The sequence below is a fragment of the Rana temporaria genome, chromosome 1 (assembly GCF_905171775.1).
Source record: "Rana temporaria chromosome 1, aRanTem1.1, whole genome shotgun sequence".
Taxonomy (NCBI): Eukaryota; Metazoa; Chordata; class Amphibia; order Anura; family Ranidae; genus Rana; species Rana temporaria.
In genome coordinates this window covers 533,484,956-533,557,044 of record NC_053489.1, presented here as the reverse complement: position 1 = coordinate 533,557,044, position 72,089 = coordinate 533,484,956, and the positions used below count along the sequence as shown (strand labels likewise).

The 72,089-nt window shown below is 44.1% G+C and overlaps 1 protein-coding gene across 1 annotated transcript; it reads right to left on the bottom strand.

The window, feature by feature from the left end:
• Positions 1-12,415: 12,415 nt before the first annotated feature.
• Positions 12,416-64,622, bottom strand: TMEM144 (transmembrane protein 144). Its single transcript, XM_040332309.1, has 12 exons — positions 64,478-64,622; positions 57,738-57,913; positions 51,815-51,937; positions 45,790-45,889; positions 31,072-31,152; positions 30,790-30,871; positions 27,353-27,426; positions 24,720-24,838; positions 24,141-24,260; positions 20,028-20,125; positions 17,905-17,958; positions 12,416-12,755 (listed from the first exon to the last, which is right to left on the bottom strand). Exons 2-12 carry the CDS (start codon positions 57,877-57,879, stop codon positions 12,672-12,674), a joined length of 1,077 nt encoding a protein of 358 aa, XP_040188243.1. The 5' UTR covers positions 57,880-57,913; positions 64,478-64,622; the 3' UTR covers positions 12,416-12,671.
• Between the last annotated feature and the right edge of the window lie 7,467 nt (positions 64,623-72,089).

Sequence of the window (72,089 nt, the reverse complement as noted above, 5' to 3'; positions counted from 1 at the left end):
AATGCTGGTGGGCCGGCAGGGGCGTGCAGCGCTGCGATCGCTGGTGCGGCATGTCAGTCTGACATACTGCATCTCTAATATTGGTAAGAAGCCTCTGACGGAGGCTCCTTACCACATGATCAGCTGTAACCAATCACAGCATGAACCAGAAGGAGGGGGGGGGGGTCTATGCTAATAAGCACAGCCTCATCAGATGTGCCACCAACAATGCCAATCAGTGCCCATCAGCTGCCAGTCAGTGCCCCATCAGAAACACCTGGCATTGCCAATCAGTGCCCATCAGTAACACATGTCAGTACCTGATAATCAGTGCCATCTATTAGTGTCACCTGTCAGTGCCACCTATCAGGGCCATCAGTGCTGCCTATTGGTGCCCATCAGTGCTGCATATAAGTGTCGCCTATCAGTGCAGAGCAATTCTACATATCAGTGCCACCTTATCAGTGTCAGCTCATCAATACCCGCCAGTGAAGGAGAAAATAAAATGTTATAACAGAAGCAAAGAAAAACGTTTTTTTTTTTTCCAAAAATTTCGGTCTTAGTTTGTTTAGCAAAAAATAAAAAGCCCAGGGGTGATCAAATACCACCAAAAGAAAGCTCTATTTGTGGGAAGAAAATGATAAAAATTTAGTTTGGGTACAGTGTTGTATGACCGCGCAATTGTCATTCAAAATGTGACAGTGCTGAAAGCTGAACATTGTCCTGGGCAGGAAGGGAGGAAAGTGCCTGGTGTTGAAGTGGTTAATGTGCTTCTTCTTGAGCCACTCCTTTGTTGCCTTGGCTGTACGTTTTGGGTCATTGTCATGCTGCAAGACCCATCTTCAGAGTTCTGGCCAAGGGAAGAAGGTCCCCTTTCAAGATTTTACAATACATGGCCCTGTCTTTTGGCTCCTCAATGCAGCGAAATCAGCCTGTACCTTTAGCAGAGAAATAGCCCCAGCGCATAAAGTTTCCAGCTTTGTGCTTGACTTTAGGCATGGTGTTCTTAGGGTCATAGCATTTTTCTTCCTCCAAACACAGCATGTCAAGTTAATGCCAAAGAGCTCAATTTTTGGTCTAATCTGACCACAGCAATTTCTCCCAATCCTTCTCTGAATCATTTAGATGTACATGTGCCTTCTTCAGGGGGATCTTGCAGGTCCTGCAGGATTTCAATCCATGGTGGCGTATTGTGTTACCAATGGTTTGTTTAGTGACTGTGGTCCCAACTGCCTTGAGATCATTCAAAAGCTCCCCCTGTGTAGTTCTGGACTGATCCCTCACTTTTCTCATGATCATCCTTACCCCACGAGTCAAAATCTTGCATGCAACTCCAGACCGAGGGCAATTGATGGTTTTTTATTTGTATTTCTTCAGTTTGTGAATAATCACTCCAACAGTTGTCTCCTTCCAACAAAGCTTCTTGCTGATGATCTTGTAGCCCATCTCAGGCTTTTGATAGCTCTTTGGTCTTGCCCATGATGATGAGGTTTGAATGGAACAAAGATTCTGTGGCCGGTTGCCTTTTATACACATAAGTTGTCGTTAGGAGAACCTTCTTAACCACTTAAGGACCGCCTAACGGCGATATACGTCGGCAAAATGGCACGGCTGGGCACAGGCATGTACCTGTACGTCGCCTTTAAGAGGCCAGCAGTTGGTCGCACGCGCGTCCCGGTCCGAAGCTCCGTGACCGCACCCGCGGACCCGATCGCCGCCGGTGTCCCGCGATCGGGTCATAGGAGCTGAAGAACGGGGAGAGGTGTGTGTAAACAAACCTTCCCCATTCTTCTATGTGGCAGTGACACTGATCGTCTGTTCCCTGATATAGGGAACAACGATCAGTGAGGTCACGCCTACAGCCACAGTAAGAATCACTCCCATAGGGCACACTTAACCCCTTAGCGCCACCTAGTGGTTAACCCCTTCACTGCCATTGTCATTTTCACAGTAATCAGTGCATTTTTATAGCACTTTTCGCTGTGAAAATGACAATGGTCCCAAAAATGTGTCAAAAGTGTCCGCCATAATGTCGCAGTCACGAAAAAAAAAATCGCTGATCGCCGCCATTACTAGTAAAAAAAAATATATTTATAAAAAAGGCCATAAAACTATCCCCTATTTTGTAAACGCTATAACTTTTGCGCAAACCAATCAAACGCTTATTGCGATTTTTTTTTACCAAAAATAAAGTAGAAGAATACGTATCGGCCTAAACTAAGGAAAAAAAACGTTTTTATATATTTTTGGGGGATATTTATTACAGCAAAAAGTAAAAAATATTGAATTTTTTTCAAAATTGTCGCTCTATTTTTGTTTATAGTGATAAAAAAAAAAAAAAAAACGCAGAGGTGATCAAATACCACCAAAAGAAAGTTCAATTTGTGGGAAAAAAAGAAACGCCAATTTTGTTTGGGAGCCACGTCGCACAACCTCGCAATTGTCAGTTAAAGTGACGCCGTGCGGAATCGCAAAAAAGGGGAAGGTCCTTAACCTGCATAATGGTCCGGGTCTTAAGTGGTTAAATTGACAGGAATAATCTGCTTACCATATGAGAACATACTGTAGCCAGTATTTGGGAGCCAGAATTATTGTTGGTTGGTAAATTATAGACCCTTAATTTCTTTGTAAGTGGGCAAACTTACAAAATCTACTGTGTGATCACTGTGTTCTTTTAATGCTTGTATGCAGAAATATTCAATGTATCATGTATAATATTTTTAAATTATGTTATTTTCATTATATAGTGTGATCCCACTCGGATATTATCCCCTGACGAAGGGACGGAGTCCCGAAAACGTGTTGGGTTCGACTGGATCCTCGTGGGAAAATGTATGCACCATTCACCTATCATGTGGTTTTTTAATCATTTGTATATTTGTTGAATAAATTATTATTATTGTTACTTTTGTATTTCTGAGTTGTTGCCCTTTGAAGTCCCATCTGCGGGGTTTTCTTTGATACAACTACTACTGGGGATCAAATAATTATTTTCGCCACTGTAGAAGACATCCCTAATAAATGCAATGTTTACGTTGTTACTGGAATTTACCTTTAAAACTTTATTCATTCGTTTCTTTGGCTTTTTTTCCCCAGCATTTGAAATTAAGCATATAGCTTAATAAATGAAGAGACACACAGCAAGCACAGACATAACATCTTTTCTCAGAGGAAACGTTACAGAAAGACTCACTCAAAAGTTTCTCAGAAATGTTTCATTCTCATGGGAAGCCACAAACTATTACGTGGACTTATAAGCCTCATCTGAGAAGACTTTGAATAATGTCTAATCCGTCTTTCTGTGTCTATCCACTTTATCTGAAACAGATGAATGATGTATACATTTATTAAATGCAATTATAGAGAATGATTTTTTCCATAATGATCTGCAGGAGTATTCGAAGGAAATGGAAAGCAAGCATGTTATAAAAATATACAACACAATAAATATATCTATATGTTTATGTGATCTCTGCTTGAAATACGTTTTTTAAATACCGCTGCCCGTAAACAGAAGTAATTAGCTATGTGAACATTTCTCTCTCTTCTTCCTTGTATTTTACACTGCTCTCTGTCTTGTCTTTGCATAAACTTTGCCTAGTTAACAAGATAACAGCAGATGTCAAAGGCTATGCTTTTAAATTTGCCCATGCATAGGGGTGTAACCCCCTCAGTGCACTACATAGGATAAATGCCTGTTAGAAGTAAAAAAAAAAAAAAAAAAAAAAACACCTGTAAGGCAATTGCATAATGTGCTAGTATGTATCGCAGGCCAACGGGTGAATATTTTTTAGATTGTGACAGCGAGCTGGGAGAGAAGAGTCTCAGCTTGCTGTCAAGATGGGAACGTGGGGGGAGGCAATGCATTTGTAACATGTTACACTCTGAATATGTGTTTACCATGTAAAAAAGGTGAACTTATCCTTTAAATATACGGGTTTACACCTAAGGCAGAATTTTTTATTTTTTGGTCATGCACATTGCAGTATTATCTTTTTATATATTTTTTTGTAGGTTTTAGCAACATCTTAGCAGGTAATAATGGACCATTCCTGTCTACTAGTGTGTGGGCCCTCGCGCTCTAACTGCTCCTAGTTTTTAACTTTTTTTTTTAATCTGCCTTGGAAGATTATAATTTGTGTAAATAGTCATGAGACTGATGTGATCCACTTAATTCGGACACATGTATATGTACTTTTTCACCCTATAGCCACCCTAGCAATAGCTTCTACTCCTAATGAAGTGAATTAAAGTTCATAAAAACACATTGGGATTCATGATGCAATTCCCCATCTATTTTTCACATTCATGAAACTCAATCTTGAGCAAGTTGGAAGAGGGGAGGGGGCACTACATCCAAATGGCTCAATTGGTTAAATGCCCATGGTCATTTTTTTCTGATGGGAAGTAAAACACTGCACATTACACAGTGGATTGTGAGCAGAAACTTTTTCAGGGCATTCTAGCAGTATTTTGCTTCTGTACTCACCAAAGTGTTAAAGAATGGTTAACTGAGTAACTTCGCCTTTCTGATAGCTTAGAGGCCAAGTTCACTTTTTGTAAAATAAATAAATAAATAAATGCACATCTTTTTGCAGGTAAAAAAAAAAAAAGCATTGCTCCTGGATCCTGCAGGGTATCAGTACATGGTGTGCCCACACCTCCAATATGGTCAGGCAGTTACTGAATAGCAGGAAGAATCAATGAACTAAAAGAGTACTCACCTGCACCCTTGCAGTTTATTGAGGACTACAAGCCATCGGCCACAACAAATGATGGTTTTTGTAGTCTATTCATTCACCGTAAACTGTGAATGCATGACATGCCCATGTGGGTGAAGCGCTGTTTTCAAATTGTGACAGTGGGTGCGAAGAGACTTTCCCCTACCCACTGTCAGAGAGGGGAGCGCTGGTGGCAAGAGGTGGGCACATAAGAGCATGATACACCCTAAATATAGGTGTAACATGCTCCTAAAAGGTGAACTTATTCTGTAATTCAGTCTGGCCTTTTGGCACAGACCCTTCTCAAATCAATATTGAAAAACAGCAGCTCACTTAAAATCTGAGTATAGTTAAGAGACTTGTGTGTAAAAAAAAATCCTGCATTAGTAGCAGTTCAAGAAATACTCAAACCAATCCATCCATCTCAAACAATCCTTTCATGGTCAAAATCAATGAGACCACTTTTCCTTATTCTGATATTTAACAAGAACAGTAACTGAAGCTCCTGCATTTGCATTAATTTTGCACTCCCCTGCTGCCACAGGATTGGCTGATTAGAGAACTGCATGCATGATGTACAGGTGTTTCTAATGCATTGCTCAGTAAATGTATATCTAAACATAAAACATTTTAGCTTTGGATAGTGTAGGGAATGGTTAAAATCCCTTTCAGTTTTTATTTATTTTTTGGTCTTCTGTTTCTCCTGGTGGAAATCTCCCTCCAGGTTGGTAGACACAACAGTGCCAGTAATCACACATGTACAAGTGCCCTACTGGAAGATTTCCCTAATGCTCCGTACACACGATCCGAATATTGTACGACAGATCGTACAACTTTTTTCGCTTAATAGTCGCAAGTAGAAATTGAATAGGTTAATAAAGTCACGAAAATTCTTGTGCGAAAGAAAAAAAAAAAAAAAAAAAAAAATCGGAAGTGATGTAATGTATTTGTATTTTCGGACGACAACTATACTGACTAAACGAAAATCGTGCGATCTGGTATCGTACAAGGAAAATTTGTGCTTGTCCGATCGAATAAGATCAGATGAACCGCCGTGATCGGCTCTCGAAAGTAGTGTACACACGATCGGAAAATCATACGATTCTTCCTCGAACTATCGTTTTCGTCCGATTTTCGGATCGTGTGTACGGCCATAACTTTCTGTTCCGATGACAATTAAAAATTTTGTATTTTCACTTTCAGTTCTGGAGGACAATGGTTACCATGACAAATAAAAGTATAAGGTGAACCTTCCCAGAGGGGTTCAGACAGAAATCCAACTCCCCCACACTTCAAAACTAAAAATACACGCTTTGGAATTAGGTCAGAGGCATCTGATTCATCTACACTGGATAATATTCCTGGCATGGAAGCAATGCTAGGATTTCTTATGAGATATCTTATTAGAAATTCATTTCACAAACAGTCAGCCGCTAAAGGGAAATGTTGACTAAGCACTCTTTCCTAAATCTGGCACGGTGTAAAGCAGTTGTCACTACTTAGAACTCATAAATACTTATAACTCATACATACTGAACGCAGAATTTTCATCTGCATACCAGACTCTGCACAGCAGAATCTGCCATCTATCAGAAAGCCTCCAAGACTTGTGTTCAAAAACAGTTCTTCTTTATTAGAAAATAATGCAGAAGTCAACTCTACAAAGCTTGGATGGTTTGACTGAAGTTTCATCAGTCAATACTTATTAGTTGTGTAACATGCACTCCTGTATTGTTTATTTGTAAAAAAAAAAAAAAAAAAGGATGATATTTCATAAGTGTCAACAATGTTTTAAAATGTAAAATAAATATATATATATATACACACACACATAAATAAATGAATGAATAAAAGGGATAAAAAAAAAGAAAAAAAAGTCAACTTTTTTTTTTTTTTTAAATACAAAGAGTTCAAAAATAGGATTTTATACTCACCGTAAAATCCTTTTCTCCGAGTTCATAGACGGACACAGCCTTAATCTTGACAAAGTGGGTATTAGCCTTCCTTTAGGAGTGACTAGGCAGAAAGTGTTAACAACTTCAAAGCTGAACAGGACCTACTGGCTATATCCCCTCAGCCCGCACCAAGCAGCTCAGTTCGTCAAAGGCAGTACAAACTTAGGGCCAGATTCAGGTAGAAATACGTTACGCTGCGGCGGCGTAACGTATCCCATTTACGTTACACCGCCGCAGGTTTACAGCGCAAGTGCCTGATTCACAAAGCTCTTACCTGTAGACTTGCGTCGGTGTAACGGAAATCTGCTTGGCGCAAGCCCGCCTAATTCAAATGGGGCGGGCACCATTTAAATTAGGCGCGTTCTGCGCATGCTCCGTGTGAAAATTTCCCGACGTGCTTTACGCAAAATTACGGCGCCCCAACGTTTTTTTGAACGGCGACGTGCGTTACGTCGTTTCGTATTCCCGGACGTCTTACGCAAAAAAAAAAAATATTTGAAATTCGAAGCGGGAACGACGGCCATACTTTAACATGGCTGTTCTAAAGATAAGCCATGAAAAAGCAGGCCTAAGTTTGCGACGGGAAAAACCGACTAGCGACGACATAAGAGATTGCGACGAACGCGCGTACCTTCGTGGATCGCCGTAACTTGTCATTTGCATATTCTGCGCCGACCGCAATGGAATTGCCATCTAGCGGCCGGTCTAGAATTGCATCCTAAGATCCGACGGTGTAAGTCAATTACACCTGTCGGATCTTAGGGCTATCTATGCGTAACTGATTCTATGAATCAGCCGCATAGTTAGGACGGGCGGATCACAGAGATACGACGGCGTATCGGGAGATACGCCGTCGTATCTCTTTTGTGAATCTGGCCCTTAAATCTTGACAAAGTGGGACGTCCCAAAGCAGTGTCAAAATGAGGGGTTGGAACAGCATCAAATTAAACTTCACCCCAAAACAAAACAGAGCTCCTCAACTGAGGAGTTGTGACTCTAAACAGCCGCCTGCAAAACTTTGCGGCCGAAGAAGCATCCGAAGATGCACTCACATCAACTTGTAAAGTTTAGTGAAAGTGTGACTGGGCGACCAGGTCTCCGCCTCACACACCTGGGAAACAGACTCTTGATGTCAGAAAGCCCAAGTGGCACCATTGCCCTGGTCGAATGCATCGTGACAGGGAGGCAGATTTGGAAATAATGTAAAATCCCTTCCGAAATCACGTTAAAGCTTTTATGAACTGTTAGTGCTTGAGTTTACATATACTGTAAATTAAAAATATATACTGGCATATTAAAAATCTGTACACTTAAAGCGTATTTCTACTTTTTGCAGTCAAAGTTGAAAATGACCCACTCTATGTTTGTTATGTGTTCTCAGTCACACAGCATGCCTATACATTTAAAACATATTTTCTACCCTTTGGATATTTTTCAGGAGAAAGTGTCATAGCTGACAAAGGATTTTAGAACAATGCTAGATTGAGTCCCCAAGTTTGTCCTCATTGCCATACGATGCAAGAAGCCTGGTTTCTAAACCTCTAACCCTTTGTTAGGACAAGGCAGTGTTCAAATACAGTTACAACTGATAATGAAGCTCTGCCTGCATTGTACACACAGAGTAAAGCTGGCCATAGATGGGTCGAATTTTGGCCGGTTTAGCAGGGATTCATCTATAGGCAGGCTGATTGCACCCAAGTCCCATTTGGGCACAACCAGCATGTGATTATCATAGCTGCTTAGCAGTAATTGTAATCGTCCACCAGACCACAATGGCTCTAAGGAAGGTATTCCCCCATCAACACTGACTGTGATGATGGGCGATTCAAGTGATTTTCTTTTGGTTGCAGGAAAGAAAATTGCATAATCTTTGGCCTGTTTTAACCACTTCCCGATGGCCGTACGACTATATACGGCCGCAGGGTGGTTCTACTTCTCTGGGGCGCCATGTTTTTACGGCCGCCCCTTTCCGCGTTCCCCGCGCGCGCTCCCGAGCGCTATAGCGGCTTTGTTTACTTTCGGGTACCGGGCGTGACGTCATAACGTCGCGCCCGGTCCTCCGACGGTCATAGAGATGACTGTGACTGTCTGGTCACCAGTCATCTCTATGGTCCACCAACGAGCGCCGGCCGATTCGCTCTCCGGGCCCCCGATGGCACGGGAGAGCCCGGAGAAGCACCGGATGGCGACGGGAGGGGGGGGGACGTCCCCTCCCGCTGCCTAGAAGAACGATCGAGTGGCGGAACCGCCGCTTTGATCGTTCTTCTTGTGCACAGAATCGCTGGCTGAAGATGGCGATATCTGAATGATGCTTAAGACCCGGACTTAAGACCCGGACCATTATGCAGGTTAAGGACCTTGCCCCTTTTTGCGATTCGGCACTTGTGCGTTCGTGCTACATGGCTCCCAAACAAAATTGGCGTCCTTTTTTCCCCACAAATAGAGCTTTCTTTTGGTGCTATTTGATCACCTCTGCTGTTTTTATTTTTTGAAAATAAACAAAAATAGAGTGACAATTTTGAAAAAAAATCAATATTTTTTACTTTTTGCTATAATAAATATCCCCAAAATATATATATATATATAAAAAAATAGTTTTCCTCAGTTTAGGCCGATACGTATTATTCTACCTATCTTTGGTAAAAAAAAAAAAATCCTTTGGTTTGCGTAAAGTTTATAGCGTTTACAAAATAGCGGATAGTTTTATGGCATTTTTATTAATAATTTTTTTTTTTACTACTAATGGCGGCGATCAGCGATTTTTTTCGTGACTGCGACATTATAGCGGACACATCGGACAATTTTTACACATTTTTGGGACCATTGTCATTTTCACAGCGAAAAGTGCTATAAAAATGCACTGATTACTATGAAAATGACAATGCAGTGAAGGAGTTGACCACTAGGGGGCGCTGTAGGGGTTAAGTGTGACCTCATATGTGTTTCTAACTGTAGGGGGGCAGGGCTGATCGTCTTTCCCTATATCAGTCTTTCCCTATATCACTGACATTGCCACAATGAAGAACGGGGAAGGTGTGTTTACACACACCTCTCCCCGTTCTTCAGCTCCTGTGAACGATCGCGGGACACCTGCGGCGATCGGGTCCGTGGGCGCCGCCAGCGGAGAGCTCGCGACCCCACAGCTGGGCTCTTAAAGAGGACGTACAGGTACGTGCTTGTGCCCAGCCGTGCCATTCTGCCGACATATATCGGTGTGAAGGGGTCCTTAAGTGGTGAAAGGGTACATGCACATAAGCTGGCAGCAAGATCCAAAATTTACCATTGCAATTGTGTCCGAAAATGAATTTTCTCTAGTTGCTAGTTTTAAAACAAACATATGTACATGCGACCACTATATTTGCTCACTGCATATATCTGCTGTGCTTCCTGCATGGGGGCAACACACTGGCCATTATTTAAGAAAGGCAAATACACTTTGCACTGCAATTGCACTTTCAAATGCAATTGATGTAGACAGCATTTAGCTTGCACATGATTGGATGATAACATCCCCAGAGCTTCCCCTCATATTTACAGCTACTGCTTTTGCAGTGCACTTGAAGTGCAAAGTGAATTTGCCTTTCGTAAATAACCCTCACTATGCATGCCCTTTACTACTCCTATTCTATTCTCACAAGTCTATGGACAGACCAAACTTTGTGAAAACAGCATACCATATGCGACTTCTCTAGTAAAAGATATATCTAGCAGCAGTCCTTAAAGCAGTAGTAAAAACACTGAAAAAAAAAAAAACACCCCCCAAAAAACAACAACCTGCAAGACAATGGCATAATGTGTTAGTATGCATCACATTCTAGCACATTATGAGATACTTACATTAGAACAAGGCCCCCGCAGCATGCTCGGTCACCACTGAGGTCAGCTGACATGTTCCCTCTGCCTTCCTTCAGGGTTCGCTGGCTCTGGCGCTGTGAATGGCCAGCGCCGTGTGGGAGTTCTCCATTCCGGTAAGGAGCTCTGAATTTCCATCACAATCTGCCAGACCTTCAGAGCACATGCAACGCCGACGTCCCTGGCTGCATGCAGGGTTTATATTTCCTAAACCATACAGGTTTAGGAGATATTCATTTTACCTCCAAAGACATGCTGGTAGGTAAATTGGATCTTGTCCAAATTGGCCCAATATATATATATATATATATATATATATATATATATATATATATATATATATATATATATATGTGTACGACTGTGTCCCAAGCGTGCCGAGATCCTACGGGGTAAAACAACTGCACCAGTTAAGCAGACACTGGCTGCAAAAAGCGCCTAGAGGCAAATCAGTTTGCATGTGTAGCGCTATACAAGTCACTCATTCTTATGGCTTACCTGTAGGTAAAAATGACCAAGCAGGGGGATACAACCACTTTAAGAAAGGATGCTGACTGCACTGCCTGAAAGGCAGAGAGACAAAGGAGGTTATTTACGAAAGGCAAATCCACTTGGCATTACAAGTGCAAACTACAAGTGCAAAGTGCACTTGAAATTGCACCAAAAGTGCACTTGGAAGTGCAGTCGCTGTAGATCTGAGATGAGGGGGAAGCTCCGCTGATTTTATCATCCAATCATGTGCAAGCTAAAATGCGTTTTTTTATTTTCCTTGCATGTCCCCCTCAGATCTACAGCGGCTGCATTTCCAAGTGCTCTTTCAGTGCAAAGTGGATTTGCCTTTCGTAAATAACCCCCAAAGTGTCAGTATACGAAATAGAAAAGTGACAATTTGGCACAAAAAGTAGGGAATAGGCTAGTATTTGCAAAGGGAAGTAATTCACCTGGAATGAACCTGTGTTTTGCCTATGCACAGAAAACCTTATAGGCACTTGCCCTGCTACTAGGAGCTAGCATAAGCTCCAAATCACTTTTAGGTAGATTCAGAAAGAGTTAGGCCGGCTTATCTACAGATAAGCCGACCGAACTCTGAATCTGCACCGACCTATGTTTAAGTGTATTCTCTAACAGAGATACACTTAAACATATCTAAGATACGACGGCTTGCGCCGTCCTATCTTAGATTGCAATGTTGCTGATGGCCGCTAGATGGCGCTTCCATTGCGGCCGGCGTAGGTTTTGTAAATGAGGGGATACGCCGATTCGCGAACGAATGCCAGGCCGACGCAGTACTTTTACGCCGTTTACGTAAGAGATAGGCCGCCTAAAGTTAGAGCTAGGCTCTAGTGGAATAGTAATGTTAAGTATGGCCGCCGTGAAATTCGAAATGTTTACGTTGTTTGCGTAAGTCGTCCGCGAATCGGGATTTACGTTGTTTACGTCCACGTCGAAATCAATAGGCCGGTACGGCGTACCTAGCCGCAATGCGCACTGGGAAATGTAGTCGCCCGGCGCATGCGCAGTGACAAAAAACGTCGAAAACGTGAGGTCAAGCCTCATTACCATGATACACGCCCCCCTCCAAGTCATTTAAATTAGGCGCTCTTACGCCCGGTCGTTTGAGGCTACGCCACCATAGATTAGCAGGTAAGTAGATTGAAAATCAATACTAGCCTAGCTAATTTACGGCGGTGTAGCCTAAACAGGCTAGGCTACGCCGCCCTAAAGTTATTCCAATGTACCTGAATCTACCTATTTATTTCCCCAAGTAAATTAAGTGGCAAGGGGGAAAGCAAGATATAAAATATATTGTATAAATATTATTTAGAAGTCCGCAAAAAATATTAGTATGAACTGCAATAGCAAATGCAATCTGTTTACCAAAACTGCACACAAAAGCACACAGAAAAATATTTTATGCATATATTTTTATTTATATTTATATTCATAAAAAAAACTATATATAAAAACTTCAAACTCCTAGATTGTTCTCTTGTACTGTCTTCAATCTTTCAGAGCATAGCATAAAATATAAATTAAAATTGCTATGAATTTCTTCAGAGAAAAAGAACGTTTGTGTCCCCGATTCCCTCATTTTCACCAGAACAAAATTATTATGTAAAATAAAAATCAGCGGCTCCACCTGGTGGTTATTCTGGAAAGTGTCTCATGTCTTCGAAAAAGCTGTCAGAAGGGAACCAGATAAGACAATACAAAATGCGAGTACTAGCAGCAAGTAATTTCTCCTTCCCTGCAAAAAAGAAATAAAAAAATCTGATGACTTTTACAAACAATCATTTTTTAACTGAAGCTGGTAATATATACAGAGATACGCAATATACTCATTCAATCTTAATTTTCCTTTTAAAAATGACATGTCTGGTCTTCTAAGTAAACAGTGAAAAAGAAACACGCTAACATCTAATACAGTTTATGAAGCATTACAGAAAATTATGTCAATATGCATGCACGTTTCAAAGTTTTTCAATTGTAGGTGACTTACATTAGTTGTTTTTCACCCTCCCCACCCTGCGTTTTTTATTTCCATTAACCCCTACCTTCATGGTGGTGGGATCAGCACATTTTAGATACTCACCCTCCCAGCAGATCTAGTGCTGTCCAGCAGTAAACCTCGTCTCTTCTGCCAGTGCTCAGTCCTGTTCAGCCGGCATATCTCTCGATGACACCCTGCTAGGCTCACCCCCTCTTTTACTAAATGAAAGGCTTTCCCTACTGAAAAATGGGATGTTTTTATCCTGGGAGGCAAAGGGGGAAAAGTGCACATCATCCACCTAGGCAAATGACGTGCACAGGGAGCGTGGCCGGATAATTTCATTAAAGAGAAGTAAATAATGAAAAAAAAAGGATCCCTAATTGAGCAGAGGACTGCAGGAGGAGTGTAGAGGAAGGGTGATTACATGGAAGGTAAGGATCCACTTTAAATGGCGAGTACCTATTCTGTATATATAAGAAGTATGGGTTATGGGGTTTTTCCCGATTTATACTTACCTAGGTGGATGCAGCATGGGTCCTATGCTGCATCTGGTTCCTGGCACCTCTACACTGAGAACCGAGCGATCCAATATCACTGATCGCTCTGTTCTGACTGCTCCCCGAGTGAAGAGCTGGTAACTGTCAATCAGCAGCTCTCCGCTCTGCTCCCTCCTCGCTTACAAGAGCGCTATGCTGTGAAGGGGTGGGGAGCGGCAGGCTCGTTCTCTCAGCAGCTCACTGAGAGGTCGAGTCGATTGTCAGTCCAATGACTGGCAGCAATGATGAGGTGCCTGGACTGATTTCTGTGACGTCAGCAGAGAGCGGACTTCAGCCCGCTCTTTGCTGAAAACGGGCCACAGGAGTGCAAAGTGAATTGTGATCCTGTGACTCCTGTGAGCCCATATAACTCAAACACTGCCAGACCCTCTATTAGAGCCTGGCATACTTCATTGCATTAGTCTTACCTGCAACAGGATCTGCACTTCTTGCTTATCCAGTTCTAAGATAAACACAGACCTACCATGAGGTACACTGACCCTGCAAACTAACTTTTCTCTGCTGCAGGTATGCAACACAGCTAAGTCACTGCCCCACCCCCAGCCTCTGACAGGGCAGTGAGGAAGGCAGAAAATGGACAGATGATAGGAGATTATATATATATATATATATATATATATAATCTCCTTTCTTTATCTCTCCTTCTGTCAGCACTTGTAAATATAAACTTGTAAAAATAATCGTGTGTGGGCTTCACATCATTTCTCTGGTTCTGAAAAACGACCAAAAAAAAAATTCGAACATGCTGCATTTTTTAACGACGTTTTAAACAATGTCGTTTTTTGGTTGTAAAAAATGATCGTGTGTGGGCTAAAACGACGTTAAAAACCTGCACAAGTTATTAGACAGGAGCGCTCGTTCTGGTAAAACTACCGTTCCTAATGGAGTAAGCACATTCATCACGCTGTAACAGACAGAAAAGCGCGAAACGTCTGTTACCAACACAAAATCAGCTAAAGGGTGACGTCATCCGAATGGAACTTCCCCTTTATAGTGCAGTCTTACGTGTTGTACGTCACTGCGCTTTGCTAGAGCATTTATTTTAAACGACCGTGTGTGGGCAACGTCGTTTTAATGATGAAGTTGGAAAAAAAAAAAAAATTCTACATGCTGAAAAACGTCATTTTTTACATGCCGCAAAAATGATCGTGTGTACGGGGCATTAGGATTTTTGTTAATGGTTAACTGGTATCTGCATGGAATTCAACTTTAAGACACATATCATGCCACCAGACAGCTATTCCCAGGCAATGCTAAAATAACACAACTGGAATAGAACACAAATGTATGGCCTTACCACCGAAAACAGTTTAGCACTGGATAGTTGCTGGTGACCACTCACCATATCCAGTGCCGATCCTGACCTCCCTGGGGCCCCAAGCAAAATGACATGTCACATTAAAGTTGAGAAGTGGGGGTTCCGACCTCTTACCTCTTCTCCAATGCAGCCAGCGGGGTGAGGGGCTGAAAATGACTTCTCACCAGGCAGGGCCTCTAGTAATTTGGGGGGCCCTCCGCAGCTTTGCGGGACCCTAAGCGGCTTGTATAGTGAGCCATTAGGGCGGATCGGCCCTGACCATATACTTCTATATGTCAGTAACTCTGACAGATTTTTTTTCGTTATACCTTTACAAATTATTCCACTTTTTATTTATCATGTTTAACAAAGCTAAACAAAATGTTTCATATAAAATACAATCATTTCAATGCAATTCAACACAAAACCTAGCAAACCTTACTCATCTGAAATGGAATAAAAGCAGCATTAGTATAATGTAAAGTTAAAAATCTACTGAAGTGAAAGGGACAATAATCCCATTGTGGGTAGCCCACAGTACCAGAGAGCTAAAGAGAATCTTAAGTTATGGAGGAGTACTATGATTGCATTACATCCCTGACTTTATTCTACCAAGGCTGGAAACATTCCCTAAAATGTCTATGCCTATGTCATAGTAATAGTAACTCCGGTTTTGTGCTATGCTGAATTTTTTTTTTTAGGATTCTGCATTTTAGGAGCTGATTACATGACTACTTGTTTTTTCTTTGAGAATTTCAACATACACTTTAGGGTGACACACCCCTTAAGCCCCATACACACGATCGGACCTTTGGCCGACCAAAATCACATCGGAATTCCATCGGAGTAAAATAGAACATGTTCTCTATGTAAACTCCGATGGAATTCATCGGAATTTCCGATGGAATTACTCCGATGGGGCATACACGCGGTCGGAAAAAGTCAGTCTGAGTTATTCCATAGGAAATTACGATCGTGTGTACGGGGCTTTAATGGGTAAAGTACTCATAGCAACCCATTTAGCTTTAATCAAATTAAGTTAGTGAGGACAAAGTAAATAGTTGTAATACATGCAAACTTGCTTTGTGCATAAAATTATATTAAATGTTGAAGTACAGAGGGTTCAATTAAACACCACTAATAATGAAAATACAGAACTAGAAGCTAATGAAAATGACAAAGCTGATGCAAAAGGTTTCATAAAAAGATATACGAAGCACATGCAATTAAATGAAAATAAACTGAACGTAATATAAGCTGGTGAAAAATATGATAAATATTTAGAAGTAAAATCACTTTTTTGGAAAATCTGCAAAATGCAATCTTATAATTTTAACATTTAGTTTGGTAGTCAGAACTGCCAGGTTCTAAAAGCACAAGCTAAAGGTTAGGTATACATCACAGGAGTCATTATTTATTCCTGCTATATACCCAAGCTCCTACTGCAGACATACCACTTCTACACTAAACAGTATCAAAGGGGTAAACAGTGTGAATGAGGGCAGGTGAATGTAGCGTGGAAAACACTCAGATTTATGTTCCTGCATGCCTATATTTCCACTTGGAAAGCCCAGTTAGATCCACAGCGTGGAATCGTGACCTGTCCCCAATACTGTCAACACTTCACAAATTTATAGGGAATCCTACAAGTCTCAAGACAGGGTTTGACAAATTTGCTTGGAATCTAGGAGCCAGCTAAAAGTTAGGAGCCAGAAAACGCGCTCCGTCCCACCGAGCTCGCGCTCAGAAGCGAACGCATACATGAGTAGCGCCCACATATGTAAACAGTGTTCAAACCAAACATGTGAGGTATCACCGTGATTGGTAGAGCGAGAGCAATAATTCTAGCCCAAGACCACCTCTGTAACTCAAAAAGTGCAACCTGTAGAATTTTTTTAAACGTCGCCTATGGAGGTTTTAAAAGGGTAAAAGTTTGTCGCCATTACACGAGCGGACACAATTTTGAAGCGTGAGATGTTGGGTTATCAATTTACTCGGTGTAACACTATCTTTCACAATATAAAAAAAAATTGGGCTAACTTTACTGTTGTCCTATTTTTTCATTAAAAATGTGTATTTTTTCCCAAAAAAAGTGCGCTTTTAAGACCGCTGCGCAAATACGGTGTGACAAAGTATTGCAACGACCACCATTTTGTTCTCTAGGGTGTTATATAAAAAATATAATATAATTTTTTTTTTATTATATATATATATATATATATATATATATATATATATATATATATATATATACACATATACACACACACACACACACACATATATATATAATGTTTGGGGGCTCCAATTAGAGGGCAGGATGGCAGTGAAAACACCAGAGAAGCTCGATTAGAATTGTTGGTTTACTTGTCATGCCAACGGCCACCACAAGATGGCGCCAGATCACATAAGGAAGCATAGGCCTGCAGAAGGGCGCAAAGCCAAGGCCTCAATTACCGGCCGGCGCAGCAGAGGAGGTGGGGGCGCACGGAGACACAGGATGGGTTATCCTGTGTCACCGTGCGCCCCCACCTCCCCTGCTGCGCGATCGGTAATTGAGGCCACGGTTTTGCAGCCTTCTGCAGGCCTATGCTTCCTTCCCCGGGCGCCAGGTCGCTAATTCTAGTCGCAATTGCGATCGAGCGCCCAGATTTTGTCGAACCCTGTCTCAAGTAGATACTGAAATAAGTTGCTAATCCCAGAAAAAGCCATTCAAATTATATATTAGGGCAGTGATGGCGAACCTTGGTACCCCAGAGGTTTTGGAACTACATTTCCCATGATGCTCCACTACACTGCAGAGTGCATGAGAATAATGAAAAATGTAGTTCCAAAACATCTTGGGTGCCAAGGTTTATCATCACTGCATCAGGGGATCCCAGGTAATTTACAAATTTCACTTGCCTTGCACCCCCCTTCTACCCTAAGCCTTTGATTTTAATATAGAGTTGCCCTGTAAGACAAGACTGCATAGTGAGAAAACCAACAATGATGTCCCGTTATAGGTAGAGTTTATGTTAAAATATTGAACAAATTCATGTGTTAAACGTACCTTTATTTCTTTAAATACAAGCACCCCCCACAAGGCAGCAACCAGTCCAGGGCCCTGTTATCAAAATATTAAGTTAAGATACAATTGTATACACGCGTGTCAATACATTACATTTACATTGCCCTTTAAAGGAGTTGTAAAGAAAAAACATTTTTCACCTTAATGCAATCTATGATTGAGAGCAGTGAAGCCATTGGCTGGTGCAGCTGTCCATCACATGCAGTGACGCAGCGCGCCGAGGGGCGGGGCCGAGTGATACAGCAAGCGGCTATGACCTGAGGCAAAAGAGGCCTGCAGTTCTTTAGATGTTGTTCTGGGTTCTTTTATGACCTCCTGGATGAGTCGTCGCCATGCTCTTGGAAGTAATTTTAGCAGGCTGGCCACTCCTGGGAAGGTTCACAACTGTTCCAAGTTTTCTCCATTTGTGGATAATGGCTCTCACAGTGGTTCGCTGGAGTCCCAAAGCCTTAGAAATGTCTTGTCTTTGTAACCCTTCCTAGACTGACACGTCTGTTCTTGTATTTCTTTAGTTTGCAGCATAATGTGTTGCTTTTGAGATCTTTTAGCGTGCTTCACTTTGTCAGATAGCTTGTACTTAATTGATTTCTTGATTCAACAGGTCTGGCAGTAATCAGTCCTGTGTGTGGCAAAGTGAGATTTAACTCAACTTTCCAAAAAAATGTGGTTAGAATTAGAAATGTGGGGGGGAGGTGCAATTACTTTTTCAGATAGGGCCAGGCAAGTTTGGGCAACTTTTTTCCATTAATAAATTGCATTTTGTATTTACTCAGGTTATCTTTGTGTAATATTAAAATTTGTTTTTAAGATCTGAATCATTTAAGCATGACAAATATACAAAAAATAAAAATAAGAAAATCAGAAGAGGAAAATACTTTTTCACTTTTGTGAATGTGTCCTGGATGGCGAGTACATGATATTTGAGTTGTGGTCTGTTTAATGGGACCGCTTGGAGACATTGCTGAGTACTCAGGGGTTTTCACCCATGCAGGGTGAGGTGTTCCATGGGAGTTTGGCTAGACAGAAACAATGGGCCAGATTCACAGTGCAAGTATGCCGGCGTATCTACTGATACACAGGCGTACTTTCAAATTTGCCGCGTCGTATCTTTAGTTTGAATCCTCAAACCAAGATTCGATGGCTTCTGGCTTCGATCCGACAGGCGTACGGCTTTGTACGCCTTCGGATCGTAGGTGCAATACTTCGGCGCCCGCTGGGTGGAGTTCGCGTTGTTTTCCGCGTCGGGTATGCTAATTAGCTTTTTCCTTCGATCCACGAAGGTACGCGCGGCCGTCGCATTCTCTTACATCGTCGCTAGTCGGCTTTTCCCAGCGTATAGTTAAAGCTGCTATTTCGTGGCGTATAGATAGACTTGCCATGTTAAAGTATGGCCGTTGTTCCCGCGTCAAATTTTTTATTTTTTTGTGCAAGTCGTCCGTGAATAGGAAAGGACGTAACTCACGTCTAAGTTCAAAAAATGACGTAGGTGCGACGTCATTTTGCCCAAAGCACGGCGGGAAATTTCAAAACGGAGCATGCGCATTTCAATGGGCGCGGGGACGCGCTTCATTTAAATGAATCACGCCCCCTACCCGCCCAATTTGAAATACGCGCCGAGAAATACACTACGCCGCCGTAACTTACGGTGCGAAATCTTCCTGGATTCGAAATTCCACCAGGTAAGATACGGCGGCGTAGCGCATCTCTGATACGCTGCGCCAGGGCAATTCTTTGTGAATCTGCCCCAATGTGTTTTACTCCTTTTTTAAAACAATGCAAATGAGTTTAGTTTAATGCCTTGGAGTGATGAGCCCTTAGTACCAGGCTTTGGAGGCCCAAAGGTCTAAGCACTTGCCAGCTTTCTTTGGCCGAGGAAAAAAGCTAAAAGAGCTTCTAAAATGTATCCCGACATGGCAAAATATGTATACACAACAAGTAAAATTTTACTTGGATGGTGTTATTTAACAAGAAGAGGCTTAACATGAAGGAAATGAGTCTTCTACATTCCTTAAAGGTCATTTCATGTTTTGTAATTTTGCAGTTTGACATTTGTAAGATTTACTTTTCTCTAGCTAATATCACAAAAGACCATAGTAAATACTGACCGCTGTGATTATTGGGAAGCTGACCACTGCACTGAGGTAGTTATTAGCCAGGAACCAGCAGCAGTTTGCGATTGCCCAAAGGATGCCAGAAATAAAACCTTAGGGTTACAGAGTAGGTAAAAATTGTCATTACAAAGTATATGCAAGAGAGGACAAAAATGGCTTTTAGCAAGCTTAAAGATCACATAACACACAGGTTTAGGATTTATGAAACCCTATAGACATTGCAAATTTCTAGGTATTGGAGTGATACCAAATGTTAAATATATGAGATACCAAAAATATTCATGCTGTCCTTATGAATACAAAAGGCTTCTGTGTTTACAAGTTACAATGGTGAGAGGGGAGCAGAGGGTAAGAGCCAGAGGTGGTGGAAAAAAAGCCCTGGGTGAGAGGGCCATATGGGCTTGGGGGGGGGGGGGGGGGTGGTCAGATTTGGCCCACAGGCCTTGTGTTTGACACATAAGCCATATTTATAAAGCAGTACTGTGATATTCACCAATTATTCATAGGTGAATCAATTTAAAAATGCATGCACCGGAAAAACTCTGCAGTGAATGTTTTAAAGACGTACTGCTTTATAAACATGCCCCTGCCTGGGTCCGAAAATGTTTTCTTTCGAAAATCGAAACCAACAATTTTCGTTTGAATTTCGCACCATTAGTGGGCCACAGCAATTGACAATTTTTGTGCAGCCATCGAATTTTAGTAAATGTCGAGCCATGACCTAGAAAGAAAAGAAGATTCACAAAAATTATTTTCTGTAGCAACACCAGATGAAATTGAAGGCTTGGTTGGTCAAATTTCGACATCAATGATGGCACCATCGGATCACAAATCCGCAAAATTTTAGAAAAAAATAAATCCGGAATTTGGCCTGCAATGTATGTTGGGGCAAAAAGAACAAAAAGATACACAGTACATCTCTGAAAAAAAAATGCACATTTCCCTGTGTTTTATCACCTACAAGTAAAAAAAACAATTCTCTTGATCTGCCAGAAATGCACTCAGATCCTAAGTCCTGTTCTGGGATGACAACATGGAAAGGGGAATTCAATAAAGCTATAAAAACGAAAAAATTTTGGAGGTTGCTCCCTTTACAACTCCCTGCACTTATTTAAGCAACAATTTGCTTCAGTTTCAGTAGCACTACCAACATGAGCCAAATTTGGGTAGTTCTATGGCCACTTAGATTCTTAACTACCTTTCTCCCCCCGTTGTTTTACTATATGGGTGGGATCCCCTCTCGTTCTAGGGATTAAATACCACCAAAAGAAATCTCTATTTGTGGTAAGAAAATGATAAAAATGTAATTTGGGTACAGAGCTGCATGACCGTGCAACTGTCATTTAAAGTGTGAAAGAGCTGAAACTGGCCTGGGCAGGAAGGGGGCCCAGGAAGTGTATTGAAGTGGTTAAAGAAATACCATCCATTCACATATTAGGAAACTGACAGTAATTATGACCAACTGGTGTGTAGAAGTACATCAGTACTTGGAGTGCAGCAAAACTATGCTGTAAAGTTGGACAGTACCCCACATGTTGGTGTATCCCCAGCCCTATTCATCTGTCTGCTGGAAGATTTCCAGAGCGAAAGTTAAAAATGCAAACAAAGTGGTTGGAAATATTGGTGATGTCATTGGGTCGGTGGAGTCTCATGGGGAACTGAAAGGCTAGTTCCCCATCAGATCTAACCCAACTTTTAAATGATAGCGAAAGGCAGGGTGGGTTTTGAAAGACTCTACAGTATTGAACTAAATAGGAGCCATGGAACTGCCCATGGCAGTGCTCAGTCAATCAAAGTAAGGCAGACCTTACTTTTAGCGCACCCCTGAAAACTCCATGCGCCTGTTAGGCCCCTTTAACACTGAGGAGTTTTTCAGGCGGTACAGCGCTAGAAATAGCGCCTACAGTGCCTGCCGCCGAGAATGTGTTTTTAGCACGACGGCATCGCGCTGATTCTCGGCGACAGGGTGCCGACATCTCACACTTGCTGGAATAGTAAAAGCACATTCCAGCAAGCACGTCATAGAAGCGACGGGAGATCCGACTTGGATTCCCGCCAATTCTACACGTGTGCGGCGTTTGGTATGAATCCTGAGGGGGAACTCTCCGTCGGATTAAAAATAAAAATCCGGCATGGGTTCCCCCCTCAGGAGCATACCGGGCCCTTAGGTCTGGTATGGGTTGTAAGGAGACCCCCCTACGCCGAAAAAACGGCGTAGGGGGTCCCCCTACAATCCATACCAGACCCCTATCCAAAGCACGCTACCCGGCCGGCCAGGAAGGGAGTGGGGACGAGCGAGCGCCCCCCCCCTCCTGAGCCGTACCGGGCTGCATGCCCTCAACATGGGGGGGTTGGGTGCTCTGGGGCAGGGGGGGGCGCACTGCGGCCCCCCCACCCCAGAGCACCCTGTCCCCATGTTGATGAGGACAGGGCCCCTTCCCGACAACCCTGGCCGTTGGTTGTCGGGGTATGCGGGCGGGAGGCTTATCGGAATCTGGGAGCCCCCTTTAATAAGGGGGCCCCCAGATACCGTCCCCCCACCCTAAGTGAATGGATATGGGGTACATCGTACCCCTACCCATTCACCTGGAGGCAAAAAGTTAAAAAGTTAATAAACACGACACAAGGGTTTTTAAAATAATTTATTAGTCTGCTCCGGAGGCCCCCCGTCTTCTTTATTAGCTCTTTCACCAGGGGGGGCTTCTTCTTTGACGTCTTCGGGTGGGGGCCGCTCTTCTTCGCCGCCGTCTGGTTCTCTTCCACCGCCGGGGGGGTCGCTTTTATAAAAGTGCCCCCCCCGGCGGGTTTCCTCCGACGTCTTCGGCGGGGGGTGGTGTGCTTCTTCTTCCGCTATCCGGGGGGTCTTTTCCACTCTCCGGGGGGTCTTCTCCACTCTCCGGGGGGTCTTCTTCTATGTTCGCCGCTCTCCGCTGTTGACTCAGCGCACCCCGGTTCTTCCTCCCGCTATCCGGTGCCTTCTCCTTCAGCGCTGAACGTCTTCTTCTTCTTCTGTGCTGTGACGTCGTCTTCTCCTTCTCTTCTCCCGATGTTGACACGTCGCCTCTTCTCGCTGCAATGACAGGTTCCGCGGCTTGCATCTGACTTATATAGGCCTCACAGTCCCATCATGCTCCGTACCTACCCATGTGATACCTACCCACGTGGGTAGGTACCGGAGCATGATGGGACTGTGAGGCCTATATAAGTCAGATGCAAGCCGCGCACCTGTCATTGCAGCGAGAAGAGGCGACGTGTCAACATCGGGAGAAGAGAAGAAGAAGAAGACGACGTCACAGCACAGAAGAAGAAGACGTTCAGCGCTGAAGGAGAAGGCACCAGATAGCGGGAGGAAGAACCGGGGTGCGCCGAGTTAAAAGCGACCCCCCCCGGCGGTGGAAGAGAACCAGACGGCGGCGAAGAAGAGCGGCCCCCACCCGAAGACGTCACAGAAGAAGCCCCCCCTGGTGAAAGAGCTAATAAAGAAGACAGGGGGGGCCTCCGGAGCAGACTAATAAATTATTTTTATCTCTCCATCGCGGCAAGCCAGCTCGGCGCTGGCTCCCGCGATGGGGCTCGTAGGTGGTCAATCTCGCCGAGAAAGGGAGCGAGATTGACACAATATCGCGGTCACCCACTGTAAATACCACCTGAAAAACTCCTGCCCTGCAGTCTTAATGTGAAAGCCCAAGGGCTTTCACACTGAGGCGGTGCGCTAGCCGGAAACGCTCCAAAAGTCCTGCTAGCAGCATCTTTGGAGCGGTGAGAGGAGCGGTGTGTTTACCGCTCCTTCCCATTGAAAACAATGGGACTCCGTGGTAATACCACCTATGCGCTCTTTTTCGGCCACTAGCGGGGGTTAATACCAGCACTATACCGCCATCGCACATCCGACCCCAGTGTGAAAGGGGCCTTAGGGTGATGGCAAAATAAAAAAGGAGTACCCTGTACAGGTAGTCCAACCTTTTTGCCAAACTTTGACCAACTCCCCAAAATAGGGAGAAAATTTGCCAAGTGCTAGGTTTTACCTACACTATAAACACAACCAATGACCATTTCAAAATGGTTCTATAGATCTTTTATTTGGAAGAAACAGATGGAGAAACTCACCAGGCAATATTGCTTGTGGATAAACTTTAGGACGATTTTTCATAACCGCACAGTAGATAAGAAAATAAACAGAGCTGGTGACAAAAATTCCACTGAAGTGTGCAAACACATAGTCTAAATCTGAAAAAGAATAAATATATATATTTTTAATAGGACTGCGCTAACAGAAGAATTCTCCAGGATCCCACTGAGAAATTTGTGGCATTAAAGCATCTCACAAGCTAATGCATAAATTGTATGCACCATCACAGAATGCTGCCTACACAAAAAAGGTCACAAAGCATATATGGATTTATCAATTAAGAAGAGCTAAATACATTTATAAGAAGACACAAAGTAGTATATAATTGTGTCTCAATCATGCCTATAAAGTGCCATAATTGTATTTAAAAAGTGTGATGCCACTATTTAAAGAGCAGTATAAATGCTCATAAATAGGCATTTCTCTCCTTGTAATGCAATTCACACTTTGCTGGAACTAATTACAAAATATCTTCAACCATAAATAATTGCAGAGCTAAGAGAAAAAAAAAAAAAGAAGGAAAAGAAGAAAGCAGATTTGGTTTATCTTTCTCTTACCAAATTGGCTTGCTCCAGCATATATGCTTTCATTGTGCTTGCTGTGGTCTTTGATATACAGGACAGGAATAAAACAGGAGCCATAAAGGACCCCTGCACAAATTGCCATCGCTGAGCCTCTGTCAGAAAAATAAGGGCAGACAGAATATAAATAAAAGAGCGTTGAACGATTACAAGTATCATTCATTTAAACTACTTGCCGTCCAGAAGATTTACCCCCTTCATGACCAGGCATTTTTTATTAAATGTTTTGCGATAAGGCACTGCGTTAATTGTACTAAACAATTGCGCAGTCATGTAATGCTGTACACAAATGAAGTTTATGCAATTCCACCCCCCCCCCCCCCCAATAGAACTTTATTTTGGTGGTATCTGACCACCTCTGGGTTTTTTATGCTATATAAAAAAAAAAAAAAGGCAGACAATTAAAAAAAAAAATACTTATATATAGATTTTTTACCTTTTGCTATAAAATATATCCAATCAAAGTTTTTCAAAATCAAATTTCTTCATAAAATTTAGGCCAATATATATTCTGCTATATATTTTTGGTAAAAAACAAAAAAAAAAAACACAATAATTGTTCATGCATTGGTTTGCGTCTACAAACTATGGGATATATACTGGAACTTTTATTCATTTATGTTGTTTTTACTAGGAATGGTGGCAATCAGAAACTTCTAGTGCAGGCATGTCCAAAGTCCGGCCCTGAGGGCAAATTGTGGCCCGCAGGGTAATTTGGAGAATATATATATATATATATAATATCTTCTGTGGTCCCCAGGGCCACAAAAGATATATACCGTATTTATCAGCACTGCCTTGGAGGGTACGGGACGAGCAGCATCAAAGCATCAAATTACATACAAGAGAGAGAGAGAGGGGAGAGAGGGGGGAGAGAGAGGAGAGAGAGAGAAGAGAGAAGAGAGAAGAGAGGAGAGAGGAGAGAGGAGAGAGGAGAGAGGAGAGAGGAGAGAGGAGAGAGGAGAGAGGAGAGAGGAGAGAGGAGAGAGGAGAGAGGAGAGAGGAGAGAGAGAGAGAGAGAGAGAGAGAGAGAGACTTTGTGGGAACCAGTGACACTAGAGGGCCAGTTTACACCACATACGGATTCGTCAGTTTTTGCTTACAGTTCCCACCACACGCTGTTCCGCTGTGCGCTTTTCATACAATTTGCTATGTTCCAGTACAGTTCTGTGCAGAAAAAAAATGCAGCACACTCTACTTTATTTTCTGCACCGGAAACTGACTGCACTGGTGTGAACTAGAGCCATTGGAATACATGGAAAACACTGTGTATGCATTTTTTGCGCAGGAAAAAAAAAAGTGCACGGAACTGCATCTGGTGTGAACTGGCATTAATACAGTGATCAGTGCTAAAAATAAACACTGTCACTGTACTAATGACACTGGCAGGGAAGGAGTTAAACATCTAGGATGATTAAAGGGTTAAATGTGCATCTAAGCAGTGCTTGTGTGTAATGTGTGGCATTTTTACTAAGGGAGGTTATGGAAAGAAAACTCATCAATCCCCACGCCCCTCATAATAGGACAGAGCTCTGCATTGTTTACATATGCAGAGCGCCATCCAGCGGGTTTCGGCAGACATTCACTTTTCTTTTTTTCTAAAATGTACTAAGCATGCATAAACACAGAGGCCCAGATTCACAGCAGAGATACGACGGAGTATCTCAGATACTCCGTCGTATCTCTCAGAGTATCTATGCGACTGATTCATAGAATCAGTTACGCATAGATAGCCCTAAGATCCGACAGGTGTAATTGTTTTACACTGTCGGATCTTAGAATGCAATACCGCGGCCGCCGCTGGGTGGAGTTCGCGTTGTATTCCAGCGCCGGGTATGCAAATGAGGTTTTACGGCGATCCACGACGGTTTTTCGCGTTCGGTACGTCGTCGCTAGTCTAGTTTCCCGTCGCAATTTTAGTCGTAGTTTTACCTGCCCTAACTTTACACAGCCCACGTATGTGCTGTATAAAGTATGGCCGTCGTTCCCGCGTCGAAATGTAAAAAAAAATGTTTCTTGCGCAAGACATCCGGGAATACGAAAGTACACTACGCACGTGGCCGTTCGAAAAAATGACGTCACTTCGCGCAAAGCACGGCGGGAATTTCAAAATGGAGCATGCGCAGTAGGTCCGGCGCGGGAGCGCGCCTAATTTAAATGGCACACGCCCCTTTGAATTACGCGGGCTTACGCCGGCGTAAGTTTTCATGCAAGTGCTTGGTGAATCAGGCACTTGCGATGAAAACTTGCGGCGGTGTAACGTATCTACGATACGTTACGCTGGCCGCAGTTCTATGTGAATCAGGACCAGAGTGCCCAACCCCAGACCTTGCACATCCCCCCCCTCAAACAGGTTTCACCCCAGATCTCCCTGAAGTATGGCTCTGTGCAGAGGTTCAGGACAAAAAAAAAAAAAACTACTACTGTGCTCTCTTTGGAAAACCCACAATGCACCACAAAATGTGGTATTGCTTTACTGCTACCCCTGCATTGAAATATTGTTCATAGTATTAAACGTATAGTGCTACTCATCATTCCAAATGTTTTTCTCCAACTCCCTGAACAATTGGTTTCCTAGTGTAGTGAGAATGACAGGATTACTTACTTACATTATTCGTCTTTGTAAAGGTGATAATTTGTCTATCCACGATTCATCTGATGGCGTGTCTCCCTTTGAATTGATCTGTTCAAACAAATTAAAAGGTATTTTTTCAGCTGCACTTGCCACTTATTCAAACAAATGATGTCATAATGAATACTTGTTCAACTCAAAAGCACACAAAAACTCAAGCATTTTATTTTGAGTTGGCACATGGGGGGTGATTATAAAAGCACCCCATTCAAACTGACTGTATTTTACCACCCATGTTTGAATTTAAAGAGGAACTGCAGCCTGCTTACATAATTTGTAATAAAAACATCTTTGCCATTCTGAAGATTCCCTCCCACTTTGCATATTATTTTATATATACTGCGATTCTGTACTTGCCAAATATACTGCACAAATCTCCCTCCACTGAGTCTGGCTGCATCCATTTCAACTGTTGGCAGCTGAAGCTGCTGCCTGTTCACTTCCTGGATTTACACAGACTCCAGCTCTGCAGCTCTCATTGACCCTCTTATGGCTCATCCCCCCCTCGCTTCCACGAGAGTGAGAGAGAGCGCGTGCGCGCTATGCATGATGTCATAAGCCAAGGCGAATGACCAGACAAGAAACAGGAAGTGGGCTGTATAAGGTATTTACTGGCAGCAAAAAAAATTACTATCCAAAGTTAAAACAAAGGCAGAACATGCAATAGATGGAAAGTTGAAAACAAATGACCGAAGGTCCGCTTTAAAAGTAGAATTAAGGTGGTTCTAAACTTAAAAGTTTTTAAATTATATGCATTAAGGTAAACAGTATTTTTTTTCCAGCCCCATTTATACTTACCTGAGGCCATTTCCGATCCAGCGCTGTGGCAGATTGATAGCAGCAGCACCCATTGGCTCCCACTATGGTCAATCAAATCCAGTGATGAGGTAGCAGGGGGCTGAACCACTCAAGCTGTGTCAGTAGACGCAGACTGGGAGGTTCGGGAGCAAGCCTGCACAAGTTCCCCCATATGGGGACACTTACTGAAAAGGAGGAACCAAGAGAGCCAGTGGGGGACCCCAGGAGAGGAGAGGAAGCTGTTCTGCAAAGGTAGCAATTAGAAGGTTGAGACAAACCATTTACCACCGACATGGATGCTTACAATGACCATCTTTTAGTTATTCACTTAAAACCTTTATCCTCCACCCCACCCACCCAAAATGTTTTTGCTGCAACAGTTTCCACCAGTGATATGAGGCAAGAATGCTCCCACTGACACCCCCAGTGGGGCATATTGCCTGCCACTGAAAAACAATGGTGAACCATTCCTCACTCAATATATCAACAATGGTACATTATTCCTCTCAATGATACCAATGATGGGAGGGAGGAATTTCCTCCTATTGATACCAATGATAGGGAAATATATATTCATCACACAGATATCAGTTATGATGTACTATTTCAGGGGTGCCCAACCAGTGGCCCGGGGGCCACATGTGGCCCGCGGAGCACTCTGATGTGGGCGCAACCTCTGGGATGGTGGTTTGGCAAGCCCAGATCGCAAGGTTGCTGAACCGCCATCCCAGAGCATCAGTGTTGTGAATGAAGCTTCCTGTATAGCACCGACTCCTGTCACAAGCAATACTAAATACACTCTGGTTGAGGCAGAAACAGCTGGTGATACCTGAATGGAAGACTGTTATTAACCACTCGGCTACCAGCCGCCGTCAATTGTGCCGCTGTCAATTGACGGCGGCACAGTAGCTCAATTGTTCTGACAGGACGTCATATGTTGTCCTCGTCTTTTAAAGCCGCTAGGGGGGGCGCGGACGCCTCAGGATTGGTGGTCAATAGGAGGAGTAGGGCCCCTATTAGTAGGAGGAATAGTATCCCATAATTGGTATCAGTGGAAAAAAGAGTGCCCCATTGTTGGTGTTAATGGGAGGAAAAGTGCCCCAAGGGCCAGATAGAAGCTAGTAAAGGGCCACATTTGGCCCTCGGGCCGCAGTTTGGAGACCCCTGACTTACTGGCTGGATCATAAGATGAAAATAAAGAAAAGAAAGCCTAACAAAAAAATAAATAAAAAATAAACAAACAAATGCAAAGTACTGGTAAGCTGCAATATAAAAAATGTTTGCTTTTTGATTTAAAACCACTTTAAGTTGCAATAGACTGGAGTGGAATTGAGCACATGGGACTGCCTCAAAGGAGGTCATCATTTAGATATGAAGGGGGTAGGGAAGCATGAAAGGGGAGAGGAAAGGGGTGGGAAATTATGACTGAACGGTAAGAGGAGTCTTGGCTCTATAAAATAAATAAGGAGTCCAAATCTTCCAATATTTGTCCTCTTGTTCCTTCAGGATCATAGTAAAGTTCTCCATTTCCTGGATTTCCACAAACCTCACCCACCAATGAGCGTTTGTCGGGGGGCTTGTATTTTTCCATAATGCCGGTACAAGCCTTGGCAAGTTTTTTTAGTAAAGAATTTGTAAAGAAAGGAGAAGAAGGAAGAAGAAAGAAGAAAGAAGAAGAAAGAAGAAGAAAGAGCATATTTTTGCCAATATCTTATTCAAACTCTGCTAAATACTGGGCTGTCTGGAAAAGGTAAGGCTTCCTTGTTTGGCTCTTTATGGACAGTTTTATATCAAGACTTATGCCGTGAAGGATCCAACAAAATAAGATATCTTCCAAAAGTGCTCCACCACTCCAGCAAGTCACCACATCGATCCAAGCGTATCCAGTATCAGAAACATTAAATAAAAATTGGATTGTGCAATTCAACTCAAAAGAATTGGAAACAATCAGTGTAATGCAACTATCATAACACTTGCTTGGTGACATCACAGGTAGGCTCCACCCTATGCGTTTCACAGCAATGCTGTGTTCGCTTGAACAAATGTATTCACATGAAACCTGTCAGTGGGAGCCTACCTGTGACGTCATCACGCACGCCACAAGCAGAGCTGAGGGCGTCAGGGCAAGTGTTACGGTAGCTGCATTATTCTGTTTTTGATTCTTGCGAGTAAAATTGCACAATACATTTTATTGGATACTGGGCCATGGTTTCTGTGTCACATGTTTTGTGCTGGTATAAAATTATTTGTACCATTGCTTGTCATATTGATTTTTTTCCCCTTACTTTGCCAAACAAAATGATCCAAAATGCTAAAATGCACATTTGATTCAGGCATGTGAAAATGCACTAAAAGATGCAGGTTTATTAGTGCATTTAAATAAACCCAAACTGTAGCCATAAGGATCATTGGTCCTTGACAGGTTTTCTAGATTAAAATGGTTACACTGCCCACACTAATGCATATATTTAAACCTTAAAAAAAAAAAAAGTTACAGGTAAGGTCTCTCCTCTTTAACTAGCGATGACTGACAATAATCAGATGGGAGCGTTTCGTGTGGAATACACAGCACATAAAAGCAAGCAATAAACACTGCTTGGACTTTGTAATACATACACTATTTATTAGAAGTGGAGTGGTTTCTGGTTCAGATGTAACCGGTTTAATGTCAGTTTTCACAAACAGGAAGATAACTGCACTGTAAAACAAATATTCCGCACATATTAATCTTATATATTTTTTTAACAAACACAATCAACAAAAAATCTCATTAAAAAATTCTGAGAAAACATGACATTTGATGAATTTAAAATGACAATAATATTAGGTATTATAAACAATACACATGGAGTTTCCAAAACACATACAAATGCTCATGTAACAAATGAGAAACATTACCTTAGTGCAGAAAGCCCGGCTCCTGCATAGTTTAAATACGGCCTGTTAACTACTTCTGGATCTATTCCAAACATGCCAAATCTGGAAAAAAGTGATTTGATGCTTTATCTTGCGTAATAGAATACAATTTTATAAGGTCGTAAATATATGCATATACACAAACATAATTTTTTTTTTAGCAATAGTCACTGTAAATAATGCAAACATAAGTAAAGCAATGAAAACGTATAAATGCACATTTCATTAATGCACATAATAATTCACATATGTTTTTTACCACACACGTTAAATACTTGATATTATTTACTATACTTTAGTCTTAGATAAATTTAACAGAGATTTAAATTAAATACACTGAGGTAACACTCTAATAAATAGGGGTGCAACGGATCGTGCCCGATCCGCGAATGGGTCGACCTGTTCGGATCGGCACAGTATGCGATCCGCGGAACGCACCGCCGCCGCGGCCTTAGGAAAGACAGCGGCTTCAGCCTAGCTCCGGAGCAGTCGGCCATCTTGGTACACTCGGCGGCGGTGCGCGCTGACGTCATTACCCCTCCCTCTGCTCGTGGATCTTTTCTATTCTGCAAGAGCGTGCTGACTCTGCATGCAACCTGAGTACAGCGAGACGGACCATCAGTACAGTGAGTTGGCTAATGGCTATTACAGGGGAAAAATGGCTATACACACAGTGTTACTGTTTACTAGTGTGGGGGCAATGTTGGCTATGACTATTATTACAGTGACTATTATTACAGTGGCAAAAATGGCAATTACAGTGTTACTGTTTTACTAGTGTGGGGGCAATGTTGGCTATGGCTATTAATAATAGCCATAGCCAACATTGCCCCCACACTAGTAAAACAGTAACACTGTAATTGCCATTTTCCCACTGTAATGGTCCCAAAAATGTGTCAAAATTGTCCGATGTGTCCGCCATAATGTCGCGGTCACGAAAAAAATCGCTAATCGCCGCCATTGGTAGTAAAAAAAAAATATTAATAAAAATGTAAAAAAAGACAAAACTTTTGTTTGTCTTGTGTTTTTTTTTTTTTTTTTTTACTGATCCGAAAATGATCCAATCCGTGACTCCTGATCCGAGAATCGATCCGATCCGTGAGTTTTTTGATCCGTTGCACCCCTACTAATAAATGGATTTGGAAACGAAAGCTCCTCCATGGAGACATACTCGATAGATTTTATAATATAAACAATAACCAACATCTAGAAAATTACCGATTGTTAATATAACATCTTGCTTAAAAGTTATCAGATTATCGATCCCTGTAATGTGCATCTTTTACTGCATTTGTCCATATAAGTTGTTTGTACACTTTCATTTGTACTTTTTATTATATGGAAAATGGAAATACCTTTGAATAAACATATTGAACAAGAAAACGTATAAATGCAAGAGGAAACATACCAATACATTGATTGCACATTAAAGATAAAATATCAAGATGCATTAACATTTTTGAATAAGATGGAGTAATGGATAGTACAGCTCTGGAAAAGTAACTGCACTTCGATCTGTTGATCTCAATCTATCTCATATTGGTAATATGTAAACATCAGCAGATAAAAAAACACTTTTATTCACAGTACAATTATAGTAAATGCGGACAGAAAACTAGCAATATGAAAATGTCAGTGCATAGCATACCAATTTAATATAACACTTTCCTGGAACTCTGTAAACAACAAAGAAAGGTGCTACTACCCCAGATTAATGAAACTCCTCCTGAGCTGTCGGGTGCAGGATGTGCAGTTGCTCAGCTACCAAAGTGATGAATAGTTATAGGACAATCCGCAACTCCATACATGCTTTCCTGAAAATCTGAGGCCTCGTACACACGACCGCGGACCAGTTTCCACAGACATGTCCGACCGTGTGTAGGGCCTACCGGACCGGATTCCTGGGCTAGTGGACAGGTTTCCAGCGGACAAAAGTTTCTTAGCATGCTAAGAAACTTGTCCGTCGGACATGTCCGATGGTCAGTATGACTCATCGGACATGTCCGCTGGTTATGACGTATAACCAGCGGCCCGAAATCCCGCGCATGCGTCGAATTGATTTGACGCATGCGTGGAAGCATTGAACTTCCGCGTCAGAGAACGTCGGTGTCGTATACGTCACCGCGTTCTCTGTCCGCGGGGATTTTGGTCTGATGGTGTGTACACACATCAGACCAAAGCATCCCAGCAGACATGTCCGATGAAAACGGTCCGCGGACCGTTTTCATCGGACATGTCTGGCCGTGTGTACGAGGCCTGAGGCCTCGTACACACGACGAGTTTCTCGGCAAAAACCAGCAAGAAACTAGCTGGGAGATATTTTTTTGCCGAGGAAACCGGTCGTGTGTACATTTTCATCGAGAAACTCGACGAGCCAAAAAGAGAGCAAGTTCTCTATTTCCTCGACGGGAGTCTCAAATTGGCTCGTCGAGTTCCTTCTCGGGCTGGTTTCCGACGAGAAACTCGAGCGTGTGTATGCTAAGAAACCCGCGCTTGCTCAGAATAAAGTATGAGACGGGAGTAAAAGTAGCATTTGTAATGGAGATAACATATTTTTCACGCTGTAACAGACTGAAAAGTGCAAATCGTCTCTTACCAAACTTTTACTTAACACGCAAACACATGAGATTAGCATAACCAGCCCCAAGAGTTTAGCCAGTGGAATCGAACTTCCCCTGCCGGTGTATGTGTTGTACGTCACCGCGTTTGAGAACGAGGAGATTTTATCTTGACAGTGTGTACGCAAAGCAAGCTTGTCGAGTTCCTCCACAAGCCTGACAAGGAACTCGACGAGGAAAACGATGTGTTTCTCCCGTCGAGTTCCTCGGTCGTGTGTACGAGGCCTGACTTTGATTGGGGACTGCAGGGTGATAATTTAGCACTTCCTAAGAACAGGTTGATATATTCAGGCCCTGCATGTTTCAGTGGAACTTCAGCTTGAGGCTGAATGACATGTGAGCGCCACTCACAGTCCAGGAGTGTTGTGAGCCAAAGCTGCAATCACATTGAAATCTTCAATGGCATACAGATCTCTTATCACATCCTGTCCTGTATACACAAGGAGGGAGAAGAAATCTTTCCAAAGTGAGAGGAATCAATCTTCACATCACGTTACTGGAAAAGTTTCTCCATTTGCAAGATTTACCCACTGACAACAAAAGTTTCGATATTTCAGGCCTAGTGACAAAAGGCTTCAGGACAAATTGGAGATGGTGGAGAAACAGGGCCTTGCAAAAGTATTTACCCTCCTTGGCTTTTACCTATTTTGTTACATTACAGCCTTTAGTTTAATGTTTTTTTGTATCTGAATTATATGTGATGGATCAGAACACAGTCAAATTAGAAAAATACATACAAATTTTTTTTTTCAGAAATAAAACTGATAATTGGCATGCATGTGCGTATGTATTTACCCCCTTTGTTACCTTCAGAAGTCACATAATTGGATTGCACACAGGTGGACATCATTTCACCAAGTGTCACATGATCTGTCATTACATATACACATCTTTATGAAAGGACCCTGAGGCTGCAACACATAAGCAAGAGGCACGGCTAGCTAAACACTGCCATGAAGACCAAGGAACTTTCCAAACAAGTACGGGACAATGGAAAAGGGAATAGCTGCTCCAGATGAATATCCTCCGTTGCAGACAAAGCAGGAACAAAGATTGTCTCTGGACAGCCGCACTCTGAAAAAATTGTAGCCTTTTATTAAAAGAAGGACAGCACTAAAGGTCACAGCAAAATAAAATAAAACCTGACCTCTGACGCGTTTCGCATTGAAACTAGTGCTTAGTCATAGCTACCAAGCACTAGTTTCAGTGCGAAACGCGAGTCAGGTTTTATTTTATTTTGCTGTGACTTGTAGTGCTGTCCTTCTTTTAATAAAAGGCTACAATTTGTTCAGAGTGCGGCTGTCCAGAGACAATCTTTGTTCCTGCAGTACGGGACAATGTTGTTGAGAAGTACAAGTCGGGGATAGGTTATAAAAAATATCCAAATCTTTGATGTTCCCTAAGAGCACCATCAAATCTATCACAACCAAATGGAAAGAACATGGCACAACAGCAAACCTGCCAAGAGATGGCCGCACACCAAAACTCACAAACCGGGCAAGGAGGGCATTAATCAGAGGCAGCACAGAGACCTATGGTAACCTTGGAGGAGCTGCAAAGTTCCACCACAGAGATTGGAGTATCTGTACATAGTACGACAATAAGCTGTACGCTCCATAGAGTTGGGCTTTATGGCAGCGTGGCCAGAACAATGCCATTACTTTCAGCAAAAAACTAAATGGCGCGTTTTGAGTTTGCAAAAAGGCATGTGGGAGACTCCCAAAATGTATAGAGGAAGGTGCTCTGGTCTGATGAGACTAAAATTGAACTTTTTGGCCAAAGAAAACACTATGTCTGGCCCAAATCCAACACATCACATCACGCAAAGATCACCATCCCCACAGTGAAACATGGTGGTAGCAGCATCATGCTGTGGGGATGTTTTTCAGCAGTCAGGACTGGGAAACCGGTCAGAGTTGAGAGAAAGATGGATGGTGCTAAATACAGGGATATTCTTGAGCAAAACCTGTACCACTCTGTGTGTGATTTGAGGCTAGGACAGAGGTTCACCTTCCACCAGGACAATGACCCCAAACACACTGCTAAAGCAACACTTGAGTGGTTTAAGGGGAAACATGCAAATGTGTTGGAATGGCATAGTCAAAGCCCAGACCTCAATCCAATAGAAAATCTGGGGCCAGACTTAAAGATTGCTGTTCACAAGCGCAAACCATCCAAATTGAAGGAGCTGGAGCAGTTTTGCAAGTAGGAATGAGCAAAAATCCCAGTGGTAAGATGTGGCAAGCTCAAAGAGACTTACCAGTTGAGTTGAGTTGAGTGGCATCTTGATATAGCGCAGTCATTTATCTCGTAGGATGTTTATCTAAAGCGACTTGGAGCTGTGATAGCTGCAAAAGGTGGCTCTACAAAGTATTGACTTTAGGGGGGGGGGGGGTGAATTGTTATGCACATTGGCCCAGATTCAGGTAGATCCGCGCAATATTTGCGTGGGCAAAGGGCAAAGATTTTTCTCTGCGCCCACGCAAATATTTCGATTTGCCCGCGATTCATGGAGCAGTAGCTCCGTAAATTGCGCGGGCGCTATGCTAATTAGCCCTGCGTAAGGGCGCCTAATGTAAATGATCCCGCCGGGGGCGGGAATCATTTAAATTAGGCGCGCTCCCGCGCCGAGCGAACAGCGCATGCTCCGTCGGGAAACTTTCCCGACGTGCATTGCGGCAAATGACGTCGCAAGGACGTCATTTGCTTCTAAGTGAACGTGAATGGCGTCCAGCGCCATTCACGAATCACTTACGTAAACGACGTGAAATTTAAATTTCACGAGCGGGAAGGGCGGCTATACTTTAGCATTGGCTGCTCCTACTATGAGAAGGAGCAGCCTTACGCTAAAGTCGCCGTACGGAAACTCCGTACCTTGCGTGCGCAGGGCCCGCGCAACTTTTGTGAATCGGTGGTAGTATGCAATTTGCATACTATACGCCGATCACAATGGCCGCGCCCCCTAGCGGCCAACGCAAGAATGCAGCCTGAGATACGAAGGCATAAGGAGGCTTATGTCTGTCATATCCTAGGCTGCAGTCCGCGTAGCGATGTTCCTGAATCAGGGGCATTCGCTACGCGGGAGCAAAACAGCTATTGCGCGGGCGCAATAGCTTCTTGAATCTGGGCCATTGACTTTTTCTGTTATTTTGTCCTATTTGCTTAACCACTTAAGGACCTTTTAACACCCTAGAGACTAAAATGGCGGTCATTGCAATACTTTTTGTCATACCGTATTTGCGCAGCGGTCTTACAAGCACACTTTTTTTGGAAAATATTCACTTTTTGAATTAAAAAATAAGACAACAGTAAAGTTAGCCCAATTTTTTTATATATTGTGAAAGATAATGTTACGCTGAGAAAAAATGATACCCAACATGTCACACTTCAAAATTGCGCCCGCTCGTGGAATGGCGTCAAACTTTTACTCTTAAAAACCTCCATAGGCGACGTTTAAAAAATTCTATAGGTTGCATCTTTTGTGCTACAGAGGAGGTCTCGAATTATTGCTCTCGCTCCAACGATCGCGATGATACCTCACTTGTGTGGTTTGAACACCGTTTTCATATGCGGGCGCTACTCACGTATGCGTTCGCTTCTGCGTGCGAGCTCGTCGGGACGGGGCGCTTTAAAAAAAAATATTTTTGTTTTCTTATTTTTGCTTTTTTTATTTTTTACACTGAAAAAAAATAAATTATCACTTTTATTCCTATTACAAGGAATGTAAACATCCCTTGTAATAGAAAAAAGCATGACAGGTCCTCTTAACCACTTTCATACAGGGCACGTATACACCTTCCCGCCCAAGCCAATTTTCAGCTTTCAGCACTGTCGCAATTTGAATGGCAATTGCGCGGTCATGCTAAAATGTACCCAAACAAAATTGGCGTCCTTTTTTACCCATTTTTTTTTGCGCAACAACTAAAAAAAGACCGAAAATTTTGAAAAAAAATACGTTTTTATTTTTTTCTGTAACTTTTTTGTAAATAAGTACGTTTTCTCTTTTAATTACGGGCACTGATATGGTGGCACGGATGGGCACAGATGAGATGGCACTGATGGACATCGACAAGGTAGTACTGACGGGCACAGATGAGGTGGCACTGATTGGCGGCGCTGGTATGCGGCACTGATGGGCACACATAGGCGGCACTCATGGGCACACATAGGCGGCACTCATGGGCACTCATGGGCGGCACAGATGGGTACTCATGGGCGGCACAGATGGGCACTCATGGGCGGCACAGATGGGCACTCATGGGCGGCACAGATGGGCACTCATGGGCGGCACAGATGGGCACTCATGGGCGGCACAGATGGGCACTCATGGGCGGCACAGATGGGCACTCATGGGCGGCACAGATGGGCACTCATGGGCGGCACAGATGGGCACTCATGGGCGGCACAGATGGGTACTCATGGGCGGCACAGATGGGCACTGTGGGGCGGCACAGATGGGCACTGTGGGGCGGCACAGATGGGCACTGTGGGGTGGCACAGATGGGCACTGTGGGGTGGCACAGATGGGCACTGTGGGGTGGCACAGATGGGCACTGTGGGGTGGCACAGATGGGCACCGTGGGGTGGCACTGATGGACACTGTGGGGCGTCACTGATGGACACTGTGGGGCGGCACTGATTTACTTGTTGCCAGTCAGTGCCCATTTGTGGGCACTGATTGGCATCTTTTTTTTTTGCATCTTTTTTTTCCCATTTTTTTTTTTTTTTTCTCAGACTTTTATTTTTATTTTTTTGACTTTTTTTTCTCCATTTTTTTTTGTTTTGCCCTTCCCTGGTGGGCATCCCTGGTGGTCCATGTGGCGATCCGAGGGGGGGCTGCGCTGATAAACAATCAGCGCGAACCCCCCGTCAGGAGAGCCGCCGATCGGCTCTCCTCTACTCGCGTCTGTCAGACGCGAGTGAGGAAGAGCCATCGACGGCTCTTCCTGTTTACATCGTGATCAGCCGTGGTTGGACAAGTGGTTAAATATGATATCTGGGGTCAAAAAAACCTCAGATCTAATATTTAGACTTAAATACAAAAAAAAAAAATAAAAAAAAAAATGGAAAAAATTACATTTAGAAAATATTGCTTTAAGAAGCATTGGCGGAAGTGATGTTTTGACGTCACTTCCGCCCTGCTATGCTATGGGGACGGGTGGGGGCCATCTTGCCCTCACTTGTATCCCAGCTGAGGAGAGGAAAGGACCCGATCGCCTCCGCCGCTACCGACGGCTCCGGTAAGCGGCGGGAGAGCAGCGGGAGCCCTCTCCCACTGCCGATAAAGGTGATCTTGCGGCGAATCTGCCGCAGAGACCACCGTTATCGTTTACAGGACCGCACACAGTAAAGATAGATATTTTGGTAGTGGCAGCAGCTGCTGCCGTTACCGAGATATCCATCTTTAAAAAAAGGACGTATATGTACTTTAAAGGGGTGGTTCCCCCTAAAACAAATTTCTAACAATACATTCGGAAGACTGCTTACACTGCGGGTAGGCTGGCTTTTTTTTTTTTTTTCGTACATACCTCGATCATATCGCATATCGCCGTTTCATCCCTCGGCTTCCGGGTAGGAGTCTTGCTGGACCTAGTTGATTGACGTTCCTCCGACCGGCGCATACTGCGCGCCACGACTTTCCGACAGAAGCCGAACGTCATTTCGCAGGCGCCGTATAAAGTCGGCTCTATACGGCGCCTGCGCAGCGACGGTCGGCTTCTTTCGGAAAGTCGCGACGTCAAGTATGCGTCGGTCGGAGGAACGTCAATCAACTAGGAACGCCCACCGCCACAAGACTCATACCCGGAAGTCGAGGGATGAAACGGCGATATCGAGGTATGTACGAAAAAAAAAAAAGCCAGCCTACCCGCAGTGTAAGCAGTCTTCCAAATGTATTGTTAGAAATTTGTTTTAAGGGGGAACCACCCCTTTAAGTGGTTAAAAAAAAAAAAAAAAAAAAAAAATCTTCAAAGTTGTGGGCATGTTCTGTAAATTAAATTATGCAAATTGTCAAACAATCCATGTTAATTCCAGGTTGTGAGGCAACAAAAACACGAAAAATGCCAAGGGGGGTGAATACTTTTGGAAGGCAAAGTATACAGAGCAATAGAAGCCTGGCAGAGGTGCTAACTTGTAAACACTTTATCCAAACCTAAACTGTGGTGTTTAACCACTTACCTGCAAAAGATTTACCCCCACCTTCAGGACCTGGCCATTTTTTTGCACTGCATTATTTTAACTGACAATTGTGCGGTCAAGCAACGCTGTACCCAAATAAAATTTATGTCATTATTTTTCCCCCACAGAGCTTTCTTTTGGTGGCATTTGATCACCACTGCATGTATTGTTTGCACTATAAACAAAAAAAAGACAGACAATTTTGATAAAAAAACAAAAAAAAAACATTTTACTTTCTGCTTTAAAACACATCCAATAAAAAAAATATGGAAAAAAATAAGCGTACATCGATTAGTTTGCGTAAAAGTTATAGCGTCTAAAAACTATGTTATTTATGGAATATGCACTGTCGTTGTACTGATGACACTGGCTGGGAAGGGGTTAAACATCTCGGGTGATCAAACGGTGTTCCTAGCCAGTGTTTTTGTGTGTACAGTGTGGTGCTTTCACTAGGAGATGGCGTCTAATCTCTGCTTTGCAGGAACACAGAATCCATCTCTTACCCCCTGTCAGAACGGTAATCTGCTTTGTTTACATAGGCAGATCCCCTTTCTGTCTGGTTTAGTGGCAATCGCCAGGTGCCGGAGGATATTGAGTGTCCGACACCCATAGATCGGCTTCTGCTGTGCAGGATCACACATTATACATACATACACGCAAACACAGATGTGATCCTGCGCAGAGCTGCCGCCCTGTAACAGTAAAACTGCTATAGGGCAGTCAGCAAGTTGTTAAACTCCTTCCAGAGTCCGAAGTGGCTCTGTGATGGCCACAGTCAGCTGAATATGGTTAACAGCTAAATATACAGTTGGAATGCATGCATGCCTGGTGACTGCCAATATCTTTGTATTTGTCCAGCTAGTCTCAAGACATATACAGCCTTATCAGTCTGCAGAACCAAGTCGGTTTCCTGACTTTGACTACTTCAGTTAGGCAACATGGTGAGGTCACCTCCCTGTCCCCAGCCTGTGACTGGACAGTGAACTACAAGACAGGGCCGTCTAAATAGCATCATGGGCCCCTGGGCAAAGTAATGCTCTGGCCCCTCTATGCCCTACATATCCCCCAAGCACTCTGACCCCTCAATACCCCTAGATATTCCCCCCAGCACTGTAACCATATACCATAAGATACCCCTTGTATTGTGACCCCACTACATCCCTGACAGGGCCGATCCGAGACGGGGTGCACAGGGTGCACTGCACCCAGGCGCCAGAGGGGAGGGGGCGCCAAAGTGTCAGGAGCAACGTTGGTCGGCATTGTGTTTTCCCTTCAGAATCTGGTTGCAGTGGCGTACCGGGGAGGGCGCTCCGCCCCAGGTGCCACACATTGCGGGGGTGTCAGCGGCTTCCCCGAGAACGGCGAGTGACCTGGCTGCTCCTTTGGAATTTTTTTTAGCCGGAACACCAAAGGCGCCGCGCTTGTCAGGTCTGTTTTCCTCCTCCCCGAACCTATTACTACACGCCGCACTGTGTGCTTCGGATCTCCCTAGCTGCCGCACGGGGGTTGGGGGGTGAGCTCTTGTATTAAGGGCGTGGGTTGGCCCGGAACACCCCCGCCTCTGCGCGCGATTGTCAGCTCCGTTTTCCTTCTCCCCACACCACAGCTGCTGAGCCTATTACTACACTCAGCCCGGGCGGCACAGCACACTGTGTCCTTTATCTCCCTAGCTGCTGCCGGGGGGGGGGGGGTGTAATGGCAGTGGTGTTCCCCGACCTCCGCCGCCCGAGGTGAGCTCTTGTGTAAAGTCAATAGTCTCAAACATTTAGAGCTCAACGTAGGCTCTGACTTGCCCAACAGAGATAACGTTTTTTTTTGGATCCTGTAGGTTACTACAAAGCAAAAGCAGCAAAGATGCAGGTAACATAATTTAAAATAAATCCAATTTATTAAATTCAAATACATGCTTGAACAGTATAAAGAGATAGCTAAGCAAGAGTAGGCATTGCAGTGAAAAATTTATGTTAAAAAAACGGCTGTAATTATGACATTCTAGAGTGGCCACATCTAGTCCACTAAAATCAGGTGATTTATCACATACAAACATTGCAATCTTGCCTTTTTCTTCTTTAGGTCCGGTTCACACTTGTGCGATGTCAGACATCGCATGTAATTCACAGCGCACTGCTGTTCACATCACATGCGATGTCTGTGCGATGCGATATCAGCCATACAGACAGTATGGCTGATATCGCACCACATTTGGTCCAAACGTGCACAGGACCCTTTTTTTTTTGTTCGGACCAGAATCGGATCGCATGGTGTTCACCAGTGCGATATGCGAGCTGAAATGGGGGTGTCATTAACATATAACATATAATGACACTCCCCAGCAGTTCGCAGTGTGAACTGCCATGCGAGTCGGGTGCGATTCGCAGGGTACTCACATCGCACCAGTGTGAACCAGCCCTTAATTAGAGAATGTTGAGATTTTTGGGGTATTTAGTTTATTTTTCTGTATTTTTCCTTTTAGTGTGTATCTGATTAATTTGTGCACTTTGGATTTAATTTTTTTTCCAATTTTTTTCATGTTTTTCTTCTTTTTGTAAAAAAACAAAGCATAAAATGAGGGGAAGCTAATGAGGTCAGTTTGGTACAAAAGTGTTGAATGGAGCTTTCATAACTAGTGGCGTTCCAACAGGGGGGCAATCCATCCACCCACCGCTTACAGGTGACACCCAGGGCCGGCCATCAGATTGCCTCCACCTTTTACTAACACAGGAGAGCACAGCAGGGAGCAGGAGGCAGAATGGGAGAGAGGAACAGCAGCGCTGAATAGACAGCGGGAGCTGCCGGAGGTAACTTTCCAAGTTAACCAGCAGGTGATTGGTTGCTATTTAGAGTTGCTGTTTCTCTCTTGCTTCCTACTCCGCTCTCTTGTGTCTCCCGCTCTGCATGCTCGATTAAGCTAGGAAGGGGCAGAGCTGTGAGGGGGCTGTGTAATGTAAATGTGTCCAGAGGTGTGGAAGTGGGGGGCTGTGTAATGCAAAGGGGGGGTCCAAGGGTGTGGGGAGGGGGCTGTGTAATTTAAAGTGGTCCAGAGGTGTGAAGCTGTGTAAAGTAAAGGGGTCCAGAGGTGCGGGGGCTGTGTAATGTCAAGGAGGTCTTCCTAAATTTTACCCACAGTTATAGCTGCAGTCCTATAGATTTCTATTAGGTTGCACATTGTTTCTGCATTTTTTGAAAGCGCACCAAAAGTCCCGCATGCTGCATCATTGGTGCACTTTCAGAAAACAGAAAAACATATTTTTTTGGGGGTGACACCATGTTTTACTGCACTAGGTAACACCAACCCTAGTGACGCCACTGGCAGTAGCACATAGTAAGTGTGCCACTACCAGTGTCATGTACCTTCAGATAGAGCCTGACGGCCCCGGTTCACGGACCACTGAGGTTGCAACAGAGGCCGCGAGAGCATGGTGAGGTAGGAGTGCCTGCAATGTTCTTGGTAGCAGGAGGGTGGAACTCCGCTTTAAGGGCCGGTTCATACTGCTGCAATGCCGGAACCCTGCAAATCCACTGGGGGTTCCCACATCGCATGTCTCCTGCCGGCAGTTCACACTGCCACATGTGAACTGCTGGGAGTGCCAATTAAAACTTAATGGCACCCCCAAATCGGTTCGCATATCGCAGTGCGATCTGCAAATTCGGACGGGAATTGGATCGCATGGGTGTGAACACCCAGGGCTCGAGTCCTGCAGGAACGCATGGGAACAACGTTGCTGTACTTTTTCCACAGCAGGAACGCCGTTCTCATTGTCATCAAGGTGCACCTCTCCTCCCCTACCTCGGTCCGCCCATTCCTCCTCCTCCAGCGGCCGCTGTAACAAAGTCCCGGCTCTAGTGATAGGGGGAACACTGATCCAATGGCAAATTAATTCAGTGTGATGTAAATTATAGGAGCCGGGACTTTGTTACAGCAGCCACTGGAGGAGGAGGAGACGGACTGAGGGAGGGAAGAACAGGGTCGCGCTGGGATATTCAAATCCCAGATTCAGACACATGCCAGGCTTCATTGCTAGACACAGATCAGGCTGCATTGCTGCACACTGATCGGGCTGCATTTGATGGACACTGGCAAGGCTGCATTTGATGGGCACTGGCAAGGCTGCATTTGATGGGCACTGGTAAGGCTGCATTTGATGGGCACTGGTAAGGCTGCATTTGATGGGCACTAATAAGGCTGCATTTGATGGGCACTAATAAGGCTGCATTTGGTGGGCACTGGTAGGCTACAATTGGTGAGCAATGGTAGACTGCATTTTTATGGGCACTGATAAGGCTGCATTTGATGGGCACTGGTGAGGCTGCATTAATTTCCTGTACCATGTCTGCAGTCTCTGACCATCTCCTGTACCATGGGGGCTCTTTCTAAACAGACTCTCTAACAGAGGCACTCTCTGTGTCCATTAGAGAGACCCCCCCCTCTAGGTCCAATTAGAGTACTCTGCTTCTCTTTCTGTATTTTGTTTATTGTTAAGAGATCATGGGAGGATCCCAGTGTAACGATAACTCCTTATGGGAGCATCTCTGTGTTTGAATCGTTGCCATAGAAACATTTGTAAAGGGGGAGGAGTTAGTAAGGTGGCCACGCCCTTGTAGGGGCGCCAGAAATATTTCTGCACCCAGGCGCATGTGACCCTAGGATCGGCCCTGATCCCTGATACCTCCTACACTGTGGCCTCTCTACATCCCTGATACCTCTAGCACTATAGCCACCCAAGCTATCCCAAACATTGCTACCCCCTATACACCCCAAATCCCCCCCTCAGCATTGTTTTCCCCCCATACACCCTTGATATTCCCCAGCATCATTATTCCATCCATGTAGTACCCGCTTTTCCAGTGGAGATGTAATGTAAACTTTTGGATCTGTGCCCACCTACAGCACTGCACTCACCTATACCAATCACACAAGCAGAAGGAGGGGCGAACGAGGGAGCATCCCTCCGGGCATTCCAAGCCTTTTTGGTGCAAACAGTGCTGGACAGCTGGGCTCACCATGACACCATCCACAATGCTACTTCTGCAGGTGGGCTCTCAGTGCTGCTGACTCAGCAGCTCCCACTCCAGCTAATATTCCACAGCCTTTGAGTCCCGAGCATTCAAGCTGCATGGGGCGGGGTCAGAGCATCACTGGTGCTCCGGCCTTGCCCCTCCCTGCTGGCTGTGAAATAATAGGCATCGTTCTGCATAGCGCTGCGCACAGCTGCCAGCCTGCCCCCCCTGTGTATCCATCACTCTCAGTGCCATAATGGGGCCCCTAATTTTGGGGCAGCGTGGACTCAAGAGCCAGCTTCTTTGGGGAAAGTGCAGGGGCCCCCATGCAGCTGGGGCCCCTGGGCAGTGCCCAGGTGTGCCCTCTCATTAAGACAGCCCTGCTACCAGAGACCAATTGATAAGGGTATTTCTCTGCTCTTTCCTCCAGTCAGCACATGTGAAGGCCAGACACCTGACTGAGAGTGCTGCCCTTCCCTTGCCCGTCTCAGGCTGGCCATACAATATATAATTTTCTTGTACAACCGATTTACCAAAACAATATAATATGATGTCTAACTTAAACAAACACTTTCAATTTGTACGCAATCAGGCAGGCCCTTGCATTACAAAGTTGAAAGTAAATCCTTAAGAAAAACGAATAGGAAAAAAAGTGTATAATGCCTGCCATTACACATGCTAAAACAAATTTAGTGAATTATTAATTTTGTGAAAATAGTGCAGCGCTGCGTATCTATAAATCTTATATAAGCAAATAATTATACATTCCAAAAAAGATTATGAAAAATATTTTCTAAAAAACAGTTCATATGTAGGTTTTGCTGATTGTTTTTCTTAATTTCTAAAATTCAGTGAATTGGCTTCATTGAGAATACATTTTCTATACCTACAGGTGAAATATAAATACCTTGAACTTGCCCAGCCAGTGAGAAGGTTGGTAGAAGCCCATAAGAGAAGGCCTAACCCAAGTCCTACGGTTTTCACAATTGGAACAACTGTAATATTACCTGCACATATAAAACAATACAAATTACTTGCAACATAAATTAGCAGATGTTTGTTAGGAACAATTCAATTCCAATCCAATCCAATTCCAATCAAATGAACGGGATGCACAAGCATTGCTTTTACTGTGAACGTTTGACAAAAGCCTCTGATAGAAAGGTCTTGTGCTGTTGTTAAAGGGCTCCGATTAAGGCTGGGTTCACACTTAGTGCGGACGTGGCTCACAGCAGGGGAGCAGTGCATCCCTGTTCTCCGTTTCAGGCCCGAATTTTTTCTTGAATTTGGACCTGAAACTGAGCCAAAGACGCACAGGACTCCTGAGCAATCCGCCACGGAGATGTGTGAACCGGCTCTATTGAGAGCTGGGCACACTCTCCTGTCATCCAAATTGGATGCAGGGGAAACCCACATCCAATTTGCACTAGTGTGAACCCAGGCTTAAAGGAGTTGTAAAGGCAGAAGTTTTTTTTTTTTTTTACCTTAATGCACTCTATACATTTAACATAAAAAAAAACTCTCAGCCCCCCTAAGTACTTACCTGAGCTCCTCTCTTAAGCGATGTCCACGATCCCCTCATCCGTCCAGTACACTCCTCCTGATTGGCCGAGACAGAGCAGCAGCGCCATTGGTTCCTGTGGCTGTCAATCAAATCCGGTCACACAATCAGGAGAGAGAGGGGGCAGGGCCAGGTCAGGGATCTGTGCCTGAATGGGTACACAGAGCTCTGACTCAACTGGGGGTCACTGTAGCAAGCTGCTGGTTAAGGGGCACTCAAAGGAGGGAGGGGCTACGAGCAGCAAACACAGGTCCCCACACTGGTGGCGCCTGCCTATCCAGTAAACAGATGGTGTTCCCATCAGCCCTCCCGAGGACCAGGTACAGCTCTACAGACACGTTATGTGACACAGTGTGCCAGAGCCACAATAGAGTGCCTGTGAGTTATGATACCATCCATGATGCCAGAGAGACAGACACAGTGCAATGTAGTCTATTCACAGACACCCCCAAAGCACTCCTGCGTTGAAGCCTTGAAGGCGCTGGCAGCCTCACGATCGGATCTGCTTCCCCTCTGTTCCTGCTGATGGACACCGTCAGCTGAGCCCAGCTGCCTCTCTCTGCCCATCACTGTCGCCGCCCCCTGCCTGCCTCACAGCCTCTTAAGTCTCACTCTCCGTGCCCCAGATACTATTGGGTGGGGAGCGAAGGAAGATCACTCCACCAGGAAAGCCAAGGAGATAAAACAGGCAGGCGGCTGGCCGGGACTTGAGCCAAGGCAGAATAACATGTAAGCAGAGCTGAATGGGCATGTGCCCAAAACAGAAGAAATGGTCACTCCGCTCTGACCAGCACATGATCATCAGAAAGGGGCAGAGATAATGAAAATACACCCCCTAAGCTAGTAGGTGTGGTGGAGCAGGGGTTTGCAATTCAGAATATGTTTTTTGCAAATTCTGCGCTGACTGTCTTTGAATTTGCCCCAGCCCCTGTTCAAATCCAATCCTGGGACAAAACCAGGGACAGACTGACACTGTCCTTAATCCGGGGAATGTCCCCTGAAACCGGGGATGTCTGGTCACCCTACTGTACCGGTATATATGTTATACACACACACACAGCTAATATTGCAGAGGGGTGCATTACATTCCCAGCCATACAATTACTGGCATGGCTATGATGTAAAGTATACTTTACTGACACTGTTCAAAATCATGCAATTATACCATTGGTACCATGCATTGATACAATCTGAGCTCCGGGAACTAGAAAAATTACATTAAAGAATGCACATTACAGTGTGTCAATAGTGCATAAAACCGTTTTACAACCAACCACAATATGCCATATTATCAAATCTATTTATAATTAATGTGCCCACGGGTGGAGAAATTCATTGTACATTACAAAAAATTCCTGTACATTGACTGAGTTATTATGAATCAGTTCCGCTGCAAGCGCACTGTCCGAGTGTGAATAGTCACACTGCAGTGAATGGGAGGGCGGTTTTCAGGCACTTAGCAGAGGTCATTTCAAACTCTAAAGACCCTTAAAACTGCCCCAATGTGAAAAGGGATTAAAGGGTTTGTAAAGGTTTGTTTTTTATTTTCTAAATAGGTTTTTTTAAGCTAGTGCATTGTTGGTTCACTCACTTACCTTTTCCTTCTAAATGTTTTTTTTTCTTTGTCTGAATTTCTCACTTCCTGTTTCTCCTCAGTAAACTTGCCACCATTATCCGAGCTGTGGTTAGTCAGCCAGAACAACTTAATGGACAGCTTACTGAGTCGGGAGGAAGGACTCCAAATCATGTGATCACCGACTGGCAAATCACAGTGATCACTACTCTGAAAACCTGCCCCAGTACTGTTCCTCCTCTGCAAAGAGAAAAAGATACATTGGAAGTTTCCCCCTCATTAAGGCTCCATTCACACCTAAGCATAGTGCAGCCACAGCTGCCGCACAGCGTTTATTTATTTTTTATTTTGTGGTGCGGTTTTGGAACGACACCATTCATTTGAATGCGCCTCCCTCCACTCCAAAAGACGCTCTTGTACGAAATCTTGACACAGAGCCAGGAGCATTTGGCGTTGTGATTTTTGCCACGATTTAAACGTGCTTTGTCGCTCGACCAAAGCTGCAAAATCGAACTGCGTTTTGGGGTACTATTAAGAAATAACGGCATCCGTGTTTTGCCACAATTCGGGAAACGGGGGCAGAATCACACAATTCCAGTGTGCTCAGGCGTGAACGGACACGTCAGTCAAATTGAGAGTGCGTCTAGGACAAAGAGAAAAAAATAAAAGCATATTATTGTTTCTTTACCCTACTACAGGTAAAAAAATAAAAAAGACACACACACACACACACAGTATGTGGTATTGCTTCAATCGTCTACAGTACAGGAATTTATTTTGGGGGGGTAGGTTACGGTAGTGATATCATTTTTTTTTTTACCATTTCAAGCCATTTGGATTGCATCACAGTAAGCCTCCATCACTTGGTCACTGCAGCTTACCTTCTAGATGAGTCTTTTTAAAGAATGATAATGAATGTGCTGACATGCCTTTTGTTTTAAATACTACATGGCAATAAACAATCGCATAGCAATGTAAAGCCAATAATTTGCTTTCAGGGCATGTATTTTTATACTAAAAGTACTCAGGATTTAAAATAAAAATAAAAGTGTGTCAGTGTTACCAGTCTAATCCCCTTATCTTCACACTCTGAAGGATTTGGGATTAGTAAATTTCATAAATACACTTTTCTGGTGAGTATAGACAGTTTAAATCACTGCCAGGAAAAATGTTAAAGCATAACAGAAAAATCAGGATACTATATATATATATATATATATATATATATATATATATATATATATATATATATATATATATATATATATATATATATATATAATGCAAACCTGAAGACTAGTTATATTATATGGTAACAAAATAGGTATATGCTAATAAATATTAATACATTAAAAAGAAAAAAATTGAAATATGAAAAAGTTAATTTGATGTATGCACCTGATGAAACCAAGTCATATTTCTGAAACTGCATTATTGCGTTAAAGTGATATTTAAAATTTAAGAGTCACTAAAAAATGTGAAAGATACTTTTACATTTATCCAGATTAACGTAACTAAAATCCACAAAAGCCTTGTGCAAATTCCAGCTCTAGACAGGGTCACTGTCCAATGTGGAAAGGAAGGAGGGTGTCAAACTGTAGATCAGACTCCTGACAGTATAGGCAATCAGCACATACAATCTACATATATGGCCATTCAGTGCCACCCAGAGGTGTCCAAAAAAGTTATATAAAAACAGTGACATCTCCTCACTACTATAAAGTATGTGAGATAGACTGGCAGTGGACCAAAACTGATGTCTAAAGGCCGTACACAATATGAAAATCGGAAGTAAAACGTTGTACGACGGCCGATCAGACGATTTTCGGATACAGTGCTTTCGACAGCCGATTGCGGTTTTTCATTCGACAAAAGCTGGATGTGTAGACTATTAAAATTTTTGTCGTATGGGAACTCAACGTCAGATTTAGTTTAATTCATCCGAAAAAAATTGTAAGAGCAAGACTACGCATGCTCAGAAAATAAAGATACATTACAAAACTATTCAACACATTACATCACTTCTGAGGTTGAATTCTGTCAGAGGAGAATTTTCGTATGGTGAGTAACCCTCTTCACTTTCGACATTAGACTAGCATGCCACAAAAAAAACGGACGAATGGCCGTCCGAAAATCTGATCGTGTGTATGAGGCATAAGAGTGAGAGCTAGAGAATGTGGAGGGACAGAGGCAGTCCCTGTCTGAGTAGACTATGAGGTTGATTTACTAAAGGCAAATCCACTTTGCACTACAAGTTCACTTGGAAGTCCAGTCGCTATAGCTATGAGAGGAAGATCTGCCGATTTTATCATGCAATCATGTACAAGCAAAAATGCTGTTTTTTATTTTCCGTGTATGTCCCCCTTTAGATCTACAGCAACTGCACTTCCAAGTGCACTTATAGTGCAAAGTGGATTTTCCTCTAGCAAATAAACCCCCATGTGTATAATCAGACTAGAGCGTGGTGACTGATGGAACCAGTAAAGCAAAAGGGCTGAAACAGCTCTGCATTACCTTCAGTTCACCCACAGGGGTGGGCATTCAAGCATGAAAATGACCCAAAACACATGGCCAAGGCTACAAAGGAGTGGCCCAAGAAGAAGCACTTTAAGGTCCTGGAGTGGCCTCCAGACCCTAATCCCATAGAAAATATGCGGAGGGAGCTGAAGGTTCGAGTTCCCAAACGTCAGCCTCGAAAGCTTAATGACTTGGAGAGGATTTGCAAAGAGGAGAGGGGCAAAATCCCTCCTGAAATGTGTGCAAACCTGGTGGCCAACTAAAGAAATGTCTGGCCTCTGTGATTGCCAACAAGGATTTTGCCACCAAGTACTAAGTCATGTTTTGCGAAGGGGTCAAATACTTATTTCACTCATTAAAATGCAAATCAATGTATACGTTTTTTTGAAATGCGGTTTTCTGGATTTTTTTTTGTTATTCTGTCTCTCACTGTTAAAATAAACCTACCATTAAAATTATAGACTGATCATTTCTTTGTCAGTGGGCACATTTACAAAATCAGCAGGGGGGGTCAAATACTTTTTCCCCTCACTGTAAATGTTAACAAATATCTGGTAAATTAAAGGACAGAGGAAGCTTGGGCCCAATAACATTATGGGCTTGAGAACAGCTCCATCCTCAGCTACAGCTGTATTAAAGATGCTACCCGATAATGCCGATTTCAGAGATTTGTTGGACAGCAAATAGATGTCCTAAATAAATGACAGAGCAACGAGAGAGAGTACATACAGTAAGTTATCTATACAAGGCACATCACATCTAGTGCAACTTTTTATCCACCAACCATATTTCACTCATATTTAGCTAAAAACATAGTTGTGTCTACTCTATGTAGGTCCAAAAATTAGGACATTTGTGGCTCCCAAACTTTCTAAACAAAGTGCCAGTTTATTGTCCAACTTTAGGGGGGCCAGACTGTGGTACTCATTGTTGGTGTCAGTTGGCAGAATAAGGTGTTGTATCAGTGGGGGGGGGGGGGGGGGGGGGAATAGTGCCCCAAGGGCGGGATAAAGGCAAGCAAAGGGCTGGATTCAGCCTCTGGGTTACAGTTTGTTGACCACTAGTGTATAATAAAGGTTCGACTCAATGTGATAGAGTAGGCAGAGTAGACATACTGAGGTAAGAGGACCTAAATAAATTTTTTTCCAATGGAAAGCTTCACATCTTGTTTGCCAAGTATACCGATTCATAACAATCCCTTTTATTCTTTTGGGAGGGTCCAGTCTGTCACATTGCCAAAGTTACATTAAATCAGTGTGAAGTACTCTTTTATCGTTTTACCTGTTGCCCATACACAGCCTCCAACCATAGCAAGAGGCCAGAATTTTGGACAGCGCAAGATCAGGTTCACCACTAAAGCAACTATCCATATGGAAGCACAGAGAATCCACTGGAAGAACATACCTGAAAGATAAAAAATAAATAAAAAATAACATTAAAAAAATAAAATAAAACGCATGGATAAATCTAGACTAGACCAGACATCCTACTTTATTTTACAGTGAATTTCCAAAACAAATATATATATATATATATATATATATATATATATATATATATATATATATATATATATATATATATATATATATATATATATATATATATATATCTATATATATATAAATATAGCAAAACTAAAATATATGTTGACGTCAGCAGATTTCTTGCCTCCAAGTTTCCAAACCTCATTTTATCCAACTTGGTTGCAGGCAATGTTCTTTCTCAGTGCAGTGATCTGGAAACTAAAGACTTAAACTAATAGGACCTTCTCCAAGAAGCAACGGCTTGAGAATCTGCTGCTCGGCACAGCCCAGAATAAAAAGAGTTTTCCTAATTAGTCTAGCTGGAAAACACTCACTCAAATATTGCTTAGCACAGGAAAATTATACTAGGTACCAAAGATAAAATCTTACTAGACTTTATAAAGTTATTTCATTCTTCATAATGTAAGACGGGGTAAAAGACTAACTATTTCCATACCTGCGCTATGGTGTATATTAACAATAATAATAATAATAATAATAAAGTGATATTAGGGGCTGCCCGTTGTTGAAACGCTATCATCACACACTGGAGAAAATTGGTGACACTTCTGTATACGGTAAATCTGGCAACTATCACTTCTGTATACAGTTAGCGACCCGTTAGGGACACCTAGTGGTTGCTTATGATATTTCACTAATTTGCAATCTATGAGATACATGTTTTGTTAAAGAGAAGGGTGCGCGGTTCACTTTATATTTTATTTCATTCTTCATGTTTTAGAATGGACCCTACCCTGTTACCATAGTCTTTTAAAAAAGCCAGATACACAAATACAGTAATTATTATTGCATGGACAAGGATTCTAGACCTTTAGAATCACATACATTGAACATTTACACTCACCGGCCACTTTATTAGGTACAACTGTTCAATTGCTTGGTGACACAAATTGCTAAATCAGCCAATCACATGGCAGCAACTCAATCAAGCATTTAGGCATCTAGACATGGTGAAGACAACTTGCTGAAGTTTAAAGCAAGCATCAGAATGAGAAATAAAGGGGATTTTAACAACTTCCCGCCCGGCCTATAGCCGATTTACGTCCGGGAAGTGGTTTTGAAATCCTGACTGGACGTCCTGCAGGATTTCATGCCGCGCGCAACCGTGGGGGCGCGCAGCGCGGCGATCGGTGATGCGGGGTGTCAGTCTGACACCCTGCATCTCCGATCTCGGTAAAGAGCCTCCAGCGGAGACTCTTTACCACGTGATCAGCCGTGTCCAATCACGGCTGATCACGATGTAAACAGGAAGAGCCGTTGATGGCTCTTCCTCACTCGCGTCTGACAGACGCGAGTAAAGGAGAGGCGATCGGCGGCTCTCCTGACAGGGGGGGTTCGCGCTGATTGTTTATCAGCGCAGCCCCCCCTCGGATCGCCACATGGACCACCAGGGAAGCCCACCCTGGACCAGGGAAGGGCAAATTAAAAAAAAAAGTATTGAAAAAAAAAAAAAGATGCCAATCAGTGCCCACAAATGGGCACTGACTGGCAACATGGGTAGATCAGTGCTGCCCCACAGTGTCCATCAGTGCCACCCCAGTGTCCATCAGTGCCACCCCACAGTGTCCATCAGTGCCACCCCACAGTGTCCATCCATGCCCAGTGCCCACCTATCAGTGCCCATCTGTGCCACCCATAAGTATCCATCAGTGCCACCCATAAGTGCCGCCCATGAGTGCCCATCTGTGCCGCCTATGAGTGCCCAGTGCCGCCCATGAGTGCCCATCAGTGCCGCCCATGAGTGCCCATCAGTGCCGCCAATCAGTGCCACCTCATCTGTGCCCGTCAGTACTACCTCATCGATGTCCATCAGTGCCATCTCATCGGTGCCCATCAGTGCCGCCATATCAGTGCCCGTAATTGAAAGAGAAAACGTACTTATTTGTAAAAAAAATTAACAGAAAAAAATAAAAACGTATTTTTTTTTCAAAATTTTCAGTCTTTTTTTAGTTTAGTTTAGCGCAAAAAAAAAAAAAAAAAAAAAAAAAAAAAAAAAAAAAAAAAAAAAAATCGCAGAGGTGATCAAATACCACCAAAAGAAAGCTCTATTGGTGGGAAAAAAAGGACGCCAATTTTGTTTGGGAGCCACGTCGCACGACCGCGCAATTGCCATTCAAAGTGCGACAGTGCTAAAAGCTGAAAATTGGCTTGGGCGGGAAGGTGCGCAAGTGCCTGGTATGGAAGTGGTTAAAGAGGTTGTAAAGGAAAAATTTTGTTTCCCTAAATAGCTTTCTTTACCTTAGTGCAGTCCTCCTTCACTTACCTCATCTTTCGATTTTGGTTTTAAATGTCCTTATGATGAGTCTCAATTTCAGCTGCGATATTCAGATGGTAGGGTCAGAATTTGTCACAAACAACATGAAAGCATGGACCCATCCAGCCTTGTATCAACGGTTCAGGCTGGTGGTGCAATGGTGTGGGGGATATTTTTTTGGCACGCTTTGGGCCCCTTAGTACCAATTGAATATCATTTAAAGTTAAATGCCACGGCCTACCTGAGTATTGTTGCTGGCCATGTCCATCCCTTTATGACTACAGTGTACCAATCTTCCCATGGCTACTTCCAGCAGGATAATGCACCATGTCACAAAGCTCAAATCATCTCAAAATGGTTTCTTGAACATGACAATGTGATCCAATGGCCACCACAGTCACCAGATCTCAATCCAATAGAACACATTTGGGATGTGGTAGAACAGGGGATTCATGGATGTGCAGCCGACAAATCTGCAGCAACTGCGTGATACTATCATATCAATATGGACCAAAATCTCTGAGGAATGTTTCCGACACCTTGTTGAATCTATGCCAGGAAGAATTAAGGCGGTTCTGAAGACAAGAGGGAGTCTAACTTGGTACTAGCAAGGTGTACCTAATAAAGTGGCTGGTGAGTGTATATGTCGTTGCAGTATTGCATTATATATATTTAAGGGTTATATGATAAGTACAATCAATGCATAGAATATTAATATTCAGGGTGAACGCTCCATATCCTTCATCCAAAAGCATTAAAACTTTCCTTTGTGCACCTTGTGCTTTTCACCTATATAATAAGTGAATGGATCATGAAGTCTCATGGTATAATTTGTTGACCTGTACGAATAGCCAATAGTAGAGTAAATCTTCACATTCCTGTGTCAGCAGTTTGTGTTTAACCACTTCCATACCAGGCACTTACGCACCTTCCTGCCCAAGCCAATTTTCAGCTTTCAGCGCTGTCGCAATTTAAATGACAATTGCGCGGTCAGGCTACACTGTACCCAAACAATTTTTTTATCATTTTGTTTCCACAAATAGAGAATTATTTTGGTGGTATTTGATCACCTCTGTGATTATTTATTTGTTTGCGCAAAAACTAAAAAAAAAAGACAGAAATAAAAAAAAAAAAGTTTTTATTTTTTTCTGTTAATTTTTTTGTAAATAAGTAAATTTTCTTCTTCAATTACGGGCACTGATATGGCTGCACTGATAAGGCGGCACTGATGGGCACGGATAAGGTAGCACCAATGAGGTGGCACTGATGGGCATGGATGGTCACTGAGAGATGGCACTGATGGACACCGAGGGTGGCATTGATGGTGGCATTGCTGGGCACTTTTTTAAATGTTGCCAGTCAGTGCCCATTTTTGGGCACTGATTGGCATCTATTGCAAAAAAAAAAATTAACATGTAAATGGCCAAGTGGTAAATACCTGGCCATCCACATTGCCCCCTTACCTGGTGGTCCTGGTGGCTTCCTTGGTGGTCCAGTGTGGGCATCAGCAGGGGGGGGGCTACGCTGATAAATAATCAGCGTATACCCTCTATCAGGAGAGCCGCCAATCGGCTATCCTCTACTTTCGTTCTTCCAGACGCGAGTGAGGAAGAGCCGATCAACGGCTCTTCCGGTTTACATTGTGATCAGCCGTGATTGGACATGGCTGTAAAAGTTGTAACAGACAAAAAAGCGCCAATCGTCTTTTACTAACAAGGAGTCAGCTAAAAGCAGCCCAAAGGCGAATATAAATTCCCCATTAGAGTGCCGTTGTACGTCACCGCGCATTTTTCATCATTTTTCTAAAGCGATGGTGTGTGGGCAACTTCAAAGATGAAGTTGGAAAAATTTGTTTTTTTGGACATGCTGAAAAACAACGTTTTTTTTTTCATGCCGAAAAACGATCGTGTGTACGTGGCATTACAGTTTTTGTAGGTATTAGACTACTGAATAGTATTGATTATCTCCAGAAAATCATGTTCACACACCCTGTAGAGTTAATTTTTTTTCCTTTCATTGACATCATCTCTGTTCCTCCCCACAAGCAGTCTGTATTAGTGGGTATTACTTTAGCAGGGCAGTGGCTAAGCATAGCTGCCATTGTTCCCTTGGTTAGTTAGCACGCCCGTGGAACACCCCCTCTCCCTTCCATGAGACAAGCCTTGAAACCATTGTAATGAAGCTGGAACCTTGTTTCCGTGAGCTATCCTGAACTCGGCTTCAATGTGAGGGCATCAGAAAGCTGACACGCGCTTCCTGAGCAATCCTCAATTTATTATGGGTTCTGTGCGCAAATTTTGCACAGAAATATACAAGCTTACGCTTCACCCTGTATAGTTTATCGAACCCTCTTTGTATGCTGGTGGGTTAATATGCTCCTGTCTTAATGGTCCCTAGTATGTGGATGTATGAATGTGAGTTAAGCCTGGTACACACTACCAATTTCTTTTTATTCAACTCTGCAGTGCTGAAAAAAAAAAAAGAAGAAAAGAAAAAAACGGACAGTTTAGGAATAGCTGCTATACTAACCATGTAATGTTAGTACAACAATCTCCCCTGCTGTACTATTGTGTTCTGGCGGGGGGACTTCTCCCCTGCTAGAACACTCCAGTCAATGGCTGAGAGGGCTGATCTGCAGACCTTTTTCGGTCATGCCCCTTCGACAGAAGCCAGCCTTATATTGAACTGGCCGATGTCATCCGACATTAGGCCCGTGTGTACTAGGCTTCTTAGATTGTAAGCTCCTTGAGAGCAGGGACCGATGTGAATGTATAATATATATGTAAAGTGCTGTGTGAATTGACAGCGCTATAAAAGTGCCTGTAACAAACAATATATATTAAAGCGGGAGTTCACCCATTTATAAATTTTTTTACCTTTTCCCCTTAGATTGATGCTCGTTCGGTCTAGGGGAATCGGCTAGTTGTTTTAAAATATGAGCAGTACTTACCCGTTTTCGAGATGCATCTTCTCTGTCGCTTCCGGGAATGGGTCTTCGGGAGCGGGCGTTCCTTCTTGATTGACAGTCTTCCGAGAGGCTTCCGACGGTCGCATCCATCGCGTCACTCGTAGCCGAAAGAAGCCGAACGTCGGTGCGGCTCTATACTGCGCCTGCGCACCGACATTCGGCTTCTTTCGGAAAATCGTGACGCGATGGATGTGACTGTCGGAAGCCTCTCGGAAGACTGTCAATCAAGAAGGAACGCCCAGTCCCGCAGCCCATACCCGGAAGCGGCGGAGAAGATGCATCTCGTAAACGGTAAGTACAGCTCATATTTTAAAACAGCTAGCCGATTCCCCTAGAAAAAACGAGCATCCATCTAAGGGGAAAAATAGTTATGTATGGGTGAACCTCCGCTTTAATCCAGCAGCAGAATGCATGGTTACATAAAAAATCACATACCATCTCCAGTGTCAAACTTCTTCACTGGCACAAAATTTGATCCAAACAAAATAACGGATATGGCAGAAGATGCAAAGCCAATTGCCAGATTGGAACTGTTACTGTGGACAGTATGATTGGTATCAGTGATCCAGAACTCCATGGCTTTTTCTCTGGTGTTTCTGTATTTACGGAGTCTAAAAAAAACGAATAAAAAACAAAACACATGTAATAAGGAATACAGAAAAAGTATTTGCTTTATTTCAAGCATGCAGGTAAATTACATTTTGTTATCATTATGCACAATATCACTATGCTTAATGGGTGTAAATATTGGGTCTGAGGAAGGGGTGGAACCGAATGTTTCTACAAGAGGTCAACTGTTGTTGAAATTGTCTTTAAGACCCCTTTCACACTGCCGACGCCCATAGCGTCGACAGTAAAATAGAGGTAAAACACCGCTATTTTATCGTCGGATTTGTGGCGCATTTCGGCCGCTAGCGGGGAGCATTTAACCCCCGCTAGCGGCCGAGAAAGGGTTAATACCGCCGGCAATGCGCTGCTGCAGCGCCGTATTGCCGACAGTACCGTGGCGCTGCCCATTGATTTCAATGGGCTGGAGCGCATTAGCAGCGATGAGTTCACTGCTGCTAATGCGCTCCAAAGAAGCTGCTGGCAGGACTTTTTAATGATGCCCTGACAGCGCACCGTTGCAGTGTGAAAGCCCTCGGGCTTTCACACTGGGGTGAATAGAGCAGCAGTTTAAGGGCAGATTGCAGGCGCTATTTCTAATGCTATAATGCCTGCAAAACGCCCTCAGTGTGAAAGGGGTCTAAGGGATAAGAGCATTGTAGCTTGCCATCGCAGACAACCCAATTTCCTCCTAAACAAAATTTAAATACAATCACATCCCTCCCATGTACAGGAAATTAGCTTTATATTAGCTTTATATTGTCCATCCTGTCAGGGCCTTAAGCATTGCCATAGAGCAGGGGTATTGAATTCAAAATCAAGGAGGTCTAGTCACTAAAATTTTCTTCCAGCCAAGGTCCGAATCTCAAGTCTGTGCCATGAAAGATTGTACGCATCTACTTTCCTTTTTTTGGCACAGGCCACGCTCTCTGGTGCTTTTGTTATTGTTTCCTCCACACACTCTGGTATTACTCTGTAAATGAAAACTGGATGTTCCCCCTTGCATCAGGTGCCCCGACCAAACTAATTCATTACATTGGGTGCCCCCATCAGACTACCCACATAAATCGGGTGTCCTTATCAGTGTGCCCCCTTAAATAATGTGTTCCCATCAGCATGCAACCTTACATCAGGTATTCCCATCAGAGTGTCCACTTATATCAGGTTTTTGCAAAGGAAGGCCCCCTTACATCTGGTGTCTCCCATCGGTGTGCCCCCTTACGTCACTTGGCTCCAGAGTGCCCTATTATATAAGGTTCCCCCGTCATAGTACCCCCTTACATAGGGTGTCCTCATCAGAGAGTGATAATCAGCGCATTAATTTTCAATGCAGACACATTGAGGATGCCCACTGGTGACCACTAGGGATACCCATCAGTCCCCATTAGGGATGGTACTCTGTGCCCATCAGTGATGCCTGCCAGTGCCACGAATGCCTCATCATCAGTGCCCATTAGTGAAGAAGAAACGTACTTATTTACACTTTTTTGTAACATAAACAAACAGCATACAGAACAATGTAAGTGGAGCTCTGCAGACACTGAGCAGGAGGAAATGAAGTGTCACATTTATATAAACCAGGGCTCGACAAATCCCGGGCGCCAGGTCGCCATGGCGACTAGAAATGGGGCCCTGGCGACTTGGCTTGGAAGGGGGGGTAAAAAAAAAAAAAAAAAAAAAAAAAAAAACAATTTTTTTATTTTTTTTATTTTTTTTGAGCTGGGGCCATCTGGTGGTGAGCCGTTGGTATTACAAGTTATTACCACCAGATGTGAGCTGGCGCCATCTGGTGGTGGCCGTTGGTATTACAAGTTAAGCATTACAAGTTAAACAGCAATTCTAATGTCATTTTTCACTATTTTCACTGCCATCTTCTTCCCTCTAATTAGAACCCCCAAACATTATATATATTTTTTATCCTAACACCCTAGAGAATAAAATGGCAAACGTTGCAATACTTTCTGTCATGCCGTATTTGCGCAGCGGTCTTACAAGCGCACTTTTTTGATGAAAAAATTACACTTTTTTTAATTAAAAAATAAGACAATAGTAAAGTTATCCCCATTTTTTTTTTAATATTATGAAAGATAATGTTACGCCGAGTAAATTCATACCCAACATGTCACGCTTCAAAATTGCGTCCGCTCGTGGAATGCAGACAAACTTTTACCCTTTAAAATCTTCATAGGCGACGTTTAAAAAAAATCTACAGGTTGCATGTTTTGAGTTACAGAGGAGGTCTAGAGCTAGAATTATTGCTCTCGCTCTACCAATCGCGGCGATACCTCACGTGTGTGGTTTGAACACCGTTTACATATGGGGGCGCTGGTCACGTATGTGTTCGCTTTCTGCGCGCAAGCTCGTCGGGACGGGGCGCGTTTTCTGGCTCCTAACTTTTTTACCTGGCTCCTAGATTCCAAGCAAATTTGTCAACCCCTGATATAAACAGAACAAACAGAGAATTATATCCATCCAGCCTGAATAAGAAACCTATAACCAAGCATTAGCTATCCATAGGGCCCCTTTCACAGTCAGGTTCGCCTGTCAGTTTTTCAGGCAGACCTGATCAGACCCTCCAGTCTCTTCTACAGTGTGACATCCATTGACATCTGTTCCTGTCTGCAAAAAAAAAACCAGACAAATGGAAGATCTATACCCCATCCATTAGGCGGATTGGATGGCATTGCATGAAAAACGGACAGGCGGCCCGTTTCCATCCAATTGCTCCATAGACAAGGGTGGGCATAGCAGAGCTGACACTGACCTATCATACCCCTGCTCAGCGGGGATCAGCAAAGAGATCTCTTCCTGAGCAAGTGGATCCCGCTTAAGGGAGGCACCCGTTTGAAAGGGGCCTAAATGCTGACAAACTTTTTTAAGACAACATGTAATACACGTGTGTATAAAAACACAGACAGGATCAGAGAGGGTGGGGGGATTGGATGGTCAGACTAATTGGAGAGATCACGATCTGAGCTGACCTCACACTGGCTTCAATCGCCTTTCTCTTGACAGCAGCGTAAAAAGTGTGCCTGAAGCTTTCTTTTTCAAACACATTTAGGCGCCTTTAGACTTGGTCAGGCGTGTCAAGTGACTGAGCATTCATTAATTTGATTGGCCAGAATATTATCTTATTCTGACCACTGAAAAGAACGCTAAAGCTCTAAACACATCTAATGTTTAGGTGTGTTTGGGCACTATTTCTGTCCAATCGCTCCTCTCCTGAGTGCGATTTGGTGCAGATTTCTACCCCTAAACACCTATGTGTGCATTGACATATAGGCTAACATAAAAAAGTCTTCTGCCGCTGCATCTCAGCCAATGAGGAGCGAGAGACCCGGCTCTCATGCACATCGCTTGATGGAGATCATTCTTTGGATGCATAAAAAACCTTCAGCCTTTAACCACTTCCCTACCCGCCCATAGTCATCCTCATATGACGTCCTGGGCTTCCCGGCTGTCTAGGGGGAGTGCGGCATCGCTCGGGACCCAATGCACGTGCCTGGCGCCCATTGCACCCGCGATCACGGCAGGACCGTGGATCTGTGCGTGTAAACACACAGATCCAGGTCCTGTCAGAGGTGAGGAGACCAAGGTGTGTTCCCAGTAAGGATGAGCCCTGGCATGTTCGCACAGTACACGTGCAGAGCCCGCCTAGAAGTCGGCACTCGCACTGCGCTAATCACAGCCAGGGAGACATTGTCCGATGCTCGGCTGCAGAGATGGGGAAATGTCTCCCTGGCTGTGATTAGCTCAGCGCGGGTGCCGACTTCCTGGCGGGCTCTGCACGTGTACTGTGCGAACAAGCCAGAGCTCATCCTTAGTTCCCAGTACAGAGGAACACAGATCGGTCTCCTTCCCCTACAGTTAGAATCACTCACTAGGGAACATATTTAACCCCTTCAGTGCCCCTTAGTAGAGGTCGACCGATATGGGTTTTTCTCTGGCCGATGCCGATGCCGATATTTAGAAATCGGGGCAGCCGATGGCCGATATATGAGGCCGATTTTTGCGGCCGATATTTTGGGCCGATTTTTGGATTGGGATGCATTGTGGAGGAGGATGGATGGTGCTGGGCGTGGGTGGGAGATGCGTTGTGGAGGGGGAAAGATGGTGCTGGCTGTGCCTGGGGGATGCATTGTGGAGGGGGGTGGATGAATGGTGCTGGGCGTGGGTGGGGGATGCGTTGTGGAGGGGGATGGATGGTGCTGGGCGTGGGTGGGAGATGCGTTGTGGAGGGGGAAAGATGGTGCTGGCTGTGCGTGGGGGATGCATTGTGGAGGGGGATGGATGAATGGTGCTGGGTGTGGGTGGGGGATGTGTTGTGGAGGGGGATAGATGGATGCAGCTGGCCGTGGGATGTATTGTGAAGGGGGATGGATGGATGCAGCTGGCCGTGGGTGGGGGATGCATTGTGAAGGGGGATGGATGGATGGATGGAGCTGGCCGTGGGTGGGGGATGTATTGTGAAGGGGGATGGATGGAGCTGGCCGTGGGTGGGGGATGCATTGTGAAGGGGGATGGATGGATGCAGCTGGCCGTGGGTGGGGGATGCATTGTGAAGGGGGATGGATGGATGCAGCTGGCCGTGGGTGGGGGATGCATTGTGAAGGGGGATGGATGGATGCAGCTGGCCGTGGGATGCATTGTGAAGGGGGATGGATGGATGGAGCTGGCCGTGGGTGGGGGATGCATTGTGAAGGGGGATGGATGGATGCAGCTGGCCGTGGGTGGGGGATGTATTGTGAAGGGGGATGGATGGATGCAGTTGGCCGTGGGTGGGGGATGCATTGTGAAGGGGGATGGATGGATGGAGCTGGCCGTGGGTGGGGGATGCATTGTGAAGGGGGATGGATGGATGGAGCTGGCCGTGGGTGGGAGATGCTTTGTAGAGGGGGGTGGATGGATGGAGCTGGCCGTGGGTGGGGATGGATATATATAAAATGAGTGTGTATACAGGAGAGGGGTGTGCTCTAACATGTACACACTGTTCCCTCCAGCACTGTCCATTGGATGACACCTGTGAGCTCCCACGTGAGTTGGAGTACTATGTACAATCACTAGAGAGCCGAGGCACCTATCAGAGATGATAGGAATACTGTACATTACCCCAGTCTCCAGCAGCACGAGAAATGAATCCTTCAGCCACGCTGCTGGTAGCCTGCGCGCCGGCCCCGCCCCCCCTTACCTCGGCGGGCTGTAGCAGAAAGCAAACTTGTCACAAGCCTGAGCAGCTGCAGTAGTTGTCTGCGCGAAGAGATCACAAAAGCTTCCTGCATGCTGGGACGGTGGCGGGATTACTGAACATGGGCTCTAGGCTACGGCTGGAGCCGTAGCCTAGAGCCCATGTTCAGTAATCCCGCCAACGTCCCAGCATGCAGGAAGCTTTTGTGATCTCTTTGCGCAGACAACTTGTACTGCAGCTGCTCGGGCTTGTGACAAGTTTGCTTTCTGCTACAGCCCGCCGAGGTAAGGGGGGCGGGGCCGGCGCGCAGGCTACCAGCAGCGTGGCTGAAGGATTCATTTCTCGTGCTGCTGTAGGTGGAGCGGGGTTTTAGCGCGGCAGCCGAAAATCGGCAGATTTTTTTACAATAATCGGCCGATGCCGATTTCTTAAAAACGGCCAAATATCGGCCGATATATCGGCCGACCGATATATCGGTCGACCTCTACCCCTTAGTGTTAACCCCTTTCCCTGCCAGTCACATTTACACAGTAATCGGTGCAGTTTTATAGCACTAATCGCTGTATAAATGTGAAAGGTCCCAAAAATGTGTCAAAAGTGTCCGATATGTCCGTCGCAATGTCACGTTCATGATAAAAAAAAAAAAACGCAGATCTCTGCCATTACTAGTAAAAAGAAATGCAATAAAACTATCCCCTATTTTGTAGACGCTATAACTTTTGCGCAAACCAATCAATATACGCTTATTGCGATTTTTTTTACCAAAAATATGTAGAAGAATACATATCGGCCTAAACTGAAGAATTTTTATTTATTTTTGTTTATTGTGATATTTATTAAATCAAAAAGTAAAAAAGTAGTGTTTTTTTTCAAAATTGTCGCTCTTCTTTTGTTTATAGCGCAAACAAATAAAAACCGCAGAGGTGATCAAATACCACCAAAAAAAAGCTCTATGTGGGAAAAAAAGGATGTCAATTTTGTTTTGGTGCAACATCGCACGACCGTGCAGTTGTCAATTAAAGCGATGCAGTGCCAAATCGCAAAAAGTGCTCTGGTCAGGAAGGGGGTACATTTTTCCGGGGCTGAAGTGGTTAAAGACAGCTACCGTAACTTGTATTCTGTACACCACTCCAGATCCATCCATGTCCTAAACAACAGTACATGTTGTTCATGCTTCCAGCAGCACAGGAAATGTGGGGATCAAATACCTGGGGTCACTGTACCTCTGATTCTGTAACCAGAACTCTCCAGATATGAAAGATCTAGTCTATTCCCAACATACACACACTCCCTCTATGATATCTCTGCAGACTCTTAGTACAGCAAAATAAAAACAAACGAATAGAGATGTATGACCCCTCTGTGGAAGGATGAGCTCACCTACCTTTGTTAGTATCCAGACCATAGACTTCTGTGAGCTTTGTTTCCTCATTGTAACCTGAACAGATCACATGACTTACTTCCGGGTCACATGACAGCTGCTGAGCATTGTCCTGGCTCACCTCCCAGACGAGTCTTGTGATCGGAGAGAAGCTTTGCCTGTCATGTGACCTCACCTGCTCTCTCGCCCTGATTACTGTGTGCTGATTGGAGGATAGCACAGAGCTGAGGTTAGCTTTTGTATTTGGAGAGGTGTTGTGTTTCCTTTAGTGAGGGACGATTAGTAATCTAGGTACATCAGAGCAAAGATAACGATGGTCCAGATAGATTCCACCACACGCTATATATAAAACGCTGAGCTGTTACAGGGGTGTGAGAACATGTTAGCACTGAAAGCTCTAAATTCCCCCTTTGCACATTGCTATACACCTTTCCATATTCATTGCACACATTTCCAGGAAGAACAGGAATTTTTGGTTCACATATATGACAATTAGGGTTGCCACATTATCAGGACACAGGTTCTGAGGCTGATTAATGCAGATAAGCCACCAAGTTTAATTACCACCTTGTAATTAATGTGTGTCCTGGATTAAAGGGATGATGTGGCAACCCTAATGACACTGGGGTAGATTCAGGTAGGGGCGCACACTGCTACGGCGGCGCAGCGTACTGTTTTTACGCTACACCTCCGTAAATTACTGGAGCTACGCTTCATTCACAAAGCATTTGCTCCGTAATTTGTGGCGGCGTTTCGTAAAAGGGGCAGGCGTAAGCGCGCGTAATTTAAATGATCCCGTAGGGGCGTGGGTTATTTAAATTAGGCGCGTTCCCGCGCCGAACATACTGTGCATGCTCCGTCGGGAAAATTTCCCGACGTGCATTGCGGTAAATGACGTCGCAAGGACGTCATTTGCTTTGACGTGAATGTAAATGGCGTCCAGCGCCATTCACGATCCACTTACGCAAACTACGTAAATTTCGAAAATCGCGAAGCGGGAACGACGTCTATACTTACCATTGGCTGCGCCTCCTAATAGCAGGAGCAGCCTTACGACGAAAGCGACGAACGCAAACGACGTAAAACACGACCGCCGGGCGGGCGTACGTTTGTGAATCGGCGTGAGTATGCAATTTGCATACTCTACGCTGACAACTACGGGAACGCCACCTAGCGGCCAGCGTCAGAATGCAGCCTAAGATACGACGGGCTACAGTCGGCGTATCGAGCTTTCTGAATACAGAAAGTTGATACGCCGGCGCTACTTAGCAATTACGCTGCGTATCTATGGATACGCAGGTGTAATTGCTTGCTGAATCTACCCCAATGTGTGTCTAAAGTGCCACTAAATGCAAAGCTTTCTTTGGGCTCTTTCACACGGAGCGCCCGTTCAGATACGCCTGACAGTTTTTTTTCCGGACCTGAACGGGCGCTCCTTGCTCCTCTATGGAGCCGCGGATGTCAGCAGTGACATGCCCGCTGACATTCGACCCGCTCAGATCCGCCAAAGTTTGACGGAGGAAAAACCTACTTTTCCATCCGTCGATCGGATCGGGTGAACACGGACAGACGGTCCCTGTTCATCCGATCGCCCCATAGGGGAGAGCGGAGAAAAGACAGGGCGGTCCCTGCACAGTGTGCGGGGACCGCCCGGTCATTCGCCGGCTCAGCGGGGATCAACGGAGCGATCCCCGCTGAGCAAGCAGAGGTTCACGGGGCGGATCATTACTGATCCGCCCCGTGTGAAAGGGGCCTTTCTCTTGTGTTCATGGACGGACACAGCAGCATATTCTTTAGACATGTGCGTTCCTGTTCGTAACGAATGGATTTTTGTACGAATTTGTTAGTATTCGTACATTCGGATGAATTCGAACATCCGAAAATCTGAAAGAAGCAAACTACAAAAATTACGGAATTACGAATAAGCAAAATAACGAACAAGCGAAAATACGAACGTATGATACGAAACACCGAAAAAGCAAAAGAACGAAAATGACATCTATAACGAACAATTTGCATTCCGTATTTTAAATCCTTTGTCTGTTCGTATTTTCATTCGTATTTTCATTTGTGTGTTTTGTAAATCCGTTTCTTTGTCTGTTCGTAAATTTGTGTACTCGAATCGTTCTTTCGAGTGGGCAGTGTAGTTAGTGAGTGATGTATCTTACTTAATATCTTAGCCAATCAGCTTATCTCTTTTGTGCTGAGTCACATTGTACAGTGTAAAGCCTCGTACACACGATCGGACTTCAAACAAACTTTTCCGTGGATTTTTGTCTGAAGGGAGTTGGCCGGACTTTTGAAACCGAAAAAGTTTGTCCGATGGAGTGTACACACGGTCAGATTTTTTGGAAAGCGCGCATTTTGACGTTTGTTGGCAAAAAGTCAGACCGTGTGTACGGGGCTTAAGAGAAAGTCTATCTAAATATTAGGGCTGTGCAAATTAACTTTTAATTAATCGATTAATCTTAAAAAATTTTGATCGATCAAAATCTTTTTGATCGATTAAAATTCTTTTGATTGGTACTCACCTCTCCGCCGGCTTCTGGGCCTTCAGGGAGTTCCGTCGGAGATCCAGTAACGTCACGGATCCCTCTATCACTTCCCTCTATCAACCTGGGATTCTACAGCCATCCACTGGGAGTTGTGATAGTTCCCTTCATGGGACATCTACATGCCGACTGACTGATGTTAACCCCTCCTCATCTGGATTCAGCAGTGGTATCGTTGTACACATTTTTATACCAGTATCATACTTAGCTACATGTTTTATGACTGCTTTTGGTACCGTTTGGAATTACTCGCACCATTTTTACAGTTTATGTAGCTACATCGATTTTATCTCCAGTGCAATATTTATTTGGTTACCTACTTGAAGACTATAAAAGTTTTAATGCTATTCCCATCCAGCGCTGCCTTTGTATGTTTTTTGTATCCTGCTATCCATTTTTCCAGTTGTTGGTAGCTGCACTGGGAATCAGCCTGCAAGGAGATCAGCTAAAAGTAGGAAATTTGGCATTCCTGGTTGAGAGATACGAGTGTCGCACCACTAAAACTGGTGATGGATAGATTTTCTATGTAGTGTACAGAGGACAGGGGGAGGGGTGGATTACAATAAATAAAGAGATGTACATGGGAATATTATAGGAATGTAAAAATGTTGTATAATGCATGTTAATTGAACTGCAATGGATGCCGAATAGGCATATTTATGTATGAAATAAGAAAATAAAAATAAAGTGGATTAAAAAAAAAAAAAAGTAGTTGGATCTGCATGCGTGTTATAATTAATCGAAATTAGTCGATTAATCGATTTAAAAAAAAAAAAACGATTAATCGTACAGAAAAATTTTGATCAGTAACAGCCCTACTTAATATGGATTAGCCGCGTGTTGCTATGTATTTACGAAAGTACAAAATTACGAATCCATTAAACTAAAATTATTATCTAACAAAATTACGAATTTTGAATCAACGAAAATAAATTAGACAGAATTACGAATCAATCAGTATAAACGAACATAAAACTGTTACGAAAATATGAACGGGTCCGAATAGGAAAACTTGAGTCTTACGAATGTAGCGCCCCCTTACTTTCAGTAAAGGCACTACGCTAAAGTTAGTGGGAGAATGAGAGAGGTAAGTTGCTCTCATTCCTAATTGTGTTAAATTTGGCTGTTGCCAAATCTGGATTGTTCTGTGGGTCAGTCTGCAGTCTAGGATGCGGTACCATCCCTGGTTGGTGGCAGGTAGCGCCAGAGAGATCCAGGTGGAGCCGCTTCTCAGCAGCCAATTGGAGGAGTTTTCCCTCGCGGGGCATGCTGGGGAGGAGTATTTCTGTGGCGAAAGCCGTTCTGGGTTCTTCGCGGGTTCCTGGTTCCAGGTGCGGCACCCACCTTCAGGGTGTGCGCACATCGCGGGCCCCACCACTATGGCCTACCTGGCCTGGGGTCGCGCGCAACGTGAAGTTCCTGACTCTGGGCCCTCATGGCCCGGAGCAACTGATGTTACCAGGGGCCCCAGTGACTTACTGGGTCCCCAGCTCTACTGAAGAGATCCTAAGATACGTGCTGTGCGGTGGGGGATCGGCTCAAGGAGAACCCGGAGGCAGGTTGTCTGAGAGACTTGAACGAACCATCGAGGATCTGGGGACCGGGACATTGACAGGTACACTTCCACTGTCAACCGGTGACCCTAACGCAATTCATTGGGAGGATTCGCTCTGCTGTTCACATTGTCAGTATTGAGCCTGTGGCAGAGGCCTCATCTGGCATCTTAATCTAATCTAATCAGAGCCAAGTCCGTGGCAGGGACTTGTTCCTTCCCAGCAACCTTAAAGTCACGCTTTGGCTGCTAGGCCTGTGGCAGGGGTCTGGAGGCACTTCACCCACTCTGGCTGGAGTGGCGACGAACTGTACTATTGCTGAAAGCAGGATTGCTTTCCTTCTATCCAAGCCTGATACCGCAAAGTTCCTTTACTTCATCAACCTTTTCTGTCTACCTCCTGTTGATGTTGGTCGTGTTGGGCCAAGAAATAAAGCATTCAGAAAACCTTATCTACGAACTGGACATTCGCTTATTGCTCTACTAACTACCTTCACCCCTAGACAACGATTAGAGGTAACTTAATACGCTGATCCCAAAACAATCAGCGGCTCCCTAGGGGGTAGCGCTACACGAAATTACGAATCTTTACGAATCTACAGAACGAAATGGAACAAAAAAATACGATTTTTTTTTTGTCTATTATTTTTGACATTAGGGTATTAGCCTTCTATCAGGAGAGGACTAGGCAGAAACATGTTAAAGTGGTTGTAAACCCAACCACACATCTTGCACCTACAGGTAAGCCTAGATCAAGGCTTACCTGTAGGTGCAAGAAATATCTCCTAAACCGCATGCGCGCCGTAGACAGTAGGCGCACTGAGCGTGCCATTTTTCTTAATGGCATTCATGGGATTAATGCCAAATTTCCTCGCCGCTCCGGTCAATCACATCGCTGGTGCGGCGATAACACGATGAAAAGACGAGCGGAAATGGCAGCAGCGGTGGAATGGACGGAGGAGGACTTCGGGGCTTCGATCGCAGGTAAGTGACACATAATGAGCTAGTATGCTGTGCATTCTAGCTCATTATGACTTACTTTTGCATGGTTTAAAAAAAAAAAGTGAAGGGTTTACTTCCTCTTTAATGTGTTAATACTAGGGCTGCGGAAATTAACGATTAATTGGTCGATTAATCGTTAATTTCTTTGGTCGATTAAAATTATTTTGATCGATGACGATCCGCGGAGTGAGCTCCGCGGTCTCGCCCATAGGAAAGGCCGCGGCTTCGGCCTAGCTCCGGAGCCGTGGCCATCTTGGTCCACCCGGCGGCAGCCGAGTAGGGGCGCGCTGACGTCATCATCACCTGCCCGCCTGCTTGTATCTTCTTCCCTTGCGCACGTGTGTCCATCAGCTACTCTGCAGATGGGTCTGCCTGCCTGATAGTCAGGTAAGAAAAGACAACCATCTGTGTGTGGTAACATTTCGGGGCAGATGTATATATTCCTGGAGTATGGGGACAGATGTGTATATTAAAGCATGGGGGCAGATGCTGTAATGTACACATCTGCCCCCATGCTGTAATGTACAAATCTGCCCCCATGCTGTAATGTACACATCTGCCCCCATACTGCAAGAATATACACATCTGCCCCCATGCTGTAATGTACACATGGGGGCAGATGTGCATATTCTTGCAGTATGGGAGGCAGATGTGTATATTAAAGCATGGGGGCAGATGTGTATATTACAGCATGGGGGCAGATGCTGTAATGTACACATCTGCCCCCATGCTGTAATGTACACATCTGCCCCCATGCTGTAATGTACACATCTGCCCCCATGCTGTAATGTACACATCTGCCCCCATACTGCAAGAATATACACATCTGCCCCCATGCTGTAATGTACACATGGGGGCAGATGTGCATATTCTTGCAGTATGGGAGGCAGATGTGTATATTAAAGCATGGGGGCAGATGTGTATATTACAGCATGGGGGCAGATGCTGTAATGTACACATCTGCCCCCATGCTGTAATGTACACATCTGCCCCCATGCTGTAATGTACACATCTGCCCCCATGCTGTAATGTACACATCTGCCCCCATGCTGTAATGTACACATCTGCCCCCATGCTGTAATATACACATCTGCCCCCATACTGCAAGAATATACACATCTGCCCCCATGCTGTAATGTACACATGGGGGCAGATGTGTATATTCTTGCAGTATGGGAGGCAGATGTGTATATTAAAGCATGGGGGCAGATGTGTATATTACAGCATGGGGGCAGATGCTGTAATATACACATCTGCCCCCAAACTGCAAGAATATACACATCTGCCCCCATGCTGTAATGTACACATGGGGGCAGATGTGTATATTCTTGCAGTATGGGAGGCAGATGTGTATATTAAAGCATGGGGGCAGATGTGTATATTACAGCATGGGGGCAGATGCTGTAATATACACATCTGCCCCCAAACTGCAAGAATATACACATCTGCCACACAACTACTTTTAGCTGATCTCCTTGCATTGCAACTCTGCATTAGCCACTGGTAAATGTGGTGGGGGCAGTATGGGGGGCAGATGTGTATATTCTTGCAGTATGGGGGCAGATGTGTATATTATTGCAGTATGGGGGCAGATGTGTATATTACAGCATCTGCCCCCATGCTGTAATATAAACATCTGACCCCATGCTGTAATATACACATCTGCCCCCATACTGCAAGAATATACACATCTGCCACCATACTGCAAGAATATACACATCTGCCCCCATGCTGTAATGTACACATGGGGGCAGATGTGTATATTACAGCATGGGGGCAGATGCTGTAATATACACATCTGCCCCCATACTGCAAGAATATACACATCTGCCCCCATACTGCCCCCACCACATTTACCAGTGGCTAATGCAGAGTTGCAATGCAAGGAGATCAGCTAAAAGTAGTTGTATCTGTATGTGCGTTAATTAATCGAAATTAGTCGATTAATCGATTAAAAAAAAAAACGATTAATCGAACACAAAAATTTTAATCAGTCACAGCCCTAGTTAATACAACTTTAAACTGTACAGTACCGCCCAGGAGGCAGTCCCTCTGGGTGCAACCCCTCTCCCTGCATGCAGCAGCTCAGTTTTTTTCTGCCTAGCATAGGAGTAGGACCTGGCTCCCTGTGGGCCCTTTGGTCTTGGAGATTTTATTTTTTCTATTTTTTCTCTCTGCTTTGTTCCTGGGATCTACTATCAACTGCCGACTGGACGACAGGCTGGATGTCCTGGATCCTTGTAGTCACCCCAGTTTTGGCTATCAAGCGTGTGCAGGCCTTTAGCTACGCACTGGGTGAGCCACGAAAGACCCCGTTTGCTCCAGGGGTGGCCGGTAAGCTATGGGCTCTGGGGCGCATGTATGACCGGGCTAATTACTGTCACAGTGTGCCGGGCCGACAGCTACCCCCGTACTGCTCGGGTGGTGGATCTGTCAGGGATGCTTCCAGCAAGCCACGGCAGGTTGGAACGGCTGGACATTCCCTGGGAGGTCGATTGTTTTTTTTTTC

Excerpts from the sequence above, each read along its gene's own strand:
- TMEM144 (XM_040332309.1), bottom strand. The coding sequence starts at position 57,879 with ATGGAGTTCTGGATCACTGATACCAATCATACTGTCCACAGTAACAGT. Across the intron at positions 51,938-57,737 it reads GAAGTTTGACACTGGAGATG|GTATGTTCTTCCAGTGGATT; the intron begins GTATGTGATTTT and ends TTTATCTTTCAG. Across the intron at positions 12,756-17,904 it reads TTGTATTTAAAGAAATAAAG|GGAAGGAGAAATTACTTGCT; the intron begins GTACGTTTAACA and ends TCTTTTTTGCAG.